The sequence below is a fragment of the Salvia hispanica genome, chromosome 5 (assembly GCF_029641045.1).
Source record: "Salvia hispanica isolate PSC_SH4W2 chromosome 5, Shi_PSC_v1, whole genome shotgun sequence".
Lineage (NCBI taxonomy): Eukaryota > Viridiplantae > Streptophyta > Magnoliopsida > Lamiales > Lamiaceae > Salvia > Salvia hispanica.
Genome location: NC_142696.1, coordinates 42107904 through 42168851, shown reverse-complemented (window position 1 = coordinate 42168851; position 60948 = coordinate 42107904). Strand labels below are relative to the sequence as shown.

At 37.5% G+C, this 60948-nt stretch overlaps 9 protein-coding genes, 2 non-coding genes and 3 pseudogenes across 17 annotated transcripts; 6 read left to right on the top strand and 8 right to left on the bottom strand.

The window, feature by feature from the left end:
- The first annotated feature begins 2155 nt into the window (after positions 1-2155).
- On the top strand, positions 2156-3971 carry LOC125187069 (cytochrome P450 94B3-like). Its single transcript, XM_048083580.2, has one exon. The coding sequence runs from the start codon at positions 2209-2211 to the stop codon at positions 3811-3813; it is 1605 nt and encodes a 534-aa protein (XP_047939537.2). The 5' UTR covers positions 2156-2208; the 3' UTR covers positions 3814-3971.
- A 6584-nt stretch (positions 3972-10555) lies between these two features.
- LOC125189054 (SWI/SNF complex component SNF12 homolog) lies at positions 10556-13942 on the bottom strand. 2 transcript variants are annotated; one of them, XM_089059374.1, is made up of 4 exons: positions 13540-13942; positions 13319-13360; positions 11511-13070; positions 10556-10985 (listed from the first exon to the last, which is right to left on the bottom strand). In XM_089059374.1, exons 2-4 carry the CDS (start codon positions 13336-13338, stop codon positions 10913-10915), a joined length of 1653 nt encoding a protein of 550 aa, XP_088915500.1. In that variant the 5' UTR covers positions 13339-13360; positions 13540-13942; the 3' UTR covers positions 10556-10912. The 2 variants fall into 2 exon arrangements, with proteins under 2 accessions (XP_088915500.1, XP_047942181.1); XM_048086224.2 differs by lacking the exon at positions 13319-13360 and having other exon boundaries at positions 13540-13941.
- A 1008-nt stretch (positions 13943-14950) lies between these two features.
- Positions 14951-18493, bottom strand: LOC125189055 (UPF0235 protein At5g63440-like; annotated as a pseudogene). Its single transcript, XR_016130812.1, has 6 exons — positions 17556-18493; positions 17068-17221; positions 16708-16804; positions 15744-15832; positions 15588-15656; positions 14951-15215 (listed from the first exon to the last, which is right to left on the bottom strand). The product of XR_016130812.1 is annotated as a UPF0235 protein At5g63440-like (transcript).
- A 1011-nt stretch (positions 18494-19504) lies between these two features.
- On the bottom strand, positions 19505-21868 carry LOC125191165 (elongation factor 1-delta-like). The gene is made up of 8 exons (XM_048088656.2): positions 21739-21868; positions 21532-21648; positions 21021-21137; positions 20855-20945; positions 20506-20632; positions 20297-20410; positions 19963-20124; positions 19505-19682 (listed from the first exon to the last, which is right to left on the bottom strand). Coding segments are annotated over exons 2-8 (699 nt in total). The 5' UTR covers positions 21618-21648; positions 21739-21868; the 3' UTR covers positions 19505-19680.
- Positions 21869-22030: 162 nt separating this feature from the next.
- LOC125190967 (DUF538 family protein (Protein of unknown function, DUF538)) lies at positions 22031-23642 on the bottom strand. The gene has a single exon (XM_048088400.2). The coding sequence runs from the start codon at positions 22682-22684 to the stop codon at positions 22220-22222; it is 465 nt and encodes a 154-aa protein (XP_047944357.1). The 5' UTR covers positions 22685-23642; the 3' UTR covers positions 22031-22219.
- A 132-nt stretch (positions 23643-23774) lies between these two features.
- On the bottom strand, positions 23775-25153 carry LOC125187429 (protein transport protein Sec61 subunit gamma-1-like). The gene is made up of 3 exons (XM_048084021.2): positions 24969-25153; positions 24759-24876; positions 23775-23927 (listed from the first exon to the last, which is right to left on the bottom strand). The coding sequence occupies exons 1-2, from the start codon at positions 25060-25062 to the stop codon at positions 24761-24763; spliced, it is 210 nt and encodes a 69-aa protein (XP_047939978.1). The 5' UTR covers positions 25063-25153; the 3' UTR covers positions 23775-23927; positions 24759-24760.
- Positions 25154-27953: 2800 nt separating this feature from the next.
- LOC125189311 (uncharacterized) lies at positions 27954-28918 on the top strand (annotated as a pseudogene).
- Positions 28919-38713: 9795 nt separating this feature from the next.
- LOC125188672 (acetolactate synthase 2, chloroplastic-like) lies at positions 38714-40993 on the top strand. Its single transcript, XM_048085667.2, has one exon. The coding sequence runs from the start codon at positions 38792-38794 to the stop codon at positions 40742-40744; it is 1953 nt and encodes a 650-aa protein (XP_047941624.1). The 5' UTR covers positions 38714-38791; the 3' UTR covers positions 40745-40993.
- A 1112-nt stretch (positions 40994-42105) lies between these two features.
- TRNAI-AAU (transfer RNA isoleucine (anticodon AAU)) lies at positions 42106-42179 on the top strand. The gene has a single exon. It is a non-coding gene; the product is annotated as a tRNA-Ile (tRNA).
- A 505-nt stretch (positions 42180-42684) lies between these two features.
- Positions 42685-46406, bottom strand: LOC125189122 (nuclear transcription factor Y subunit C-1 pseudogene; annotated as a pseudogene). 3 transcript variants are annotated; one of them, XR_016130838.1, is made up of 2 exons: positions 45522-46406; positions 42685-42944 (listed from the first exon to the last, which is right to left on the bottom strand). The product of XR_016130838.1 is annotated as a nuclear transcription factor Y subunit C-1 pseudogene, transcript variant X2 (transcript). The 3 variants fall into 3 exon arrangements; XR_016130837.1 differs by having other exon boundaries at positions 45536-46396; XR_016130839.1 differs by lacking the exon at positions 42685-42944 and adding an exon at positions 42954-43379 and having other exon boundaries at positions 45536-46404.
- Positions 46407-48464: 2058 nt separating this feature from the next.
- On the top strand, positions 48465-48546 carry TRNAS-UGA (transfer RNA serine (anticodon UGA)). The gene has a single exon. It is a non-coding gene; the product is annotated as a tRNA-Ser (tRNA).
- A 38-nt stretch (positions 48547-48584) lies between these two features.
- On the bottom strand, positions 48585-50586 carry LOC125186867 (non-specific phospholipase C6-like). The gene is made up of 3 exons (XM_048083343.2): positions 49333-50586; positions 49089-49265; positions 48585-49011 (listed from the first exon to the last, which is right to left on the bottom strand). Exons 1-3 carry the CDS (start codon positions 50405-50407, stop codon positions 48710-48712), a joined length of 1554 nt encoding a protein of 517 aa, XP_047939300.1. The 5' UTR covers positions 50408-50586; the 3' UTR covers positions 48585-48709.
- A 3863-nt stretch (positions 50587-54449) lies between these two features.
- Positions 54450-58775, bottom strand: LOC125190525 (CBS domain-containing protein CBSCBSPB1-like). Of its 2 annotated transcripts, none has more exons than XM_089059402.1 (15): positions 58500-58775; positions 58211-58425; positions 57784-57958; positions 57576-57708; positions 57314-57484; positions 57160-57235; positions 56939-57052; positions 56760-56826; positions 56565-56670; positions 56303-56370; positions 56123-56226; positions 55918-56048; positions 55624-55709; positions 55455-55544; positions 54450-54876 (listed from the first exon to the last, which is right to left on the bottom strand). In XM_089059402.1, the coding sequence occupies exons 2-15, from the start codon at positions 58390-58392 to the stop codon at positions 54694-54696; spliced, it is 1686 nt and encodes a 561-aa protein (XP_088915528.1). In that variant the 5' UTR covers positions 58393-58425; positions 58500-58775; the 3' UTR covers positions 54450-54693. The 2 variants fall into 2 exon arrangements, with proteins under 2 accessions (XP_088915528.1, XP_047943802.1); XM_048087845.2 differs by having other exon boundaries at positions 56312-56370.
- Positions 58776-59622: 847 nt separating this feature from the next.
- Positions 59623-60069, top strand: LOC148926870 (uncharacterized). Its single transcript, XM_089058028.1, has one exon. The coding sequence runs from the start codon at positions 59671-59673 to the stop codon at positions 59878-59880; it is 210 nt and encodes a 69-aa protein (XP_088914154.1). The 5' UTR covers positions 59623-59670; the 3' UTR covers positions 59881-60069.
- The last annotated feature ends 879 nt before the right edge of the window (positions 60070-60948 follow it).

Below are 60948 nucleotides of genomic sequence, written 5' to 3'. Positions count from 1 at the left end.
AAAAATCGGATCGGCCGGCGAATCGGCGAAGCTATTGGTTCATGGTTCAACCGGTCCAATCACTGGTCAAACCGTTTTACTGTTGCAAATACATATAATTAAGTATACAATATACAAAATATATTAAATTTACATATAATCAATAATATATCAAAATTATTAACCTATATTTTAGTTTTAATATAAATATTAAAATTTAGTAGTAAATGACTAAGTTTCATAAATATTTTTGTTGGTAAATAAAATTAAATATATGATTCATTACTTATTGTAGATAAAAAAAATTTATATTTTATATATAAATAGATAAATTTTATTGTAACTAAAAAGTGTATTGAACGAAATAATATTATATTAAGTAATAATTAAACATGAATAATTAGTTATTTTATGTAAAAATATTAATATCAATGGTTAGTGTATATAAATTTAATATATAGTACGAGAAAAATATTAATAGTAAGTAATACTAATAAATTATATTTACATATAAAACATACTCCCTCTGTCCCCGATTAAGAGTCACACTTTTCGATTTTGGTCAGTCCCCAATTAAGAGTCACACTTCATTTTTACCATAAATAGTAAGTAAGTCACACATTACACTAACTCAATTCACTCACATTTTATTATAAAATCAATATAAAAAATGGATCCCACATTTCACTAACTTTTTCAACCAACTTTTCTTTACATTTCTTAAAACTCGTGCCCGGTCATAGTGTGACTCTTAATCGGGAACGGAGGGAGTATTAAATTTATGTGTAATTACAAACTCATAAGTATATTGTAAATATCTAGTGATTATTAAAGCATAAGTAAAATATATATTACAATTAACAATTTCTTAAAAGAATATAAAATTAAAATGAATTATTATTTTATATGGATAAAAATATCATTTTTAGTGTATAAGAATAATCAATGTTCATATTATTTCAAAATGGTCATGTGGTGGAATGGTAAAAGTGTTGGTAAATAGAGAAGAGGTGTGTTCAAGTCTTGCCAATAACAAATTTTAAAAAATTATTTTGTAAAGTAAAAACCGGTTTTCGGTTCACGATTGAACCGGTTTGACAGGCCGGTTTTGCTGGTCAGCAACGATTTAACATATTGGCGGTTTCTAGGGGTAAACCGGACAGGACTGCCTACCGGTTCGCGGTTGAATCAGTCGGTCTGGTCCAGTTTTTAAAACATTGGTATATAGCATATCATTCCTCCACTTTATATGGAGTACTATTTACTAGTACTCCTAATACTTAATTTTTGTTAATAATAATCGTAAATCTTGCGATAAGCTAATATAATGATCTATATTTATATATTCTAAATTAATCCGAATAAAAGGGATTGTATTAAAATGAATTAAACGTTACTGATGCATGCTTACGAAATGTGCCAATGAAAAAATGAGCAACATATTTAAAGATATTACTCTCTCCGTCCGCGATTAGGAGTCCCGGTCACTTTTGCGCACCCGTTTTATAAAAAAAATAAAAAATAGTTAAAAGTGGAGAAATGGTAAAGTAAAAAAGAGAATAATGTTGACAAGAGTCTTCTAAACCTTATTCTCTTTTTTACTTTACCATTTCTCCACTTTAACTATTTTTTATCATTTTTATAAAATATGTGCGCAAAAGTGACCGAGACTCCTAATCGCGGACGGATGGAGTACTTCATTGAATAGTACATTAAATAACTAGTTACATTTGAATTTATTTTATGAGTTCATATATTTATATCAATAGTAATAGAATATTGTTTAGAATTCGTTTAGAATTGAAGTGGTGGGATATTTATAAGTACTCCCTCCGTTTCGGATAATTCGGGTCACTTTGACTGGACATGGGTTTTAAGAATTGTAATGAAAAGTGGGTTGAAAAAGTTAGTGGAATGTGAGTCCTACCTTTGTATATTAGTTTTATAATAAAATGTGGGGAGGAATGAGTTAGTGGAATATGAAATTCACTATCAAAAATGGTAAAAGTAAAGTGGGACGAACCGAAATGAAAAATTGGGACGAATTATCTAGGACGGAGGGAGTTGTAAAGAAGGCGTAGTAACCGCAGGTAGCATATATACATACGTACAACTGTTTCCGAGTCGGCGAAAGCCGTTCGGCGCCGCATTGGGTGCAATATCATCTAAGACAAAGTGAAATGACATTTAAACCCCCGCCCACATTTTGCATTTTCCCATGAGAAACATATGACTTATTACATCTCTGGCAAAGGCGTTAGAACTGTCCCCAAACTCCCTCCCTATATATATAGTCCTTACACACATTTATTCACCACCAACATTAACATAGCCTCCACTGAATTCCACTTTTCTTCACTCACTCACTCAAAACTCCTCATCATGACTCTCTCTCTCCTCCTCCTCTTCCCCGCCCTAGGGTTTCTCATCCTCTCCCTCCTCTCCAAGAAACTCAACCCCCCTAGCCTCGCCTGCCTCATCTCCTTCTACCAAAACCGGCACCGCTTGCTCAGCTGGTACACCGAGCTTCTCTCGGCGTCGGAGAATCAGACCATCGTGGTCCACCGCCTGGGCGCGCCGCGAACGATCATCACCGCGAATCCGGACAACGTGGAATACATGCTGAAGAGCAACTTCGCCAACTTCCCAAAGGGAAAGCCCTTCACCGAACTGCTCGGCGACTTCCTCGGCCTCGGGATTTTCAACGTCGACGGCCACATGTGGTCCCTCCAGCGCAAGCTCGCCAGCCACGAGTTCAGCACCAATTCTCTCCGCGATTTCACGGTCCAAGTCCTCGCCGATGAGGTCGCCGGGAGGCTCATCCCGATCCTCCAAAATGCTGCTGAGAGAAATTCCGTTTTGGACATGCAGGAGGTGTTGCGCCGCTTCGCTTTCGACACTATCTGCCAGGTCTCTCTCGGGATGGATCCTTCCTGCCTCGACATGTCTCGCCCGGTGCTGCCGCTCTCGGCCGCGTTTGATTCGGCGTCCGAGATTTCTGCTATGAGAGGGGCGGCGCCGGTTTTCGCGGTGTGGAAGCTGAAGCGGGCGCTGAATTTGGGGCCGGAGAAGGATCTCAAGGATGCTGTGAAGATCGTCCGCGGCTGCGTTGATGAGATGATTCTACGCAAGAAGGAGATGATGGAGGACAAAAGAGGAGGAGGAGGAGGAGGTGATCTTTTGTCGAGGTTTTTGGGGGCGGGGATGGAGAGCGAGATGGTGAGGGATATGGTGATAAGCTTTCTCATGGCGGGGAGGGACACCACCTCCGCAGCGCTCACGTGGCTTTTCTGGCTGCTGACCAACCACCGCGACTTCGAGCAGAGAGCGGTGGAGGAGGTCAAAATTGGTACTGATCTAGGATATAATGATTTGAAGGAGATGAATTTCATCAAGGCTTGTTTGTGTGAGACCATGAGGCTCTACCCGCCGGTGGTGTGGGACTCCAAGCATGCGGCTAACGACGACGTTTTGCCTGATGGCACGCCGGTTTTCCGGGGGAACCGGGTTACCTATTTCCCGTACGGGATGGGGCGGATGGAGGCGCTGTGGGGGAAGGATCGGCTCGAGTTTAGACCGGATCGGTGGCTAGATGAGACCGGGGCGGTTAAGATGGTCAGCCCGTATAAGTTTCCGGTTTTCCAGGCCGGTCCGAGGGTGTGCCTTGGGAAGGAAATGGCGTTTATTCAGATGAAATATGTGGTGGCGTCGGTTCTCCGCCGGTTCGAGCTGGTTCCGGTTCGGGATGAGCCGCCGGTTTATGTGCCCCAGCTCACGGCATACATGGCCGGCGGGTTCAGTGTTAGGGTTCGCCGGAGAGGGAATGTGATGTAGTTAGTGATAAGAATTTCTAGTTTTGGTTATTATTGTTTAGTAACCTTAAATCAAGGAATGGTGATAACTGATATAGGGTATGAGTTAAATTGCAATTGTTAGTACTATTATGTTAGCTATTGTGTTTTGAATTTAAATGAATGTGCAAGTGTTTAATATTTGGTGGTTTATGTTTATAATCTTTGTGATTACTTACTTTGATAATTGAATTTGAAGTGGTTAGCGGTGAGAATGTCAATTTCAACACGTGTCATTGGTTTGGTAAAACTTTGAGGCACGTGTAGAATTGGTGACGATGAGTGTTGAGCTTTCAGTTCAATCGATTTGTTCAATATTTTGTTTTAGTTGTTCACTCACTAGTGTACAATAAATTAAGTGGTTCTTAATTTACAAATTGTTACCTCATATATTAACTTGAGAATTGACTACTTTCGTGATTGGGTTAGAAATGTTCTAATGAGAAGGCTGGAATTTGAGCTAAATTTCTATTTTTATTATCACATGACTTTAAGACCTATGAGCTTCTTTTTCAATTTTGGGCTTATGCATAATATTTTAATTATGTTCTGTCAAAATTAGATTTATATTTTTCACAATAATATAAGTATGTGTCTAATATTCTTTGAAAAATATAAAGTTGATTTAATCAAATCACGCACTGAGCTTAACTTAAATTTGGCGTTGTATAGTGGCTCCTTTTTTGCCAAAGTCCAAATTGCCAATATGTTGTACACTTCTTTTTCGGGGAAACAATATTTGTTTTTAGAGGTCCAATTAAGTAATGTATTTTTTGTGGGTAATTGGTTTATATAACAAAACAGACGTACATATTCCCTTCGTTGTTGAATAATTAAAAGAGAGTCGGGTTGTAATTTGTATATTTATAGTATGAGAGAAAGAGAGATGTAACTTAGCAAGAGGACATTTATTTAATAAACAATGTACTTAATTATCATAAGGTACGTAGCAATAATTTTTAAAAATAATTGTTAAAGGAGCACGTGACAAAATTGTGGTACAGCCGTACCGATGTTGAAGTCCGAAATGAGAAGTAAATACGTGTCGTGGGTGTGAGGAACGTGTGTCCGCAACAGCAGAGACCATTTGCAAGGTGTTGAGTTTTGTATTCTGTTCTGTATTTTAAAATTGTACTCCTATTTTGTACTTACTTCATTCGGGTATTATATGTACTACTTTCCACCCACAGATATAATTAAACTATACTTATTGTATTTTATATCTCTACAAGTCAATATAGATTTTCATGCTGGCACGACTGTTGGAGTCTGGCCACTTGTGTAGAAATTAAATCTATTTTAGCCATAAGATTCGAAATTACATTGACATTATTGTACTACTTACATACTATATTATAATCATTATATTAATATTACAATACCATTATATATAAGGGGGCAATTTGTCAACGCGACAAAGGAATATATATTAATTAGATAGAAAAACTACATATTTACTACAGTAATATTTTGTTACTTTCACATTTAAGCTTCATATAATAGGCTTTTTTACTTTTTGTTTTTTTTTTTGTCAAGTCCATCCTCCATCCCAGAGAAGATGTCACACTTGGGAGATGACACGAGATTTTAGGAGATATTATTTTGTATTTTAAGTGGTGAGAGAAAATATAATTTTATAATTGATATGAGAGAGAGCTTTTTCTAAAAGAGAAAATATGACATCTTTTATGGGACAAACTAAAAAAGAAAGTGTAACATTACTATGGGATGGAGGGAGTACTTTAATTTTTTTACGCATTGAACACATCTAATTCATCATTTGGACAAAAAAACATAATGAACGGATTTGAAATCATTTGTAGAACAAAGCAAATATTTTTATTTATCTTCTGAATCATACTTCCTCTGTCCCACAAGAATATACACTTTTTCTTTTTTAGTCCATCCCATAAAATATGCACTTTCTAATTTTGGAAGGTTTTTTTCTCTCTAATGAGGTGGGACTCAATCTCCACCAACAATACTTTAATTACTTTTTCTCTCTACTTTCTCTTACTTTACCAATTTTACATTAAAACTCGTGCTGAACCCAAAGTGCATATTCTTTGGGGATGGAGGGAGTATATCTTAACAAATGGATTTCGAATCCTTTGTACTCCCTCCGTTCCAAAGTAGTGGAGACATTTATTTTTATGCGGAGATTATGAAAATTGTGTGTAATGTATTAAATAAAAAACAGTAATAAAGTACTCCCTCCGTTTCACTATAGTTGAGTCATTTTACCGTTTCGAAAAGTTTCTTCATAGTTGAGTCATTTCCTTATATGGTAACTTTTTTGTCTTTCTTACTTTACTCTCTCTTACTTTATTCTCTCTACTTTATTCACTTTATACTTTATTCTCTCTACCTTTTCCTCTCTCTTACTTTTTTATCTATTTATTTAACACCCCTAATATTCATTTATAAAACTCCATGCCGAAAAGTTTCGCCTCAACTATGGCGAAATAGAGGGAGTAGAAGAAATGAAAAAGTAGAAGAATAAAGAAAGAGAGAAGTAAAAGGAAGAGTAAGAATGTGTACTAAAAAGACAATGACTATACTATCATTGAATGCTCAAAATGGAAAAATGACTCTACTACCATGAAACAAACAGAAGGAGTATGAGATTATTTTTTTTAACGGTTAAATCGAATCACTTGTATAATCACTTCATACATGTACTTAATTCGGTAGAGGAGTTCATTTTCGTCTTTATTTTAGAAATGTGTAAATGCTTCAATCGTCTCATTGTTATCATATTAATAAGGCTCGTTTCATGCATTGGTTTTGGGTGAAAATTATGTGTTTTTGGGGCGCTAATCTATGTTTCTGAGTTCTGGTGCGTAATAAATCTGCCGGACCTAGGAGTTGTTGTTCCCTAACCTGACAGATGCAAAAGAGATGAAATTGAAGTAAAATTCAAATGTCGTCGTCCAGACCTGAGAGAATGAGAAAGTTGACGACAGGAACAGAAAGGAGCAAAAAGCAGATTTCTAAAGCATCTTATCCAAGGGCATAAGCGTCAATTCACCAAAAGGATGCCCTAGGGATCAGAGCCTCACCTATATAAAGAGTTCAACAATGAAGATTTCCACACACTTGCCTAGCTCACTTTTGGAGGCTCCTTGTTCTCATCACTTAGCTCTTCACTTCAAATACATTTTCAGTTGCTGCGCACTTGGATATGAGGTAATTTCTGGCTGCCGTGGTGGTTCTCATCGTTTTGCTATCGTGTAACACCGCCTTGTGAAGGCGAAGAAACAATATTTACTTTCGTTTTGCTTAGTTCTCTTTCTGTTTTAAGTACTTGTTGGTTTTTAGTTTCGTAACTCTAGTTTCTGACTTTGATCTACTGGATCCGAACCTATTTCTGCATATTGTGGAAGTTTATGTTGGTTTTTGTTGGATCTTGTTGAGTTGATGTTGTTTGGTTGCTTTCCTCTTTCGTTATTGTTGATTGTTGGATATTTGGAGCTGAGATCTGTTGGTTTGTTGTTGGAGGCTGTGGATTTACGTATGGTGATGTTTGAATCTGTTGAATCGTGGTGGATTTGAGTTGGTGTTTGGTAGATCTGGTTTTTATTGATTACATTCTGCATGGTTATGGCTTTTTAATCTCTGTTTCCGCATTCTCTAGGTCCAGTAGCGGAGATCTGTTAGTTTCGGCTTTAATTTCTCGTTTTAAGTTTGGATCTGAAGTTTACTCTGCTTTTATGGTGTTAAATGCTCTGTTCTTTCTGATATTCTCGTTTGATTCATGAAGAAGATGAAGTTTGTTGGTAGTTAGAATAAAATATGCTTTTGTTGGTACTTTCTGCAAGTCCTTTTGCTTTTCTGCAGTTTTTAGGAAAGTCCGTCTAGTCCGTTGACTCCAGTTATCTAAAATAGTCAAAATTTCATTTCTCAAGTCATGCATGTTCTGTACATTCTCGTTTCCTAGAGAAAAATAATTTTAAATCTCCTAGACCCAGTAGTTTTAAGTTCTCAACCCAAAAATTGCGTGACAGCAGCCAACCCCTTTTCCAAAACATCCCAAATGCAGTTTCGTAACACATCCGTCCTCGTGGGATTGATCCTTTATTTCCCTGTGTTAGTTATAGTATAGTGGGTTGAGGTTTTTGAAGAGGTAGAGTGTATCCAACGACCCCTGTCTGATAGTTTCATGATCACCTAGACCCTGATATCTAGTCGAATCCTCTGGACATGTTAGATTGAGAATTATCAAAAGCACACACGCACACTGCAAACTCTTCTCTCTTCACATATTAATAAGTAAATATAACAAAACTTTGTGCAATCATCTATAAACATAGTGAGGGCCAAGTTATGTGAAGGGACTAATATATCAACATAATCGTGTGCACTGAACATGTCTACAATGTAAAGTTCACAGTAAGTTGAACACTTGTTCAATAAACTAATTTTCAAATATAGTATTAAATTCATATGGAAACGCGGGATTAAAATATCATCTAATATTTGTCATGTCCCATTTTCTATTTTCGTCTGTCTCACAAAATTTGTCTCATTTCACTTTTTACCATTTTTTGCCGTGGACACTATATTCTACTAACTCATTCCTACTCACATTTTATCATAAAACTAACATATAAAAGTAGAACCCACATTCCACTAACTTTTCATTACATTTCTTAAAACCCGTGCTCGGTCAAAGTGAGACAATCTTTGTGGGACAGGAGGAGTATAAACTTACATAATTTGTTATCAAATTATCATCTGAACAATTCAAATTCAACAACACATCAATTGATTAGTCTATCAAAGTCTATATCAACAAAAAGATAAACAAGGATTAAACATCTACTCCTTCTGTCCCATTAGAAATGCAACGTTTTCCTTTTTAGGTTGTCACAATAAAAATGAAATGTTTCCTAAAATAAAAACAATTCTATCTCTACTTTTTCTTCTCTCTTACTTTACTCTCTCTTCATTAACTCACAAAACAATACTGCATAAATTCTCGTGCCAGAAACCAAATGTTGCATATTTATTGGGACGAAGGGAGTATATTTATTGAGGCATCTAAAGTGATATATTCAAACATTAAATTAAACACATCAATGATGTCAAAACGTAAATAAAATAGATGAGGATTCATCCATTACAAATTTAAATCATGTTTGGAGCAACAATTGAAGACCTAGCCTAGAAACATGGTAGATAACATAAATAAAATCGTAGAATACATGCTATCGTGATATGGAACAGATGCTAGCGGTCCGATTGGTCAGAATTATGGCCAGAACTTTCTTTCTCTCTTTCTTCCTTCCTCTTCCTCTCTTGTCCTCTATCTCGTTCTGTCAGAATCTCCCTAAAAAGAGCACAACCGCAACTTATAACTGATCAAAAATTGTCAATTTGTGATTGAGCATAAACATAATTCCACTCGGTCAAGTGGAACCTTCTGTCTTGGAATTTTTGGTCACTTAGACCTACTCTGTCCAAGTTACTTCTCGTCACATTTCCACTCGATTGAGTGAAACTCTCTGACTTGGAAATTTGATAGTCATTTTGTCCGAGTCACTTCTAGACACATTTCCACTCAGTCGAGCGGAATATTCTGGCTTCGTTCCAACTTCATTTTATGTCTCTTCCATACCCTAAAATTAAAATGTTGTGTTAAATTGAGTCCAAATATGTGTAGAACCAATAAATTTTACGGGATAAGAGATGAATATTTAATTCACATCAAATCGTTGTCTTCCGCAACACGTTTAAACAATCTATACAATATTGTCTTCAACAATATGCACAATTATATTAAATCCTAGGTGCACTTTATATTCAACAACATATGCTCACAACTACTACTGCCAAGTCTAACTTTGGTCTTTTATGTCCAAAGACAAATGATGCACCCAACTCGGAGTCAACAGAGCCATTTTGTAGTCCAAGAACCTTGCGACTGACTAGTTGTTTCATTCTCCAACTCTGGTTGACCTAATCGTGTGTTATTTGAGACTTGAGTACAATATGTATTGTTGCAATTGTTAGAAATAAGGAAAAATCATGAGTCGTATGCATGCGATACTTCTACTAGTATACAATATTGCATTTTACGAATTTTGTTTGTAAAAAATAGACCTATATGATATTCAAAATGATTAGTGTGTTCTATAATCAATTCCGATGAAATTATAACACTAAATTTCTCTAACAAGCTACTCTTTGCTAGTACTTTGCAAATCTCATGTGTTCCGAGTTGGGTTTCATATAAAAATGATAATCTGTCTTTTCCGAAATTCATACTCCCTCCGCCCCACGTTACTTGAGGCGTTTCTTTTCGGCACGAGATTTAAGAAAGTTGTGTTTATGAGTTACATAAAGTAGGGGAGAAAGTAAAGTAAGTGAGATTAGGTGTTTTGTTTTTAGCCAAAAAAGAGAAATGACTAACTTGGGACAACCCAAAAAGGAATACGACTCAAGTACCTTGGGACGGAGGGAGGGACTACTATTAAATATCTCACACACACTACTTTTTGCTACTCTCTCTATTCCATAAGAGTATGCGCTCTTAGTTTAGTAGGAATTTTAATGCACAATTGCTAAAGTTTGGAAAGAAAAAGTGATTGAAGTATCTTTGGTGGAGAATCGGTGTCACCTCATTAGAGAGAAATATTTTTTTTTTCTAAAATTAGAAAGTGCCTACTAATGTAGGACAGACTAAAAAGGAAATAATGCATACTTTTGTAGTACAAAGGGAGTATTAAGTAATTCAATGATTCTTGAAACATGTCACAGAGTATAGCTGTGGAAGCAAAAGAATTAAATCTGAAACAGAACTGCAGCAGAAGTAGCAATTGTATGTCTAGAATGGTAATGAAAAACATAAGAGAGAAATAAAAGAGAGAGGCCTACACAGATGGATACAAATTTCCTAATTGAGCATATGTGCATAACTGCCCTTCCTAGCATAGTAATGCTACAAACACAAAATCACAACAATCTAAACCTATGAAATGATGATAACTCACAAGTTTTGTGTTCCATCGTTGCAAAATCTCAATGATGTCCGAGTTAAATGGAGTCGGCTGCACAAAAAAGCTCACTGGTTACACCTACTACTTGTTTCCAGCTGCTTCATTTCCAACTGCAGGCTTGCGATTTAAGTACCGGATAACAGCATCCTCAGTCCTACAACATCAATCATGGTGTTGAGGAAGTCGAACAGACAGAATTGGATATAGATACGCAATTAAAGGCAGCATACACAGAGATAAGCCTGCCATTGAGATAAGCATTGTGCACAACTAAAATTCAACTAGATTAAAAAAACCGCATTTATAAAACACAGGATAGAAAGTATCATGAACATTAGAGGAATGCACCAAGACCAAAATCATTACAGCAATCGTTATTGTTATAAGCATACAATAGAACAAACAGCTAATAAATCATGAAAAATAGATACTGCTGTAAAAATAATATCTGCTTCACCGGAAAGAAAAGTCCATTTTCAGAGAGACAGCACAAAGATGTGTAGAAGAACAAAATTGAAAATCAACCACAAAACATAAGCAAAAGTACATTAATAAAATATGCATGGCGACTTCTAACTGCAGATTAAAGGAAACGTGATAACCCCTGCGTTTATTAAAGGATGAATTAAAAGATTCGCGACACAAGATTTGGAATTAAATGAGAGGGTGAAAAATTTACCATGGTTGATCATAGAATTCTGCCCGACGCTCTTTCTCCACATCACGACCAGCATCAGCAGAAGCAACTTTTAAATCCCTGGCTTGAGAAGTTATTAAGGTATTAATGAACTCTGCAGGCGACTGACTAAATCCAAGAAAGAAAGCACGCCGGCGACAATGCTCGTGTATCTTCTTCAATGCAGAAGAAATATCTTCTTCACAGGAATCAATTGTTTTGTTTTGCTCTAAACTAGTCAAAAAATCCTTTTTACCCTCCAGTGACAATGGAACGTCAACCAGTACATCATAACAAGTATTTCCAGATGGACCATCCTCAGAAAGCTTCACCCTATGTTCCAAATGTATGGGCCCAGGTGGAGTGATGTGTGGAGTAATCTTCTGAGGAACCGTGGAGAATTTCAATTTATCTTCACCAAAAACCTTCCTTAGTGGTGGATCACACATGAAGAAGGAAGCTTCACCAGGAATTTGCAACTTTTTCATCTTTACATAATGCCAAAGTGCTGCCATTATTCTGGGACGTGTCTCCACCTCAATTCCAAGAACTTCCTGCAGTGCTGAAGACAATTTAAATCTTTCAGGCTCATGATTCATCTCCAATCTAATAATTGCTGTGAACTCCTTGTCGCCTTTTCTCTTCACCTCAAAACCTTCACGGAGCGCTGGTGATCGAGAACTCTCCCATAAGATCACATGATTTTCAGGATATAGATTCTGATCCAAGTATATCGTGATTTTCTTAAAGAAAGATGATAACTTTGGATATGAACACTTTGGTTTCTCAATCTGCCCTTCCACAATAGGATCCTTGCCATCCTCTAAAATTTGTCCAATTAGCCTAAGGGACCATGAAGGTGGCTCAGAATTTTCCTTATCTGTACTTATATCTGTTTGCTTAGCAAAAGTATTGAAGACATATATCCTAAGAACCTTTTGAACCCGGACAGGGTTTTTCAAAGATTCCATGATGTCAATCTTCTTTCTTGCAAGTGCAGCATCCACACGAGCCTCAAATTCTAGCAATTGACTGTAAAGAGCACATTCTGGAATTATAGCTGCAATTTTTTCTGGAATTACTTTATCAGGAAGCTTCCGCTTCCCTCTACGCACAGCAGGGGCCAATTCCATAGTTTTCATAGGAGAAGCAGTGCCCTGGCCAGAGGATCCCCCAGAAGGCCGAGAAGGAGGCTTATGAAGGCGCTTGCCCGTTCCAGCTGCACCAGAACCCGGTGTGGACATGGGAGGAGATGAGATGCTAATGTTAGCATTTCCCTGGGGTGAGGCCAAGATTTGCGCAGGAGCTTGAACTTGCCCAGGCTGGGCTTGGACAAATGTCTGAGGCTGACCTTCAGATAGTTGGAAATGTCCTGCGAAATAGGGCCTTCCCGCATGTTGCACATGAGGCTGATGGGGTATCTGTTGTTGGTTATTGCTCATGGATATTTGCATTGGCCTTTGCACTTGCATTTGAACCCCCCCTGCATTTGCAAAACTTATATTTCCTCTAATCAGATTGTTATTGCTGTTTGGATTATGCTGGTTCATTGTAATTTCAAGCCTACAACATGGAAAAACATAGCAACATCAATCCAAGGGAGTAATGTTTTGCATCAGTAGTGTAAAACTAAGACAAACATCAAAAAACATCTAAAACACAGTTACTCTCTCTCAAAAAAAGAGTGCCTACAATATCTTAAAAAAATCTCAACTACAAAAAAATATCAACTCATCTCTTATCTTGCTATATGAAAACACTATTACACAGAATTTTCTTTTATTTTCGCCATCATTTAAATTTCAACAAACCATGAAGGTGACCGCAACATGTTTCACAGATTATCTCAAATTCTGCAAAAAGAAACCAGCAATGACAAAGCAAAATTCAGAAGAAGAAAAAAGAAAAACCTTATCTGCACTTTCTTTAAGCAGATGCGTTCGTGGGTTCAATTACGGCATGCGAACATGAAAAAAAGGGAAATTATGTATGTACCCTATCAATTGATTGCAACTCGTATACGCATATTTACCTTAAACCTTCTGAATCTACAGCATGTGCGCAGCTCCGGTCGCCGAGTGTGCTATTTCCTCTGAGATTTGTGTCAAGTGTGGGTGAATTAAGGGGTATATCACGAAAATAGCTGGAGCAATCGAGGGATTTTTAGTAGAGACAATGAGATTAGAAACTAAAAGTGAGAATTGTGCAGCAGAAAAAATGTTGGAAGGCTACATACGAACATTAGGGCAATTGTGCTTCGATAACCGTAGATTTGAAAGAAAAAAAAAATGAAATCAATAGAGATGGTGCGCAGATTGAGGAACTGATAGATATCCCTGTCCTGAAATTTCAGTGAGAAGAATGGATTTGAATAACGGTGAAGAACACGACGACGACGCGTTCCCTCACTCAAATGTCTCTTTCTCTTTTAAGACTCACTGCATTATTACTAAGGCCCAATATTTGTTGGTTTGCTTTCGTTTTGTTGGGCTTTCGTAGCTCCACATTCTTCATATCATCACTTTCTATCTTAAAAATCAATGTGCCGTTTAATTTACGATCCAAGTGATTTTTACTTAATCAGTACTTTAAACATTATTTTTGCTCCTTAGTATATAAACTTTTTTTTATTTTGATCTTCAACATTATGTTTGCTGGATTCGTATCGTTAACACTGAAGTTGTTCTTTTCTTCTAAGAATTGATGGAGCCGTTAAATTTTTATGATGTTAGGATTTCATTAGCGATTTATGTTGGCGGTGGTTACGACCCAATCTTTTACTGATATTGAATGGAAAAGCATTAGGAGTTTGAAAGTTCAAATTCTGTCCCAATGTCCGCCTATGAAATTGTATGCTTAACGACGAATTTAAGGCGAAGCTAACACCTAAATTCAAACATTCTATAATGTTACTGCTCATAATTGGCCATGACGACAGGTGATAGACAATCTCCAATCGTGAATGAATATGAGCAATCGACCAAGATGAAGGCGATGCTGACGGCAAGATTAAGGTTTAAGGTTTCAGTTCTAAAACCCTATTTTTGAAATTTCAAATTGATTTTGATTTTCTCACAAAATAAGTGTTTAATAATATCGTCGTAAATTATGAGGAGAAGCGACATGCGCAAATTATGGAAAAAATATAGGAAAATTCATAATATTTAAGACCGGAGGCTAATTAACATAATGTTTTGGATTAAAATACTCTGATATTTAGGATCAAAAGGAATCTTGGTATAATATTTAAATGTTTAACCGATATTGTTTAAATTACTAATCAGGTCAAAGTTGTTTTGACCGTCAAATTTCACGACCCTGTCATTTGTTTAGGATCAATTCATAATTTTAAGGACCAAAATTATCGGAATCAATAGTAGACTTTTGTCTTAATTATCTGTTATTGAATTTGAAAGCTGAGGGTGAGAATTCCATGGCCAAAATTCTTGGGTTCGAAACATCATCTCTTACTACATTCTTAGCAAAACAAATGTTTGGGGGGCAAATTACACACACGAGCCTCTTACAGTGAGATACAAGAGATGAAGCATCAGCAGTTCAAGAACTGTACTAAAACCAGCAGAAGTCGCCAAGCTATTGAGTCAGGTAGCACCACTGAGCCAACGTTTTGCAAATCGTCAAGAAGTATCATGGTTGTGCAGCTTCGAGAAGCTTCTCGTAGACCTGCCTGGCTGTCAAATCTTCCACCTGGTTCAGAAATTGTAGTCATTGTCCAGAAAAATGCAAAAGGCAGACAGAGTTCAATCTTAAAGCAGAGAGCATCAGATATTCATAGCTCCACTCTCTTCTTTATCCATCTACTATTTCTTTTTACTTGGGGCTTATACTTAAAGCTAGTTCTACTTTTACCAAACTGAAGCAGAAGCATTTCTTGCATTATTGGATCATCCTTTCTTTCGATATTCACAATATTAACCTCCAGCACTTTCTCAAAATCTATAAAATATCATTTCCTTGCATAGAGAAACTATAACGCCAAAGAATTGATATTTATTGACACAAGACCACTGTTAAAGATACAAAACCCTTGGAAAATCAAGTTGCTAGTATCCAACGTACCACCAGAAGCTTTGATTTGTTATTCCACCCTCGTTGAAGTGTCATCTGGCTTAATTTTAGACCCAAAACCTGCCTCGAAACTTACCAGATCAGTCTCAATTTCAAGCTACAAAATGAAGCTATAGTGCTATACCAGGAAAAGATTATTCTGTGTACCTTCCCCATGAATTCCAAAAGTTCATTGTTAGCTTCTCCTCGAGCAGCAACTGCAGCTACAGTCACTCGAACGTCATCAGCATTCACTCCTGAAAGTTAAGGAGCAGCATTATAAGCATTGAATGCATTATTTTCTATAGTTTCCCACATATCAAATAAAATTTGAAAAGCATCTAGAAACAGGTACATTGACTATCAGACAGCCATCAGGGAATAGTATAAGTCCTGTTTTTGCACATTAAAACACCGAGTTGTACCCTTTACAGGAAGTTGATCCTTAAGAATTACTAGATGGTATTGGGGCTCACTATTAACAGTAGATATACATACCACACAAAATTTAGCTAGTAGATTTGGCTTAATATGATTATTTTCCAAAATGATATCACAAAGTATTCCTAACAGAATCATAAGTCAATTTCGGAAAAACTACTTGCATGCGTAATAGTAACTTGCAGAATATTGATAAGGTGTCTATAGCTAAAGCATCTAACAGAAGCACCAAATGCTATTTACCATGTTAAGAGTTCAAACATCTAGCTTTCTTTTCATTTCAGATTACATGCATATGACAAATTTATTTGTGCTGCATCTGACCCTTGCAGTCCAACCAGGCAGCCATTGGACATAGAAGAACGAGAATGATAGACAGTCATTAGCAATAGAAGTGCATCATTGATGTAAACATGGCATCTCTTTCCGTGACAGATTACTTTTTTACACCCATCCACGTTTAAATAAGTAATACCAGAATCATATTTCATATGCAAACTTCATCTAACCATTAGTGTCAAAAGCCATTTAACAGACAAATTTTCACAAACGTAGCTCTAAATTTATATTCTGTACCATGGAAAATTTTGAAACCAAAAAATTAACATAATTATTTAGTCTTAAGAATTATAGGCTAAATGCAACACATATGTGGTCAAATGCATTACTAGGAAATGGATCCTCGCCTTACTCGTGATTGCAGAACGTTGTGCGCGGTCTTCCACTTCTATGGCTACTTGCACAAGACCCCCTTCTTATTGTGATATGCAAGGTGGAACAGGAGCATCCTAGAGCATGGAGTAAAGATCAAATAATAACCTACCAAAACAATTATCTGATGAAAGAGTGAACTACAAGCATTAGCAGGAAAAAATAAAAATGTGTGCCCCGGGACAAAAAAGAATGAGAATTGGAAAGAAAAAAAAAAGATTAAGAATTTTCACAGAACAGCAATTCAGAAAATCTGAGATCCTTCTTGCATATCTGGCTAAAGTATTGGTTATAACAGGCTAAGCAAAAATGATGGATTTAAGAATTCAATTAATCTTGCCTGTGGATTAGTTTCAGCAGCAATTGTACTGAGTGCACCATCAACTACATATATGTATGAGGCAGACTCAAGGTCTTCTTCTGCACGATAGCAAACAAAAATCTAACAACCCACACAATTGTTTCGATACTGCCTCTCCACTTTCCCTTCACCACTGGATTAAGAAGGCACCATCATAAATAAGAACATTGTGAGTTCAGATCAATATGTTTACTAAATAAAAAGCTGAAAAAATGATTAACTATCTAGATTATCTTCAATTGCTAACAGAGAAATGATTAGGCAATCATTACCTATAAAGGTATGCAATACATTATAGTATATGAAGCTATAAAAAGGCAAGGAAAATCTCCATGTATCCATTTTCCATCATTTTAAGGTTATAAATTGATGTTGAGTATTTCCCACAAAAGGTAGGAAAGAATCAGTCACAAAACAGTGAACATGCACCAGATGATACTGTATATAATTGTCGAACAGAAAATTACCGCTTTAAGAGGATCTTTCCTGCTTCGCTAGTATTCAGCCTTGCAAGATGTTTCTTCCTGTTCAAAACATATGCATTGTCTGTTTTTCTTTTGGGCATTTTCTGCAATTGTGTATCTAAAAATATGCTTCAGTGTACAGATACAAACTTTAAGCACATTTCACATTAAGCAGGATGAGAAAATGTTAGTTATATAACATTAAAAAGAAAACTGAAAAATCAGAATCTCAAATATGAAACAGCAAGTCAGTGTAAGGCCAAGCGTTTAAATTACTCCAGCACTTGCATGTAACAAAATATAAATATACAGAGATGAAGATAGCACAGACTGGCAGGTTAGGCCTGAATCCTCAAAGATAGGAACTTAAGTGCAGATGCATGAATATTTTTAATTTTTCTGCTATGTGAAACAAAAAAACTTGTGACTTTGGAAAAAAAAGGGTAGGACAATGTTTGAACCACTAACCCAACCTCTAGTTACAAATCAGTAACGCAAGGGACAGTCTCTTAGTTAGATATGGCATGGTGCTTACAATATATTTATGTTATCTTGTGAGTGTTTGCATCTTCCAACTCTGTAAATCATAAGGGATTTAAAATATATTGTTTCTCTCAAATGCAATGTTACTCTTCAGAGCGAAAAAGCTTGAGTTTTGAATAGGTGAAGGAAACAATTTAGATCAATGTTACAAAGTAATCCCAAATGAAATTCTTGTGCCAGTAAAAGTTTTAATGTTGCTGCTTTGATTTTCTTCAAAATAAAGCAAGCAGTGATGGTGTGGTAGCACTCACAGTTACATTACCGAATTGATGAAAATAAAAATAAATAAATGGATGGAAAGACAACAAAAGAATGTAGGAGATAAGTAGCGGTGATGAGGACATGGGAGGCGCAAGGCTTGCAGTAGTAAACGAAGAGATCGGAGTCGGGGCCCTCCGGCAAAGCATCCTCGCTCGAATACGTATCATATCTCTCGCGTCCCTGCTCTGTATTTAGCGTAGTAACTAAAAAAATGGATTAAATTAACCAATTAATAATTATTTCATTTTCTCTTTCAATGCTAACGAATTCCAATGAATATTGTATTCACATCAACGATTCGAAAATTGATATTGTATTCCTGTATAACTAGCTCAACATAATTTAGAAACTGGAAAAGTTACATTATGTTTATGTTATATCATCTGGTGTGGCATAATTAAAACGCTTGAGCACTTTGTTAAATAAATCTACAAAATTCTTCTTGTTCACACATTTTTTGAAAAATTGAGCTATAAATAGTGTACAAATTTCGCAATCATCCAAATCTTTTCTAATTTGGGTGGGCATCAAGGTTTTGTGTCACTCGAAAATATATGCAGAGGCAAAATAACGTCATTCGATAAAAACACTTAACGCTATAAAAACACTCACTATCTCGGTCATGTTGCTAGTTGATTAGATTTTTTGAGATAAAAGAGAAGTGAAAAAGGGAAAAAGATAATACTCCAAATAACATCAATACCCAAGGATCACTAAAATACAATACTGGAGTAGCACTATTTTGTATGAAGATATGAAAACTGAAAAATTTAGAAATTTCATACTTCTGTAACATTCTCACGGACAAACGCGCCGTACCAACTCAACATCGTGTAAAGAAACGCAATTTGGGCAAGTTACTTTTTGAGGACAGGACTTTCCAGGGGACAAAATACAAATACGTGTTTAAAACTGGGTGATTTTTTTAAAAATAAGCCGATATTCGAAACTTGAAAAAGAATGCTACGCCATTCATGATATAAATAAGCCAAGGGTGATACAAAATAATTACGTGATTTTGTTGGGAAAAGAGATTTGGAAAACAGAAAACATGAACGCCTATTTAATCCTTTAATTTAATAGTATAAAACAAAATAACATAAACGAATTCAACAAAGCACTATTAAAAATATGCAAAATTTGGAAAGTTAAAAAAATAAAAACCATAAAATTGTAAGCCCAAGCAATCTTGAAAATCTTGAAACAATAGCAATTTAGGATTCCCTACGTCCCAGAGTCATTCAAAAGGAAACATATTACTACTACGTAGGCTACATTGCTCGTGATCCTCCGCACATATATGATCGATCATGAACCATGCAAATTCTGCAAAAGAAAATGTTACCACTTAGATATTGTACAAATATTCAATCTCACAACTGTACAGTAGAGAATAGGACGACAACAAGCAAGGACTAGCAACATTAGATAGATAGTTAGTTATTCGCAAGATTGGTTGCCATGCTTCAATTACCTCTCTCAGCACATAATATTAGGATGCTATTATGAGCAAACATCGCTATTTAACATAAATGTGTATCTAAACATGAAACTTAATATGGGCTAAGATAAAAGGATGCACTTCATCAGAATAGAAAATACTTACATATTTTGTTGAAGGCCACAATGTCTACACTCTGGACGTATTCATTAATTGGCTCTGCGGTAAGATAATCCTCAATGAGGCTGTCAACAGATACCAAATCATCCACAATGGTTATCATAATTTGTAGCTTCTTGATTCCATATCCAACAGGGACAAGCTTGGCTGTAAATAAAAAATTATATCAATAATCAATTTGGAATATGTGATGTGATACACAACAGGAACAATCTTTAGAAATAAATCACAAAGTACATAAATAAATAATTTCCAAAATGTTGTCTTATCAAGCATCTTATGACCAGTTATTTATGGAGTACCAAGTTAAAAAGCTTACATGCTCCCCAAAGGAGACCCTCCTGCTGCACTTTTCTAACTTCCTCTTCGAGGACTTTCATGTCAGTCTCATCGTCCCATGGCTTCACATCCAACACAACCGATGACTTCCCAACTGAGGAATAATAACCAACAAAGATTAATAAGGTTTTATTGATGATAAATGAAAAAAGATTCAAATTCCTTGGGAAATGGAAACAATGAACTCACCAACTTTTTTCTTTCCAGCAGCCTTTGCAGCAGCAGCGCGCTCTTCAGAAGCCTTCTTCTCTTCTTCAGTCTCCTCACCAAACAAATCCACATCATCATCATCGTCATCGTCGTCAGCAGCAACCGCCTGAATACACACATTACACCAAATTCAAGATAAGCAAATCCACATTGTAAACCAGCTTTATAATAGATATAGTATTTCGCATATATCACTCAATGACACTACTATCATCAATACTCAGTAACTAAAAGTATGTGAGCCAATCTTCTAAAGAAGGTCAAATTTAAGAAAATCTTCATCATTATAATTGTAAATGAAATAGTATAAATCAGAAATATGATCAACCTTATTGTCAGTTGCAGGAGGAGTTGCAATAGCATCACTAGCCGGAGCTGATCCCTCAACAATTACGCCAGCTCCCTCACCAGCAACGCCACTACATCACAAACATATAAATTACAATCTAACAGTTCAAATTTGTGAAATACATAATCTAAGATAAAGGACATACGAAATCCTCAACAGTGCATCGATGTGGTTGAACCACCGGGACACATTGACATAGTCTGATGATGGAGGCTTGGCAATGGCGGCATAAACAGTCAAATCATCTTTTGAAGCTTGGTACCTGAAAAAGATCAAAACAACATCAACATACATTTTCCAACTGAATCTCAGCTTGCAACACATCTGTAGCTGAGAGACTATTGGGACTAGAAATCAATATACATAACCCAAATCAATAATTGTTGTTTTAGAAACCCACAATGAATAGCCATCAAGTTTCAGATCGAATCTTAGAAACCAAACCACTGTGTTAGAATGCTAAAAGTTCAAAAAATAAACGGATGCTTACATACTAAATCAACACGAACATAACAATCAAGTTTCAGATCGAGTCTTATAGCCAGATCACAGTGTTAGAATGCTCAAAGTAAAAAAACAACAACAGCGTAGTATTTGCAATCAATAGATCGCTAATAATCTCAAATTGAAAGGCTAGAGCTTGAGCAAAAACTAACCCGGAAATGTAACTGCGAGTAAGAAGGTACTCGTCGAGCTTCTTCAGGCCAGCGGCGGAACTAAGGTCGGAGAAACTGACGGCCATTGCTTGATGACGATATGGATTTGGAATTGACCTGCATTAAATAAAATACAAACTCTGAGTGAAACTAGAAAAACAATATCCGAGTGCCATATTCATGAGATTTGAGAGAGGGTAGACTTACGGAAGCTGGGCGGCGTGAGAGGATTCGGCAATGAGGGAGACGATTGCAGCTGGGGTTTCTAGGGTTTTTAAAATGATTGTGGCTGCTGAAAAACTGGTTATTTCTATTTGACCCCTTCAATTTATCAGTATTCGGTATCTGCACCCTTTATCGTTATGTATTGTGATTTGATTTGATTCGATTTATAGGAATTGTGAATTAGCGATTTCAACAACAAAAAAATACAAATACAAAATTGATATAATTTCAACTTAACTCATCTAAATTAAAATGTAAATTAACAAACTATAACTTATTGGTAAATAACCTTAAAATATTCTTTTTGTGGCAAGAAAAATCTTTCAGAATATATGACATTTTTGAAATAGCACATCTCATTAGCAATTACTACTAACAAACACAACATCGGAATCGAAATAATAGAAAATAAAATAGTTGATCACGATGATAATGATCTAGAAATCATGAAAATTGTGCCCTTCTAAGCCTTGACTTGCTCCAAATACTTGCTCTTCTCATCTTCATCCATGAAGGCAGTGATAGGAAAAGATCTCCCAATTCCCATAGGAGTCTTGAAATAGATGTTCCGAGGTGCAGCCTCCTCAATGCTCATCTCAACAATAGGCACCCAGAGAAGAAACTGCTTGCTCTTCACTCCACTCATCTTCTTCATCTTCCCCTTCTCTATGTAGGCAGTCACTTCTTGGTCGTACCTCACGAGGGTGTTTGACCCCACAAAGAAATGCTCGTAGGGCGCCTTCTGCTTCATCCACACGTACCCCGTTTCACGGACTAGGCCACACTCCTCGAGGTCCTTGAGGGGCAGCACGCCCCGGGGGAACCCGAGGTCGTGCAAGAGCGTTTGGGAGTGGTTGTAGCACTCCTCTGCACCGTGGATGATCTCCGCTCCTGCTCGTTGCTCCTCTTGTGATGTCTTGGTGGCCATTGTGTTTAGGGTTGGTTGTGTTAGGGTTGGACTTGTTAGGGTGCTTAAATAAGCAGTGTGGAGGGAAGGGGAGGCTAGTTTGTGGATTGTGGTTGTTCTTTGGAGGTTGAGCTAAATTGATGCTCTTGGTTTATAGTTGTTTACCAAACAGGTCATTATGGAGACCTCTAGTGATTGGGCAGGTGGTGAGTTATACCAATATTTTATTGGCTGTCTTATAGTTTAATTTTTGATAAACATAACATGCTTTTTTAATGTAAAGTCATAATTTTGTGGTGTACTATACAGCCTTGATATGTTGAGAGATCACAAAACAATGGCTTGCTTCTAATATCGTGTGATCTACCATCTATGTACTTATATTGTGTGATCAATATCACGACCTACGTACTTACATTCAAGATCTGTGTAAACAAATTTGAAGTGTTCATCTTTGCTTTTAATAAGATTTAACTGATAATTAAGTCTCAACTTTGTTGACTTTTTTTTACAACTCAGCCTTTGATTTAGCCTTAGGAGTATTTAAATTCTTAATTTTATATATAAGTTTGAAACTGGAATTTAGGTGAAATTGAAATTTAGATTTCAGTACATAAGTTTTGAAATTCATTGTTGGGATAGTCTCATCGTTTTAGTTTTATGTCTACGAGTTATATATAATTTGCAATAAAACTGGAACGATGTCATTTGTGAGTGATTTGTATATTTATGCTATGTGTACAAGACGTTCATATAATCATCGTCTTATCAATATGACCAAATGATTCGGCAAAATCATCGTATTTTTTGTGATTGTTGTTTCTGGTTGGTGGTTTTTTAATTGTAGACTTTCCTTTTGGACTTGGTTTTTGTTCACCACTCTTTAAATGGTTCTTTTTATCAAAAAAATCGATCTAAATTCTAAATACTGCAGTTTTAGCTTCAGTATTATGCACACTTTCCTCATCTTAGAAATACTCCACAATCTAATTACATCACCTAGATAAACTTTCATTACTGCCAAAGCATAGATCAAAAGTTAACAGTTGACTTAAATCTGCAGTCAATAAAGGGTTAGCTGGATGGAACAGAAATCATAGACAGTGTAGTCTAGAATAAAACTTAAGTTGTTCATATGGGACCAGGTAAATATAACATAACTGTCAGCAACTAGATAGAAAAGTGCTACAAAATTTGCCAAATGAGTCTAAGTAATGAACAGCCATGCTTGGGATGTTGTAATGTTCTTTTAGCAACTGGAAGTCTGCCATTAAAAATGAAAAAACAGAGTTACAGTCAGTTCCCTCCCATCATAAACACACATAACAAAACGCTCACATTGCTTAAAACAATCCATGATTTGGAAAGCAAGCAAACCTTTGAAGCTTTATGAGCCAAGCAATTGTTATACTAAGTTGCATTCACATCTAATCCATGAGATTTCAGTCACACTGCCTAACTTGCTACGTCAGTGCTTCTACTATTATAAAACCAGCAAATGAGGCAAAAAAACATAAACATAAACATGCATATGCTTGGACCCTCAGGATTTTTAACTTTTAATTTTACAACTTTGTGACAAGTTCATCAAGGCCAAGTTATGCACTGAAGATAGTGTTACCCATTAAGTCCAAGTAACAATCAATAGAATAACATGATTTCAAGAAAACTATATGCCTCTTTAATTCAACATGAACGAGGTAAACCTGGATCCCACATGAAGATAGTATACGAAACCAAACAAGTTATAAACAAAATCAACTCAGTGACATAATGTCTAAGCGTAGCAAAATGCACATGCACCAGCAAATTCCTTAGCATAATCAACTCAGAATTTTGAATTAGTCATTGTTTTAAATCAGAATGCCTAAGCATAGCAAAATGCACATGCAACAGCAAATTGAAAAGGTATCATAAAGCTAAGGCGATTAATTTGGTTTTATTAATAGATCCATCACAAGAAAAACGCAGAAAAAATCCACATTGATCCAAGCCACAAACAGGCATTCGCAATTAAAATCATTCGACACGACTTGTCTAAACAAATTCCAGATCAAATATTCCGGAAAAAGGAAAGTAAAATTAGAACCCTCACAATTAGGCTGCGCCGACGATAATGTTGTTGATGGGAATGAAAATCAACTTGACGAAAAATCCGACGAAACCCATCACGACGAAGCCGATGGCCGTTCGAGTCGCGACCTTGGTGAATTCTATACAAACACAAATAAAATCAACAGATAATAATAAAAATTGAGGGTAACAAACATCGATCGGCTTCACTCTGTTATTGGAAAAGTTGTACCTTTCCGATCGGGCTTGTGGCAACGCTTGACGAGGCGGATGCTGTCCTTGGAGAAATCTCTCAGCGGATCGAAAACTGAATCCAAAGCATCCATAATTTTTTCTTTTCCTTTTTGTTGTACTAAATCTGTAGCCTCGCGAGATCTGGGTTTTGAGATCAGAGTAATTGTTACAAAGACGACTGGAATGGAGCTGTTTTTTTTATAGAGTCGAAATCAAGGAAGTCCTGCAAGGGCTAGGCGATGACGCTATCTGAAATACCTAAATTACCCCTGATGAATTAAAGTTGGTATTTGTTTCATATCGATTAATTAATTTTTCTAACTTAAATTTTCGTTCGAATTAAATGTATTGAGTACTACTGAGATAAGGTATTTTAATTAGTTAATGATACTACTATCTAATCATAATAATTGTAATCCGGTACTTCTCGTCCAATTAATAAGTTGGGTTTTGAATTACTATAGCAACATAGTAGTAAAAAAAATTATTACTAATTCTCTTATTAATTCAAATTATTGAATTTTATTTTCGCTCCAATATATCTAATATAACCAAAACTCTCACTAAAATTTCAATTCCACAATTATAATTATATATGGCTAAAGGCATTATCAGCACACATTGGCAGATCCAGAAAATGAAATCCGTGGGATTGGATATAATAAAAAATATTACAAATAAATATAATATTTAAATAATTATTTAAAATTTATTATATTAATTAGTGATGAAATAACTTTATATACAACATCAATTCAAAAAATTTAGCACCAAATATTAAAAAGTTTAAAAAATTTAGTAAATAAAATATAAATATAATGAAATTGTATAAAAATAATTATGCTTAGTTAATCCACAAAATGATGCAACCTATTTAATTAATTGCCCACTAACTTTTAGCCAAAAGAATTTCACTCGTTTAACCTAATTACTAAAGCAATAAAAATATTCCAAGATTCTGCATTCTCTGCAACTCCTCCTTTGTATCTCTCCTCTATTTTATTACTAGTATCGTTCCTTTATCTTCTTACTTTTTTGTAAAAGACCGAAGATTTCGGGTGAAATTGAAGTTGCCATAGGGTCGGAGGTGGAGCTACACCAGATCAAATGTCAAAATTGATGTTTTCCGGTAGCGCCCGGTGGACAGCCGGTGGGGTCATCCAATCCACCTTGGTCCGCCGCTAACAGCGCATCATATTTGTAGTTGTTTTTCCTTTAGAAGGGACAATACTAGTCAATTTGAAGATAAGACATAAAGAGTAATAATTAGTGATATCTAATAATAAGTGGAAAAAATTAAGGATCGTAGTGGCATAAAATCGATAAATATGTAAAGAATATGGAGGGAAAACAATAATTAATGTCATTGTCAGAGGATAGAGAGAGTAAAAATATGAATATGGATTGAAATGTAGGGATGATTTATGGATTGAAATGTAGGGATGATTTGCTTCACATACACTACCACAGCTTAATCATGAAATCGTAATTATTTTATATTTTCCATTGGAAATAATAGCAACAACAAATCAAATAGATACAAGTAAAATGACCTTAAATAACCACGCCAACGTTTAATGCACAAAAGTAAAAGGTTGTGCTAAAGAGTGAACTGAAAAATGGTATTTAAACAATATTTTAATTCATTTAAAGTATTTTTCTAATTATTTCTGGATGTTTTTGTCATTTCTTTATTCTTTTGCATTGGAGGGTATTTTAGGACATCTAAGTTGTTTTTCTCTTTTCTGATATTTATAAGTTATGTAGTACTACATTCGTCTATAAAAAATAAACAATTGTAAATAACACATGTTTTAATGAATATTGGTAAAGAAAGAGAGATAGAGAAAAAATAAAGTGAAAATAGTATTAATGGATTGTGTGATCCATATTTAGAATGATGCGTAAAATTAATATTGGTTTAAATTTTTTCATTTTTAGAATTAGTTTAATTTTGGTGGACGACCCTAAATGGTAAAACTTATATCTTTTGTGTACGGAAGTAGTACTATTCCAATTTTGGTACTCCATGGTTTTCTCTTTTATGAGATGATTCTCATTCTCCACTAATAATATTCTAATCATCTTTTCTTTCTACATCTCACTTGCTTTACTAATTTGATATTAAAACTCTTGCCATCTCTGAGGTTTTTATTTCTATGAGAGGAATGGAGTATAAGATATATGTCATCTCACTGCTGCTTGAAGTCTCAAGTGAATTTGAATGTTTTGTCCCCTGCTTGATTGGGAGAAAAATATAACAACACTATCAATTTATATTGTATTATGTCTTATGTTTGTTATGCAGGTGTCAAAGTGTCAATAACAAAACTGTATCATCAATCATCATTAACTTCTCCTTTCTTTCTCCTTTTCTTTCATTACCAAATTCATCGTGTTTCAACTAGAACGGCGTAAAATTAAATCCAAAAAACTCACATCCCCACTACCACCAACATCGAACTCAAACCAACATGGATAAATTTGGATTTTTTTTACATTTTTATAGTATTTTTATCCACCGGCTTTTGCTATTTTGTCTCTCTCCTAATATTATTAAATATTAATCAAGTTTGATTGAAAACACAATAATTAAAATCTGAATTATGGTTCTTAAATTGTGAATTAAATAGACGTGGTTTACATTAAAATTGTCATAAAGTATAGAGTAAAGGTCCTTTTTGTTCTTAAACATATTGTGATTTTATGATTTTGGTCCAAAACATTATTTTTTGAATTATTTGATCTCTCACAAATAAAAACGGATCACATTTAGTCCGAATTGGATGGAACTGTTAAAATTTAACAGTCAAAGATTTATAATTGAATTTAGACCAGATTAAGACCATCTCCAACCGTACTCCATAAATGAGTTTTGGTGTAGAAATCTTCTTCAACCATACATCAAACTCAAACTCATTTTTGGTGTTTTTTATGAAATAACACTAAATATGGTGTTACTGCAAAAAATTTGTGACCAAAAATGGTGTAAATTTTGAATTTGGTGTAAATGGTTGGAATAAAACTACTTTTTGGTGTGACTTATACTCAAAAATGAGTTTGAGTTTGGTGTAAATGGTTGAAGATGGTCTAAGAGTTAAGATTAATGCCTAAAATGCTAAGAAGAAGAAGAGAGAATTCAAATTCTGAGATCCAAAGCTACATAGCTTCTTCTCAGCATCAAAACCTACTCCCAAATCATACTTCTCTTCCAAGAACAAATTTCTCCTAAATCCAGCCAATCCCGTCTCTCAAATCTCCAACGCACCCTCTGCTTAGCCTTCTCCAACCGGGTCGAGGCCCGGGCCCGTCAATCGGAATTCTCCGAAGCCCTGAGAGACTGCGAGGCCGCACTGAGCATCGAGAATTCCCATTTCAAACCCTTCTCTGCAAGGGCAAAATCCTCATGAATTTGAATCGCTACGCTGCCCCGCTGGATTGCTTCAAGCAGGCGAATCTCGATCCATACGCCACTGAGAATTCCGATACGGTTAATGGGCTGCTGAAGAAGTGCAAAAAGCTCGAATCTTTATCGAGATCGGGCGCATTCGACGTCTCCGATTGGGTTGTCGGCGGTTTCCGGGGGAAAACGCCGGAGCTCGCAGAGTATATAGGCGCGGTAGAGATCAGGAAGTCTGAGATCAGCGGGCGCGGCCGGAGACTGCCAAGAATTGTGAGTGTGTCAGCAACTTGATTTCGTTTCTCTCTGCAAGCGAGGAGCGCGAAGAAGCTCCAGACATGGAGGTTTTCCGGCCAGAGGCAGATGTTGGAATCGGAGATTTTAGTGGGAGGGCGGATAAGGAGAGATTGCTTAGCATTTTAGATGTGAATTCAGTTCTTGCGCATGCTATTTCAGCCAAGGTTTTGGGGAGAAATGCAGATTATCAAGGAGTAGGTTTGTGGACTGTTAATTATTAACTCTTAATAAAACATAATTATTAACTCTTAATCCGGTCAAAATAGAATTAAAATTCGTTGACTGTTAAGTTTTAACAGTTCCATCCAATTCGCACTAAATGTGATCCGTTTTTATTTGTGAAGGACTGAATAATTCAAAAGATAATGTTCTGAACTAAAATAAAAAAATCGCAATATGTTTTTGGACCAAAAAGGACATTTACTATTATTGCACGCTTATTTAAGTGATTCGATTAACATAACAAATGTCTACTATTGCAATGTGTCGATTCAAACCTATAATTCATTTTTTTACATAATGTTTGTTTTAATAGGATGAACTACCTAAATGTGGAGTCTCAAAAATCTTTTATCTAATTCAAGTTAAAGAAACATTCCATTGTAAAGTTACATGCAAATGGAAGGTGAATTAATTTTGTGGCATCATTTCTTTAAAGTGATTAAACTGTCTGATTTTACATATCGAAAATACACACGAATACACACTTGACACATTTCACTTATAAGAGTACGTACTAATACTATAAAAGTATTGAAATAAAGATAGCAGGAGACTAGGAGTACTACTGATTAACTAATTATAAAATGAAGATAATAGTTAAGAATCAACTAAGTTCACAAATTTGTAACATACACACTGTTGTCCCGATTCTTTATTACTACTACATTTCATATACTCAAGTAAGCTTAATTAAATTAACTTGAATATATCGATCTCGTGTGTCTTAACAAATGATTTGCTTCTCTTTTGTCTCTCTTACACCTATTTTTAAATTTTGTTGTACTTTACACACCTACTATTATTTAGAATATACTCCTACTATTACATTTCTTGTAGTAACTTAATTAGGGTTAATTAAGTCATTTTTTCGTTGTTTAGGCTTTCATTTTAAGGAAAAAACTTAGGTTATGTTTTTCTTAAATTTAATTATAATAAATAAAGTAGTTAAAAGCACATTTTCCAACCTTATAGGAGAACTATCATTTTAATTATAACTAGTATCACCCAGGTGCAATACACTATCCATTTTTTTTTAATTTAAACTTATTTTATACTGTAAAATGATTTTACAAATTCATAAAAATATCATTATATGAGATCTAAAATCATAAATATATAAATAAAAAATAATTATTAAAAAATATAAAATTAGACCGAGAAAAAAAATAACATGTATACCGAATGAGAAACAATATTATTATTTTAAGTTCTAAAATCACAAATTTATACAATAACAATTTATTGTACCAATAAATTAAACATGAAATACAGTTGATAACAATGAAGCAAAAACTAATTATAAAGACAAATATCTTACAACAGAAACCCGACATTTTCACGAACAGTGAGAGAATAAAAAAGTGTTGCACTCTGAAAAACCTGTTACATTGGGCAGTAGATTCAAGAACTGTCTAGATTAGAATCACTGAAATAATAGAGGAGGTGCAAACATGTTATCTCACCAAGCCAATTCTTAGGCCAGATAGTTCATCATCATTGATCAACCTGTGTCGTCTTCTCCCGCGAATCAATACCTCACCCTAGTTGCTCATAATTAATGAGAGACCACAAGAAGACAGTCAATCCCAATTTAAATTCGCTTCTATCAATAATATTATCATTATAAAGTACTACCCCCATCCCTCAAATATTGGCACACTTTGACCCGGTACGGATTTTAAAAAATGTGAAGATGTGGAGAAGCTTATGGTTATGGTTATGGGTGATGAGAAGAGACCGAGGATGTAAGGGAGGAGGTAGAGACGGAGATCGTCGTGGTAGACGACACCACTACTGATGACCAAGGGACCCCGGCAGATGAGAGGTTGACAAGGAGGCAGTCCCATCGGAATAGAAAGCAGGAGGATGAGGCAGAGGCAGGCAGGGCCAAGAGCCTAAGGCTGGAGGACATAGAGGAAACAGGGGATGATATCCCCCAGGTCCAAGAAACTTTTCCAGCCGAGAAGGATATTTCTCCGGAAGCCCTGGAGACGAGATATGAGACAGAAAGGAAGAGAAAGGGGAAGCATGCTGCTAAGCCTCAAAAGAAGAAATCTCGCCCAGCGTCTACCACTGTGGTGATTAACGAGCCGGAGGCAATCCGAGTGCCATTTGCCCATCCAGCAGAAGAAGAGAAATAGCAAGAGGAAGTGCATGAGGAGACGATGATACCTATTGTGGAAGAAAGCCCGTTCGAAACAATGGAGGTCCTTGTGACCAAGAGGTTGTTGGAAGCGATGGTCCAGTTCGAGGACCCCAAGTTGCAGCGAGCATGTGATGGACGCGCCGCGAATGGGAAGTCGGCGAAATCCGGGAAGAAGCTGTGCCTCTCGGACCTGTGGGATCTGGGAGCGGAGAAGAAGTTCATCTCCTACTTCAAAAGCATCGTGTTCGAGTTGCTTCTAAACCAATGTGAAGTGGAAGTACCGGTGGCTCTGGCAAAAGAGTTCTTCACGTCCTTCAAATTCAAGGCAACTACGGATCTCGACGCTGACACAATTTCATTCCGGCTGTTAAATGAAGAGATGGAGATGAGTATTAGGGAGTGGTCACTGAGAATGGGGTTACTCACACCCGAGGAAGAGGAAAAAGAAACCTGGAACGAGAGGGAGATCGGCGCACCAAAGAATATAGCAGGCTTCGATGCCGAGGAGGCCTGGAGGATGATTGCTCACAAGAAGGTGGAAAAATTCAAGACGAGCTCATCAAAGGGGATACACATCACTGACCCTGTACTCCGATCGGCACAAGTATACATCAGGTACAACCTCTTGGGTCAAGTGGGTGCAACTCTTACTACTCCAGAGCTGTACTGCATGTGGTGTATGCTGGACAATGTGAAGGTCCACCTCGGGTACTGGATTGCCTACGCATGCCAAAGAGTCAGAACCCACTCTGATCGCCATTTCTACACCTGCAGCTTGCTAGGAGTCTTCCTCCAGAGGAACGTGTCAATGAAGATTGTCGACTCGGTCACTAACCTACCAATGTGCAGCGCCCTAGGGTACTTCGATCTCGGGTTTTTTTCAACAAAGGACTGACGATAATGAATGACAGTGTACTCAGATTCTACAAAGTGGGAAAGTTCGATGGAACCAAGATAAAGACCGAGAAGGAAGAAGGAGATGGCAGCGAAAGAGTGACTGATGAAGGATGGCAGACCAGGATGGAAGAGACGATGCCGAGGCTGGACGCAAACACGGTGCAGCAACAGGAGATCTTGCTGAAGCTGCACGATGAGGCAGTGACTCAGAGGGAGATGATGGCCACGCAAGCTGATAAGATGACCCAGGCTGTGGAGACAATGATGAGAATGGTCGTTGTGGTCGACCAAAAGATCCTCCGGGTCCAACAGCAGCGAATGCCCCTGAAGTTGCCCACAGAATCTAGGAAACAAGCCCTAAGAGTCACCTCAGAACAGCCAACATCCAGCGTCCAGGAAATGCCATCAGCCAGGAAGAGAAAGGACAGTGAGACCATACCCAGTGTACCAGTGAAGAAGGATACCCCTAGGCCAGGGGAACAGAAGGCCAAGAAGGATGATGAACCCAAACCAAGTCAGAAGAAAGTGAAGATGGTGTCCAAGAAGTCTGGTCCCACGGGGGACCAGAGCCAAAATTAACACCCCCCCCCCTCCCATAAACCAAGCATGCCCATATATATGTGTCTGTGAATATTTGTGTTATCTTCATGTGTATATGTGTTAAGTTGTCTTCTCCCACTTAGCCCAATCCTTGGTCTAAGTGTGAGAAGTTTATGTTAATATGGCATGCTTTGGTATCTGTTGGTTTGTATACCTTCTCCCACTTAGCCCGATGTTCGGTCTAAGTGTGAGAAGTTTGTTTTTATATAATATGTGTTTTGTGAGTCTGTTGAGTATCGCACTAACTTAGCCCTGATTTCCACTTCATCGAAAATGCTTGGGGACAAGCATGGTGAAGTGGGAGGGGGAGGGAGTTAGTGCAAGTTAGTGTCAAGCATGTGTGTCTGTTTGCTAGGTCTAGGAGTTAGTAGTAACTCGTTTAGTAGGTACTTATGTGTTTATGCATAACTGGTGAATAGAAAGCAAAAGCCCCTTAGTGAGAGTAATTGAAGAGAGAATGCATGTGAACTTTGATGCCCTTTTCCTTAATAAATCAAAATTGGTTTGGACGAAGTAAGGACGATAGAATATGCCTCGACTGATCTAGTTGTGAAGCCCTCCATAAAAGTGAGTTATAAGCCTTAAACACTTCATACTAACACAAAATGAGAGGGCTGCCACTTGATGCTTAGGGGGAGAACTTAGAAGGAGAAAAATTTTGGTGATAGAAGTAACCTCTCGGGCCTAGGGGAAGGATATCGGAGTATAAGCTGGACGAAGTCCATGGTCAAAAAAAAAAAAAAAAAAAAAAAAATAAAATAAAATTAATAAGAGCTAAGACAGGGGAACTCTCTGACCCAAGGCATCAGTGGTATAGCACTATAAGAGCGAACGATCCTAACATCCCTGGTGAGGAATGAGTGATCGAGCGAATCCAACAATTAGTGAAGTTAGGGGCTATCTTGACAAACTGACAAGCCGATTAGATAGAAGAAGGGAAGGGGAAGATTCGGAGACTGTAGGTTCTTGGATTGACCTCAATCTTGTGGAGATGGCTGCTAAAAAATGAACCAGTTTATGCATTTATGTGTTTATGTGTTAATATGTGTTTTTATCTGTTTTATTTGTCTAAGTCCTTTAGCGTCTAGGTCTAGTAGTTTGAGTCTTTTTCCTTTTTTTTGTAGAGTCGGTTAAGGGGAAACCATGCATTGAAACGTGCCTTATTCCTTTTTCTTGTCTTCATACTTGAGGACAAGTATGGTTTAAGTATGAGCAGTTTGATAAGGCTCGTTTCATGCATCGGTTTAAGGTTAAAATTCTGTGCATTTGGGGCGCTAATGTGCGTTTATGAGTTCAGGTGCGTAGTAAATCTGCCGGACCTAGGAGTTGCTGTTACCGGACCTGGCAGATGCAAAAGAGATGAAATTGAAGCAAAAATCAGAAGTCGTCGTTCGGACCTGGAAGAATCAAAAGTTGGCGACAAGAACAGAATGGAGCGAGAGTAGATTATTTTAAAGAGTTTTACTCAAGGGCAAGAGCGTCAAATCACCAGGGGGGATATCCTAGGGATCAGAGCCTCGCATATATAAGGAGCTCAACCTTGAAGAACAAGACAGACCGTGAACAGCCACTTCTACGCTCTCCTAGCTCTAGTTCTAGTTCCATACTTCAAATTTTCATTTCGTGTTGCTGCGCACTTGGACATGGAGGATTTTGGCCACCGTGGTTCTCATCGTCATCGTTATTTTGCTGTGTAACACCGCCTTGTGAAGGCGAAGAAACAATTCTATTTGCTTTTGTTTAGTACTTTGTGGCTTTTAAGTTCGCAACTCTAGTTTCTGACTTTGATCTACTGGATTCAGACTTGTTTCTAGTTATTATGGAAGTTTATGTTTGTTTATGATTGGTTATCTCTGAGTTTATGTTCATCTCTTGCTTTTAGCTTTCGTTCTTGTTTGTTGTTGGATGTATGGAGCTGAGATCTGTTGGTTTGTTGTTGGAGGTTGGGGATTTGCATATGGAGATGTTTGGATTTGTTGAATCTTGGTGTTTTAGAGTTGAAGTTTCGCATATTTGGTGCTTGATGTATACGTTGTGCATGATTATGGCTATTTACTTTCTGTTTCTGCATCCTTTAGGTCCAGTAGCATAGATTTGTTAGTTTAGGCTTCAATTTCTCGTTTTAAGTCTAGATCTAAAGTTTGCTCTGTTTTCATGGTGTTTAAAACTCTGTTTTCTCTGCTATTCTCGTTTGATTTCCGAAGAAGATGAAGTTGTTGGTAGTTAGGACCAGAATGTCAGTACTTTTCTGCATGTACTTTACTTTTTCTGCATATCCTCCAGACCCTGTCAGTACGATCCACTTTGTCTCTTTTACTTTTCTGCATGCTTTTCCAGACACTGGTAGTTTAAAGAAACTTGTCTTGCTTTTTGTTTTATGTTTGTCTGTCCAAATTAGGAAAGTCTTTCTAGTTAAGTTTACTCCAGCTGTTTTAGAACTTTAAAATATCTCAGTTTCTCTAAGTCATGTATGTTCCGTACGCTATCAGTTCTTAGACCCAGTAGGTAGAGTAAAGTTCTTCTGATCTATTAGACCCAATAGGTAGAGTAAAGTTTTGCTTATCTCTCAGACCAAGTAGTTTTAAGTTCTCGACCCACAAAAATTGCGTGGCAGCAGCCAACCCCTTTTCTTTCCCAAAACATCCTCAAATGCAGTTTCGTAGCACCTTCGTCCTCGTGGGATCGATCCTTTACTTCCCTGTGCTAAGTTGTAGTATAGTGGGTTGAGGTTTTTTTGAAGGAATAGAGTGCACCCAACGACCCCTTTCTGATAGTTTCACGATCTTCTAGCCTCTGAAGTCTAGTCGAATCCTCTGGACCTGTTAGATCGAGTGACACATAAAACCGCACTGCACTTCTAGGACCTGTCATAACTGTAATAAATATTTATATAAAATAAATGTCATGAAATTATTTAGGCTCCTAATGAATTTAGATTACATATAGCAATTACAAATATTTATGAGTTTTGGGGTACCGGGATATTTGAAATGGGGCGTTGCAAATGTTCTGTAAACGACAGTTGCCTATTGAACATATATATAACAAATCATCTATTAGTCATTAATTGTATACGTTGGTGATTTGAGCTTCATATTTTGAGTACCAAAATCGAGTACTAGTATTTATAATTAAGAATGAAAAAAGATATTTCTATTTTTTTCAATGACTCTGTTGTTTAAATCAAAAGAAAATTAAACAAATATCCTCTGCCATGTAGGTTTGTGCTTTTCTACCATTTATCTAAAGATCAATCTATCTATACATATAAAAGACGAGTTTTGATACTTTTTAAAAATATTAATAAGTTTTGAGGTTTAAATATGAATATATATGAGTTATGGGTGATTGAGTATAAAATAGATGATGATTGACATTGTAATTACAAATTTTTATTATTCAAAAATTAATTATAAATTATTGCATGTATACAATGTGAAGTAACGGCCAATCATCTTGGTGGACTAAATAAATCTGCATTGGAACTCATTTAATCATAATAAGAAATGTATTATAACTTTTAATCCATGGCTAATAACAACAAAAATGAATTTAGAAAAGTCCAATTTTGTAACGTCTATTGTCTTAATTTTATAATTATGTTGTTTTAATTCCATGATCTCTCATGGACTAATTTTGTGCCTATAAAAGACATAGAGTTGTGCATGAATTATACACCAACAAAAGTATTCTCCATTCTCTCTCAAGTCCTCAACATTTTATTGTACATTTTAGGAACATTGTATTACTCAATTTTTGGAGCCCAACAAGTTCATCGGCGCCTAGCGGGTTTGAGATGTTATGTACGTCGGAGGATTTCATCTTTGGGGATAATACGTCAATCCGAGAGCACTAACTGTAATGTAATTTGTCTTGCTGAAAGAGAGGTTTTTTCAACTAGACTTATAGTTCAGTTTATTTTATAATTTTCATTGTAATTTCCATTTTATGTATTGTTGTTTTCTTTCTTTTGATTGCAATAGTTAGAGTACCGCGTGTATATATGGTTCGAGAATTTTATCCCAATATTTCTTACAATTCTTAGAGAGGGGAGAATCATAACATTCTTGACTCGAGAATTTTATCCCAATATTTCTTACAATAGTTAGAGTACCGCATGTGTATATTGTGATTTACATTTTTCAGTAGAGAGAGATGAATTATTGTTGTAAACATACTTTTCAAAAGTATCAACACTTGATACTCTCTTCTTCGTTGTCCAAATAATTGTCTTTGTCTTGGTTCCATTTTAAATAGTGGAGTATATTTATTGAATTGTTATTGTTATTTATAGTATATTTTTCTATTTTTGATCTTATATAGTTATATTATTTTTTACTTTAATTAATTAATTAATAATTTAAAGTCGTATGATGAAAATATATTTCGTCGTGCATCGCACGTGGGTTAAAACTAGTTCCATAAATAAAATATGTTTATTCTTCATATCATTATATAATGATTATTTTAATTTGGCTATTATGTTTCCTCCATTCGTATCAATTCCCGAAAGTCAAACTAGTTGAATTGACTCCGCACAGAAAAGAATGAAGTCATGAACCCCATTTATTTCCAGTAATACTTCCTCCGTCCATTGAGATGTTTATGTTTTACTATTACTCCGTCCGCGAATAGGAGTCCCAGTTGAGTTGGGTGCGGGTTTTAAGAAAAGTTTGAGTGTAATAATTTAAGTGTGTGATAGTGGAATGTGAGACCCATTTATATTATTATTTGCAATCAAAGTGGATTAAAATTAATTGCAGCTTCTAAATTAAGGGAAAAGTGGGGTCATTTTTTATACTCCCAAGATAAAATGTCTAACCGGGACTCCTAATAACGGACGGATGAAAATGGCCAACTGGGACTCCTATTCACGGACGGAGAGAATACTATTTTTAATAATGAACCACATATTCTTTTACTCACATTTTATTAATTAAATTACATATAATAAAATCTATTTTACTACACTGTCTTAAAACTAATGTCAACCCATTTAAATTAACTAAAGACTACTTGTAAAGTTTGCTGCCGGTGGGTCCCACCCCGCATAAAAGAATGACCCCAAATAGTCTGCTATCGTGTTGTGTTTTTAATTAGTGGAGTTAACAAAACGTAAAACGACATAAATTGTTTGAAGAGTAATTATCTTTTAGGGTAGTGTTCGGTTTTCAAGATAAAATAATATCGAGATATAATTTAGGATTGAGTTGTGAGATTATTTTAGTAATAGAGGTTAGCTATGACTAGCTAATTATTCCGTAATTATCCATCTATGATTCAATTGTGGGGTTAAATCTCATGAACCAAACACACTACAAATTTAATCTCGGATACAATCTTACAAACCGAACACCCCCTAAATTTCTCAAATCAGCACACTTCCCTGATAAACATCGATGAAACACTCTTTATTATTCGATTGGCCACTGTTGAATACTATGTCACGATTCTGGCACAATAAAGTACTTAAAAATTTGCATAAAAGATATACTTATTTATGATTTCTAGTATCTTCTTTATCTTGACACAATGGGATAGAAAATGTGAAAAAGTACTATGTTCAATGTGAATAGAGATATTTGTTTTTAGCATTAAAATTAAAAAATACTTACTCCGTCTTTAAAAAGTAGATTAGTTTTATCTATTTGGGTCATCCTTCAAAATTAAACCTAGTTTAAATGTAGAAAATATTTAACCAATTATAAACGACTAATAACATAGACCACAATCCACTAACACTATTTCCACTATCTTTTTTATCTTTCCCTTATTTATCAATTGCAATTAAAATCAATGCCTTTTATAAGTTTGTCTATATTTTTAGGACGGAGGGAGTAATATGTAAAGTGAAGTGAATAATAAAGTAAGAGAAATGATGACATAATAAAGTAACATATAAATAATTTTATCTTTTTTATATTGAAACGTTCCTAAAAAAGAATATGACTCTATTAACATGGAACGAAGAGAGAGTATGCCATTGTGTTTAAATTTTGTTCAAACACCTATGTAATTTATTTAAAGAAGTACCCCAAATATATACTCCTATCATCATCATAACACATGCAGAAAACCACTTGTGTAACAAGCAAGAGCAGGATGTATAGAAAAATCAGAGAAAGGCCATTTACGTCATTTCAGCTAATTAACACTCTTATTAAAACTTGGCCTTCATTTCCATCGTAGTTTTGCAAGTGCAATCATCTCAACAATTCCAAGCTCGAACCCTATAAACACTAATCCGCCGTCTCTGTCAATGGCGGCCGCTGCTTCCGCCTCCGCCTCCCCACCCATCACCAACAACACCCCTCTCCGCACCAACCCCAAGCTCATCTCACGATCCACTCTTCCATTCCCCCATCACTCCACCCCCGCTGCCTCCCGCTCCCGCCGCCCTCTCCTAATCTCAAGCGTCCTATCTTCCCCCAAACCCAAGACCCCCGACCACGACTCCCGATTCGCCCCCGACCAGCCCCGCAAGGGCAGCGACGTCCTCGTCGAGGCGCTCGAGCGCGAGGGCGTCACCGACGTCTTCGCCTACCCCGGCGGCGCCTCCATGGAGATCCACCAGGCCCTCACCCGCTCCCACATCATCCGCAACGTCCTCCCCCGCCACGAGCAGGGCGGCGTCTTCGCCGCCGAGGGCTACGCCCGCGCCTCCGGCCTCCCCGGCGTCTGCATTGCCACCTCCGGCCCCGGCGCCACCAATCTCGTCTCCGGCCTCGCCGACGCCCTCCTCGACAGCGTCCCCATGGTCGCCATCACCGGCCAAGTCCCCCGCCGCATGATCGGCACCGATGCCTTCCAGGAAACCCCAATTGTCGAGGTAACTAGGTCAATTACCAAGCATAATTATCTCGTCTTGGATGTTGATGATATTCCTAGAATTGTCAAGGAAGCCTTCTTTATTGCCCGATCTGGTAGGCCCGGCCCTGTTCTCATCGATGTTCCCAAAGATATTCAGCAGCAAATGGTGATTCCGAATTGGAATCAGCCTATGCGCTTGACTGGTTATCTGTCTAGATTGCCTAAGCCTCCTAGCAAGATGTTGTTGGAGCAGATTGTTAGGTTAGTATCTGATTCGAAGAAGCCGGTGCTTTATGTAGGAGGGGGTTGTTTGAATTCGAGTGAGGAATTGAGGAAATTCGTCGAGCTTACTGGAATCCCCGTGGCAAGCACGTTGATGGGGCTCGGTTCCTATCCTGGTTCGGATGAGGATTTTGCCTTGCAAATGCTGGGAATGCACGGGACTGTATACGCAAATTATTCAGTGGACAAGAGTGATTTGTTGCTTGCTTTTGGGGTTAGGTTTGATGACCGTGTGACTGGTAAGCTTGAGGCATTTGCTAGTCGGGCTAAGATCGTTCACATTGATATTGACTCGGCTGAGATTGGGAAGAATAAGCAGCCTCATGTGTCGATCTGTGGTGATATCAAGTTGGCCCTTCAAGGGCTGAATTCGATACTTGAGGAGAATGTGAGGGGTGGTGGTGTTAGTTTCGACTTTGCAGCGTGGAGAGATGAGTTGAAGGAGCAAAGGATCAAACACCCCTTGAGTTTCAAGACATTTGGAGATGCAATTCCCCCTCAATATGCGATTCAGATGCTTGATGAGTTGACGGGGGGAAACGCTATCATTAGCACTGGCGTGGGGCAGCACCAGATGTGGGCTGCACAGTTTTACAAGTACAATAGGCCGAGGCAGTGGCTGACCTCGGCTGGTCTTGGCGCCATGGGATTTGGTCTCCCTGCAGCCATTGGAGCTGCTGTCGCGAGACCTGATGCTGTGGTGGTGGACATTGATGGTGACGGGAGTTTCATGATGAATGTTCAAGAGCTGGCCACGATAAGAGTGGAGAACCTTCCTATCAAGATCATGCTGTTGAATAACCAGCACTTGGGCATGGTGGTCCAATGGGAAGACCGTTTCTATAAGGCCAACCGCGCTCACACATATCTAGGAAACCCGGCAGATGAGTCACAGATATTCCCCAACATGCTCAAGTTCGCAGAGGCTTGCGACATACCAGCAGCCCGAGTGAGTAGGAAGGAAGATCTGAGGGCGGCGTTGCAGAAGATGCTGGATACCCCCGGCCCGTACTTGTTGGATGTGATTGTCCCTCATCAAGAGCATGTGCTGCCTATGATTCCCAGTGGGGGCGCATTCAAAGATGTGATCACTGAAGGCGATGGAAGAACTAAATATTGAGCTCGGTAAGGATATGCTTCGTAGCATCTTTGATCTTATTTTGTGTTGTTAGTGTTTTTGTATTTAGGTGAGTTGGAAAGGTTGAGACTTGAAACACATATGTTGTCAGCAAGTATTATGGTATAATGTACTTTGGCTGTAGGGTGTAATAAATGCTACTATCATGTATGTAAGATTTTAGGGGAGCAGCAATGCATGGATTGTTTGTTTTTAATCTATATATGATGAAATGCATCAAGTTTAGTAATCTATGGTTATCTTCATGTGTGTGTGTGTGTTTTGTTCAATGTGTTTTACTTTCATGTGTATGAAAGTTCAATGTGTGTTGTGTTTTACTTGAGTTAGGATACACTGAATAGGTGTATTTTTCACTTAGGTTCCATTTAGAAATTTGTTGATGGAAAAAGGCACAACATCGAAGTATCGCTTTGGGCTCCAAAATGGTCTCATTTGTGAACGATAAGAGTTTTAATGGGAGAGAGAAGGAGGAGAGAAGGAAAAAAAAGGAGGTAAGACAAAAGATATGGAGAAAAAGTAAGTAAAATATGAGGGAGAGAAAAAAAAAATAGATAAAATATGAAAGAGAACTTTCCAAGTTTTTGGAAATGAGACTATTTTTTTTGGACATTTCAAAATACTAGCAAAATGAGAGAGTCTTATAGGCTTTCCCTATAAAGCCAAACTCTTCGAGTATCTTTTTCGTGTGACAAATAATAAGACACTAATAGAATGTTTTTTGTTCTCTTTATCAAAAGCACTTAACATGGTGAGATGGAAATACTGATTTTGAATTCGTTGTAACTAATTTTTTGGCCATTAAAGTTATCTTGCATTTTGAAAAGTTGAGAAGACTCCAATGAGTATAAAATTTGTACCTACTCCAATTTGTGTTAGTACTTTTCATATTTATAGGAGTAATATATAGCACAGTGCGTGAACACTGTGTTTACACTCGGCTTTTGGCTTTTAATGAGTTTCAGTGCTCATTTCGTTTCTTTTTTTTTTAGTTGGTCAAAGACAATATCCTATTGTCTTAAACCATTATTTATTCTAATAAATTATTTTTAAAGATAAACCATAGTATTAGCAGGCTTTATCCCGAGTTTTAAAGAGATTATATGTTTCTTTTTACTGGACTATCTCATGATAACATGTATGTGTGGATCTCTCAAAGGATAACATGTTTTTTCTTTAAAGAAATTTTAGATTACTTCCGTGTAACATAAAATATGGTAAAGTAGCAATAAATGTATCGAGTCTTACTTTACATATATTGAGTTCCAATTATGGGTGGTGGTAACTTATAAAAAAGCAAAATATATGATTTTGTAATATTGATATATTGATGAACATAAGCAGATGGCCTATTAGCTCAGTTGGTTAGAGCGTCGTGCTAATAACGCGAAGGTCGCAGGTTCGAAACCTGCATGGGCCACTTTTTTAATATTTTATTTAAAATTTTCTATTATCCTTAACGCATGTATTATGTACTCCGTATATATTAATAAGTGGTTAGCACACTTTATATTTCATAATTCGTTTAGCCGCCAAATAAACTACGGAGTATAAAAATATGTTTGTTTTGCATTTCCTTCCAATTCAAAGCTTTTTATGAGTAAGTCTAATCTGCTTATTTTAAAATTTCATAGAGTTGATTAACGCGTCCAAATAATTACCAGTACTAAAATTCATAGAGTTCATTTGTTTTTTTAATTGTATGACTAATAATCTTAATCAAAATACTTTATTCAGTTAGAAAGAAGATTGATCATTAAAAAATTTATTCAACAAAAATAAACAACTTATACTATCAACAAAAATTTAAAGCCAGTCACACACACACACACAGGGGTATGATGCTGCAGTTCTAACATATCTGAGATGAAACAAGATACGCAAGAGAAATGGAAAAAGAGGATATGAAATGGGTAAAAGACAGGTAGAGCAAAGTGGCGAATTTCGACCAAAAAATAATTATGAGTTCAGTGTATCATTGCACTGGAAACATTCTGCACATGTTTTTTGATTGCATTGGTAGGTCTCAGTCCCTACTCAAGATCAAGTTTTATACAATTCCTACAACCACATCTTCTTTTATGCAAGAATGCAAGCCCCATTTATAGATGATAACCTAAATTCCTCCGCTTCAACCAAGTGACCACCGCGCTACTCTCCGTTGTCACTTCACCATTACTTTCAACTGCATCAAACAAGAGTGCCGGTCATTAATGTCTGCACATGATTCATGTGAAAAAACAAGTAAAGAAAATAACTTCGGTATGTTGAATACGAGATTATTAGGTAGGCACTGCAAACATTCTAGTTTAAAGCAAGCAATAACAATCATGTGAAGCTGCAAAAGACACATGATCGTACAAGCATCTTAGTGATGAGGATGCCAATTATTTACTATAACAATCAGTCAGTGAAAACAATATTAGTGGAAAAGCAAACGATGGCGATAAATTTCATGTTTTATAACTCATGTTAACTCTATGCAAGGCCAATCCCCCCACAACCACATCAGGCCATCATGGGCAGTCTCCCACAGACTCAAGCGCTGCTCGTGTGATGTATGAACTTTATCAAAATCTCCAGTATCCTTCTTGGCAACATTCCATGCAAGTATCAGTTCCTGATAAAGTTCCTTGAATCATTATTAGGGAATTTCAGATAAAACGATTTTCCTTTATTAGGGAAACAAATCATTATCCCAGGGACAACTGTTTTTTATCTCCACATAATGATTCATCAAGCTCAGTTTCTTCAGATGAATTTAGAGGATTACACAAAAAATGTGGTAAAAAGATCTCAAGTGTGATGGCAGGTTATGCAAATAAGGAAAACCAGGAGTCTGATTCCAAAGATGGTTCAGGAAAATCACCAATAGACATACTGCTTGCTGATTTCAACCGGGTTTGTCTATTGGCATATCTAGCCCAGATACAAAAAGCTGATTTATTATGTAATGCAAATGGATTACAGAATAAAGGTTGAGGAAGGTGGTTGAGACAAATGAGTTGGTATACACTGCTACTCTTAAAATTAAAACATAGCATGGATGGCGAATGAAAATGAGATGCAGAATCAAAGCTTGGATTCTAATAGGTGAAAACGACCTAAATCATATGCAGAAAGAGCTGACAGACAGCCAAAGAATGAGTTTTGCATGAAGAAATTGCTTCCGTGATGCCTAGACATACCAGAAACATGAGAAACACACACAACAATTGGGAGAAGGTTGACCTGAGCCTGTTAAATAACAGCATTGCATTATGTAAATTATTATTGTGTAACAACATCAAATGGATAATTATGATTCAGGAAACTATAGTACGCCTGCATAAGCTACTAGTAGTAATGCTAGAACAAGATATTATGGGGGAAATGCAGACATTTAGCGGGTGCTTGGTATGATGGAATAGAGAAGGGAATGGATAGTGAGTCCTACCTCCATTTCCACTAATTTGTTTAGTACGACTCTTTCTTAGGAATAACCATTCTTACTAGACAAGTCTTAGTCATTCCTTCCTCTAACATGAAAATAGCCAATCCAATTCTATCCTCATTTCACCCACCTTCATTCCATTCCATCATACGAAACACCTCTAAAGAGCTTAGTATGTGCTTCAAAGTTCAAGGAAATAATTTATTACTATTAAACAAGATGATCTTTGACTAATGGCTTCCAGTTTAAAGGTATTACTTTCCTAGGCTAACTTGCTTGCCACTAAATTGACCTAAACAACGGGTGGTCAAAGTAAGGAAGTTCATGATCTATGAGCCACTGAGAATTTTCAGTGACTAGAAATTCAAATTTTTTGGATAGTACCAACTCCACAAGATAAAGTTTTTTTTACAGGGTAGCTGCATATACAGCAAAGGTGCAATACAGCAATAGAAACCCCACTACAAGATTCAGAACTAAAGAATCACATCAGGGTGACCTTGAAATTATCACAATAGAAGCCCTTAACAGACACAAATCTTTCATATCACCTCAAACCGCATAACAATTCTGAGACTTTGTCAATTCTGGGACCATGATAAGCTATGTCGACATACATAAGGACACACTAACTGCTGTCGCGATTATTCAAGGAAACCTACCGATTAACAAAGCTTACTGTAGCAACCTACTTATGGAGATGATGCGAGAGAACAGAATTCACCAAGATATGGATGTTAAATAATTAAAATGTCAAAATGTTTCGTCTACAATAGTAGTACTACTATTGATCATTTCTAAAGTTTCAAACATGTCTCATCTCCAAGTGATGACTATCATCTTATGCATTGAACTAAATACCGTTTTCGGTCAACTCCTAGAAATTTACAAGGCGAATTAAGCAAAGCAGTATGAAGTATGAACAAATTATAATACCAGAAAAAAACTTAAGACATTACAAATTCCCTTGAACGTGAGTAGAACTGAAACCAATATAGACTGTATTCCCATGTCACTTGTATGCAACCCAAAACACAGTAGTACTCAAAGAGGACATTAAATTATTCACATATGAAATCAGAATTAAAAACAATTAAGAAGGGAAAAAAATAAAAAGTTTATTTAGGGAAATAAAACGCCAATATTGACCTTCACACATATCACCAGCAACTCAAAATAGATTGAATTACAATATTATTATCAACTAAAAACATAACCTAAACAAAAATCTGTTCTGAAAATAACCAAGAGCAGCTCCAGATCTATGTAACAAACCGAAGAATTAACAAAAAGCAGCACAAAATAGAAAAAAAGAAAAAGAAAAAAGACCATAATTGAGTTACCCTCAACCGTCAAGGTTCCCTTGACCGCTGCTGGCACCACCACCACTCCCGTAGGAGCCATCCTCAGCCCCCGTCTGCCACACCGACTGCCAGGCCTGGGAAGGCGGAGGCTGCACGTAAACCCCCGGATCCACACCAGGCACCACGGCGGGGCGCCCAATCATCGTCTGCCCCATGGGCGGGTAGAAGTAGGGCACCACGGGGACCCCACCAGGACCCGCAGGTGGGCCCACAATACCCCCCAGAGAGGCCGCCTCGTCCTTAATCTCGTCCCTGGGCACAATGTCGACGAGGAAGTCGAAGATGTCGGTGCGCGTGATCGCAGCGGCGATGTCGTTCTTCTGGAGGGTGCGGCGCTTGTTCTCCTCGGCGTGGAGCCAGGAGCGGATCGTGAGCTCGAGGATGAAGAGCTCGCACGCCTTGGCGAAGAGGATCGGCGCCTCCGCGGAGATCATGCGCACGTCCTCGTCGGCCTTCATGATCTTCTTGATCCGCGCGAGGGGAAGCTGGTGGTTCTTAAAATCGTTCACATTCTGGATCTCGTTCTGCTGGAAATTCCAGAACATCTGCAATTGCTGCTGCTGCTGCTGCAAGAGGTGCTGGTACGGCGGCTGCGATGGGTACCCCGGCGCAGCTACGGCGGGCGGGTACGGCGGCGTCGCGCTCTGCTGCGGGTTGTTCTCCATTGGCTCTGCGATTTTCTTGGCCTAATTTGGGGCTGCAAACTTGAGATTGGGAATTCTTCTCTATTTATTTGCTTTCTGTTTTTGTTGGAAAGGGAGCTGCATAATATATATACACATACACTCACATATAGAGGTGTGGAATCAGTGTGATTTCGTTGCTCCAGCTAAATGTACACTTTGGGATGCATGTGGTACAATGATATGGCCTCAATGGGACTGGCGTTAGTGTTTTTGATTTTTTTTTGTGTGTTTCCATTAATCGAAAAAATTGAAATCTGATTTATGTCAGATTTATGTAGATTTATACTGGTATGTTTTGAGTATATGAGCATCGTGATATTATTGAAAATTCGATGCTTATGTTTGTGAAGCTAGTGCGGTAATATTTTAATTTGTAACTTTTGTTTTTATGTAGTACTCCTATATATTTTATGAATTAATAAAAAGTGATATTTTAGAAAGGGGAATAAAATATGAACCAATGGTTAATATCTTATCTATGAAGATGCAATATGATTGGTGGGTGGATTTTGACCCGGATGATGGGACATATTTTAATGGAAAAGGTTTTTGCTGCATACACTTAACACCGAACCCTAAGTCTGTATGTAATAGTAGTATCACAAAAAATTCAAGTTTTTTTTTTTTAATTTGTGACTCCAATTTCTAAAAAATATTGGTTTCAACTCTAATTTTAATAGGAGTATGTACTAATATTTACTATACTTATGTAAAATCGTCTTCCATATTACACAAAATATATTACCTCCATCCATAAAAAATATAGATTAGTTTAAGCATTTTGAGCCAACCACAGAATTAGACTATGTTCTAAGTGTGGAAAGATTTAAATATTCAAATACTCATGTTGATCTCACAATCTACTAATATTACTTCTTTCTTACTTTTTTTCTCCTCCCTCTTGCTTACCAATTGCATACTATTAAAACACATATAATAAACTATTATACTTCCCCCGTCCTTAAAAAATACTACTCCCTCCGTCCCATAAAAGTTGAGACAAAACTTTTGGGTACGGAGATTAAGAATTTATATTAAATAAATAGGAGAGATGAAAAAAGTAGGAAAGATAAGAGAGAGTAAAGTAAATGATGGAATAAAGTAAGAGTGATTAGATGTTTTATCTTTTGTTAAAAAAGGAAATGACTCAACTTTGTTGGGACGGACTAAAAAGGAATACGACTCAACTTTTATGGGACGGGGGGAGTAGTACTTAGTTTTACCATTTTGGGTTATCTCCTAAAATTAGACAAAATCTAAATATGGAAAGTTTTTAATTAATAATGTGGACTTCATAATTTACTAACACTACTTCCACTATCTTTTCCTTCTCTCTAGGGGCGAAGCAGGAATTTATAAGAAGAGGGGCAAATTTACATATAAGGAAATTTTAAGAATTTGAGGAGGGGCATTTAGTACGAAAATGAAAGAAATAAATTGTAAAATATACAATATATACATGAATATGAAAATATGAGGTGGGGCAATTGCCCCTCTTTTATTGTATGCACATCCGCCCCTGCCTTTCTCTTTCTTACTTTTTATATCTCACCCTTACTTTGTCAATTGCACATTAAAATTTATGTTATATATACTATAAATTTATATAGTATTTTACTACTCCCTCCGTTCCACAGTAACAGAGGCGTTTCGTTTTAAGCTCTCATTTTGAAAAAATAATAATAAATAGTTAAAGTGAAGAAAGAGTTAAGTAAGAGAGAGAATATTGTAGATAAGACTTTTCACTCCATTATTCTTTCTCTTACTTTACTCTCTCTCTACTTTAACTATTTATTATCATTTTTTTAAAACGAGAGCTCAAAATGAAACGCCTCTATTACTGTGGAACGGAAGGAGTATTTTTTAGGGATGGAGGGAGTATCTATTTTTGATGGATGCAGATACAATAATACTAGTATAAAATGAGAGAAAGTGCTTTGGGAAGTCGGAAGCATACGAATGCAGATATGGAAGAAAATCTCTGGCAAAATGTTTGTTCATGTAGCAACGACTATGCCTACAAATTTTTTAAAGAGAACCAAATACGCGAACACACTAAAAAAATTTAATAATGATGTCGACGATTTAGAGAATATCGATGTAAATTTTAATGATGAAGCAAAGCCATTATCCTTTTTAGTAGGCAAAAGAAATCTAGAAATCATATTACCAAAAGGATACTGTTATAGTATTATATGATTAATATCACACCATCTCATATCGTCAATATGTCCGAGTGGTTAAGGAGACAGACTTGAAATCTGTTGGGCTTCGCCCGCGCAGGTTCGAACCCTGCTGTTGACGTTTTTTGCCTTTTTTACCTATCAGCTATCATTCTCATATTCACCACGCAACTATAGTCTATTGCAAACACAAACACAAGCCTCAAATATTCTTCATATGCACATCACATATAGTATAAAATATTTTGAACCACACCACTTGTTATAGGAAACTAACTACCTACCTAGTTATGAATGGAGGATCTAGTTGTCAAAGAAGACCTCATGTCCACAATGGCAGACTCATCTGCACCCATCTTGACAGCCTCTTTGCTCGCCCTAATAAACCTCGAGACCGCACCCTTCACATACTCCTCCCCTTCCTTCACACTCATCTTCTTCCCCGCGTCACCACCCCGGAACGTGCTCAACCGATGCTCACCGTTCAGCACAGCAGCCAGCTGCACCACCTCCCCTTGAAACTCCGACAGCGCCCTGCTCTCATCCGCCTCTGTCCTCCTCAGAGGACTCACCTCCGGCAAAACCTCTGCGCACAACAAAATCCATCAATGCCATAACAAAACAACATCAGCAAGAGACTGTGATTTGTGAAGTGCAATTCACCGGGGCAGTCGGTTCTTGGAGAAGCTAACTCGCCCCAGACTTGCTCGAACGTGCCAGCCCAAGCATCTCTGTGAGTGAGGAAGTTGGATGTGAGGTTGAACATCTTCTTTATTGTAGCAGGGATTGATGAATGCTCAAACTCTGAATTAGTAGTAGGCCCATTTGGCTTGCTCACAACTGCACCACAATAACTGATATCAACTACTTTTTCACTAGGCCAACACACGCACACTGACTGACATACCAGTTCCTTTCTTGATCCAAGGAGAGACCATGATGGTGGGAACACGAACGCCAAGGCGGTCGAAGTTGAAGAAATGAGGCGAAGGGCCGGTGTTGCCATCGGGATTGGGGACACCGACGTAAGGCGTGGGGACATGATCGTAGAAGCCGCCATGCTCGTCGTAGGTGATGAGCAAGAGCGTGTCGTTCCACTGGGGGCTCGCACGCAGCGCCTCGTAGACCTCCTTCACCAGCCTCTGCCCATTCGCCACGTCGTGGGAGGGGTGGTCGTCGTTGGCCGGCATCCCCTTGAGGTCGAAGTACCTCGGCTCGATCACGCTCACGCTCGGGAGCTTCCCCCTCTTGGCATCCCTCTTGAATTTGAGATCGTAATCGTGGAATTTCCAAATGTACTTGAGCTTCCTCATGTTGCGGTAGAAGAGAGTGGTGGGGATGTTCTGGAAGTAGACGCCGAAATTGAGGCCGTTTTCGTGCAAGGAGTCGAAGATGGTTTTCTGAGGGTAGCCCTTGGCGAGGAGCTTCTTGAGGTGGGAGGTGGAGCCGTGGGAGGTGGCGGAGTAGAGGAAGAGGCGGTTGGGCTGGGTGGGGCCCGGGATGGAGGAGAACCAGCGGTCGAAGAGGGCGAAGTGTTGGACGAGGGAGGAGTAGATGGGGAGGTTTTGGGGGGAGAAGCCTTTCATGACGGTGGAGGAGAGGTTGGGGGAGATGGAGAGGGCTTGGTCGACGAAGCCGGACATGGTGGGGAAGGGGGAGGGAGGGGAGCCGAAGATCTGGTGGGAGACGGCGTCGAAGGAGTGGGCGGGGTCGGGATCGATGAAGTGGGCGTCGGAGGAGACGCAGATTTTTTGGGAGGGGTTTGAGGAGGGGGAGTTGCATTCGTTGCCGGTGACGCCGTTGATGGAGGGGTTGATGGATTTCTTCATCCACCCGATCATGTGGTCGAATGAGCGGTTTTCCATTACTAGGATTACTATGTTTTTGATTGGATGCTGCTGCTGCTGGGATTGGGGGAGGATGGATGAGAATGAGATTATCAATAAAATGAAAGAAATGTGCCTCATTGTTGTGTTGTTCATTGAGATTGGAGAGAATGGAATGAAGAAGAATAGTATTGATGGCAGTGAACAATGTTAGTTTTGTGGGATGGAATGCGGCAGTATTTGGTAAAGAAGGGAGCTTTAATGGAGAATGTTCTGGATTACGGCTTTCGGGTGTGGAGTGTCGTTTTTCAAATCGCCAAGAAATTATAAAGAAAAAGGTAACAGAGATATGCCAAAGTATGGAGTATAAATATTATCGTGGTTTGAATGGTGGGAGCCCACGTTTAATATAGCCTCAATTAAAGTTTAGATTTCAATAGTGATGGGCGTTACTGGAATTTGTTTGGTTTAATTATTACTAGTAGTAGTCGTTTTATAAGCCTATTGCAAATTGCACAATTAGGCTGTTACTATTACGAGAATAACATACAAATGTAACTGCATTGGTTGTTGTCAGAATTAAGGTGTACTGATAAGAGCATCTGCAGCGGTGAGAAGGACGGTGCTCGTCCGTCCGTGCCGCTCGACAGAGCTCGTCCGTCCATATCAGCGGCACGGCGCTGCTTTTAGCTAAGAGCATATCCGTGTCGCTGAGCAGCCCTACGTGGCACGTTCTGATTGGACAACGGCATAGCCGTTGGCAAATTCGTTTTTTTATTTTTTATTTTTTAAAAAAATCAAAATTTATTTAAAAAAATGTTTTTAAATAAAAAAAAATATTTTCCCACTTCCCAAAAAATTATATCCGTTTTCTACCCACTTTTAATTTAATTTTCAATTTTTTTCCCCAAAATTCACATTTTCATCTATAAATACCCCCACTTCAACACAAAAAAAATCACATTCTCATCTATTCTATCATCATTCATCTACATTCTCTCATCTTTTTTCCTCATACTCTCTCATCTAAATTCCCACCACACTACACAATGTCCGGCTCCGACGATCACCCCTCCGGCAATCGACTCCGAGGCCGGATATAGTTCGGAAACCCAATTTACGGCCCCTCCTCAAACCCAAGGTTCGCAAGCTCCGGGTGGCTACCGTCCTTACCCGGTGCAAGACCTAAACGCCCCGGGTTCGGGTGGGCACCCGAACCCAGATCGGGAGGGAGCAGCAGCTCTACTCCTACTCCTACTTCTGTTCCTACTCCTACTCCTCCTATTCGTGGCACCCGCACCCCATACACTCCGAGTGAGATGATGGCGATGTTCAAAGCATACTTGGCAGTCTCCGAAGATCCGGACGTCGGCACGAACCAAACCGGGGATACGTATTGGTGGCTGAAGCCCACGGGAGTGTATGTGTGTTAAATATTGTGTGCACAGAAAGGAATAACAAGTCTCCTAGGTCCAGTGAATCCACTAGATCACAAGGTCTAGGAACTCACGGATCGTTGGAAAATCTCGGTCGTCGAACACACAGAATATCGCTTCAAAAACCCTCAACCACATATACTAAAATTAGCACAGGGAAGTAGGGATCGATCCCACAGAGATGAATGCGTAATAAAGCATGCTCAAGGATTCAGGACTATTTTTGGGTTGGCTGCTGCCACGCATTTTTGGGTTGAGGAAATTAAACTAACTTGGAGTGAAATCTGTTACGCTAACAACTAGATCTAGGCAGAACAGAAATCATGCATGAAAACCGGAAAACGAGACAATCACTAGATCTAAGAAGTTGTTTTCTAAATTACCTAGACCTGGGAAATAAACTGACGGTGGGGACCATTTGCTGAAAAGGTAAAGTACGGATGAAAAGCTGGAAAACAACTAACTAAGTACTAACTAACAACGACATCATCTTCTCCAATCGATTTGCATAAAAAAATATCAGTAAAACAGAGATAGAACATGAATCGGAAACGAAGCAGACTGAATTTAAAGCAATTTAACGAAGATCAATTAAAAAACTAAGCAGATCTACGGCTACTAGACGAAGTAAATTGAAAAGAGAGCAAAGAGTTCGAAATCCATGCACAACTTGGTTCCCCTGTTCAGATCCAACCCCGGATGCTAAATCCACTCCGGATCCAAGCATCCGACACAAACTCTGACCAAAAGTATATCCATAGCTTCAGATTCAACAAACAACCACCGATCAACAACAACAATTCAGATCCACAACCTCTTTCCCAGATCAAGCACAGAATTATCCAAAACAGAGATTAACATTCAACTGCCGAAATAAAACTTCAAACAAAACTCAGAATCGTAAATCAACACAAGATAACACCAACATGACATAAACCAAATACATAGATAACCGATAAGTAGCAACGACCAAGTCGACTTCCAAAACAATGAAGTTCGACGGAATAAAAGTGCGAAAACTGAATTAAAAGCAGATTGTTTCTTCGCCCTCCGAGAGGACGGTGTTACCGCTGACTTTCGTTGAAGATGAACCCCTTAGAAACCCTAAACTATCCCAGAATTCCCATTTACCAAGTGTGTGTGAGTGTGTGAGCTAAGAGCAAAAATCATATATATTCTGTGTGTGCTGCATGCTCCTTTATTTATAGGCGTTGAAGTGGGTCCAGCGAGGTATAAATAGTCTTTGTTGCCCTCAGCTATTGACTTCCTTCTTCTAGCCATTTTTTTCTCTTCAATTCTGCTCACTTTCCTTCATTTTCCTTTGCTAGTCCATCGCCTCCAGCTTTCCCTGGATCTAGCGTCTCCTTCACACATCTGGCTTAAAATCTGCGTTAGACCCAGCAGAATAAAGTGTTTTCTCACCACATAACCGATGCATGAAATTAGCCTTATCAGTGGCGCATCACTCGCCTCTACAATGAAACCCGGCCGACGGGAACCATCTATCGCAATGATAGGATGGTTCGCAATTGCGTCTACAGATGCAACGAGGCAATCGGGAAGTTCTAGGGGATTTACCTCCAGGAAGAGCGGTCGGCGGGGAGCGGCACGAACGAGCTCGACATCATCACCGCCGCCTTGGCGGCATACCAACGGGAGGAGTTCAAACCGTTCAAGTACCTCGATTGTTGGCAGGAGGGGCGCCTACATCCGAAGTATAGGGGCGGCATAGTAGCATCCTCCTCCAGCTACTCCAGCAAACGGTCCAGGTCGGTAGCCCTATCCGACGGCGCCTCCGATGATGTGGCTACCCAGCTTGCCGGAGCTAACTTGGGTAGCCCCGACGCTGGCCCGAGCAGTTCCCGCCCACAAGGAAGGAAGAAGGCGGCGGCCAACCGCCCCCGCCGTCGCGCCTCGACTCCATCCGCCCCCGCCGCCCCCGCTCCCTTTGTGCCTCCTCCACCCCCGAACAACACGTTGTGGGCCATCTTGAGTCAACTCTATATGAACGATACGTCTCAGATGACTCCGGATCAACTTGCAACACATGAGCAAATGATCCGGGGTCTCAAGAGGCAATTGGGTTAGAGGACTTGTCTTCCACATGTGTAAAATTTTTAATTTGTAGGATTTTAATTATATATTTTTTTATTTTCTAGGATTTTAATTATGTATTTTTATTTTTTAGTATTTTAATTATGTAATTTTTATTTTTTAGGATTTTAATTATGTAATTTTTATTTTTTAATGTATTTTTATAATGTAGAAATGTTTTTAATAATTGGAGTATTTAAATTAAATAATAGAATGGTGGAACCCTTGAACTTGTCCTTAGCTAAGAGCACGGATGTGGGTGTTATGCTCTTAGCTAAGGAGAAGGAGTAAAAGTGGGTTTGGGCCCACCCTCCGTGCTCTTAGCTAAGAGCACGAATAGGAATGCTCTAAGCTGAAAGCACGCAAAAAAGTATTGTAGAGACAAAAATAAAATTCTTTGGCTTTTGAAGGAAAAAAATATCAGTGCACACCACGTGATAAAGACGATATTTGATGAAATTCCCCACCTCCTTTTTCTTGATTATTCAATCTCCAATAATGCCATGCTATCAATTTTGCCTTTTATTTTGATTTTTCCTTTTAAATATTTTCGTCTTGCCTTTTCAATATGCACTCAAAAAGAAAAAGAAAAAGAAAAAGAAAAAGAAAAAAGAAAAAGGGAAATTAAGATGCACTCAAAACAGAGGCATTGGTTTACGAATCTAAGATTAATAAGCAAAAGAACCCAATTCACAATTGCATTGATATCATGTTCCAGTTTACAATGAGGACTGGAAGCCATCCCATGATATTTCCAATTCACACATTCAAAGACAACTCCCTACTTCAAAAAAGATATGTATCTAACTACATCCAAAATTTTCCATCACAAAATATCATACTCCATATGAATGGGGCTGCTTATATAAACTCGGTTTTGATTTCTTTCCTGCCTGCAAGTAGATACCTTTATCAGTTCCGATTTCGCCTCAATACCGCGTACACGCCTAAAGCAGCGACTAGCACTGCCCCAGCTGCAAGGCCTCCGTATGATTGAGATGATGCATCGCGTTGAGCGTACTGGATGCTTCTTGAGTCGAACACTTTTTTCCGATGCTGCAGCATCCCTGAGTAGTCTAAATGTAGCCTCAGTCCCTGCCTCCACGAATGTAGAGTTCATTAGTATATACATTGCCAAGAAAAACATGCAATTTAGAAACGAAAAATTGCATCGCCAATTATCGTTTCATGATGCTCATATCAACTCGCGACGGCACATCATCCAACTTACAAGGAATTTTGCGAAGCATAGAAGTTCCATACAGATTCACATTGTCACAATATAATAGTAGTAGTAGTGACACAATTTTTACAAGGAATTTTGCGAAGCATAGAAGTTCCATACAGACTCACAATGTCACAATATAATAGTAGTAGTGACACAATTTTTATAGAATTCTGAGACTCATGTGTCACTTATAACTGTGACATCTTGTGATGAATAACTATTATGGTGCATTGGTGCTACAAAATTAGTACATTTGAGGGTGTATTCTCATATGGAACAAGAGTATATAGATGTAGGCTTGGATGTAATTAAATTTTTATTATGATGTTTCTCTTGGTGACACTAAGATTATGTCACTATTAGACAATTTTGTTGGTGTGCCTTATGTAGGTTTATTTTTAGATACCGTAGTCGCTACAAAATATATTAAACGACAAGGCATTACCTTCCAGCCGACTAGCTTTGCATGGTGCACGGCTGCAATAAGGTCGCTATCGGATGCGAGGACAATTTTGTCCTTGTCTTCGTCTTCATACTGCCACAGATGAGAATGGGAGTTTTTGAAATATGATAGAAGTTAGAAAGACGTAGTGAGAGGTGGCGCTAATGTGTACCAGAATCTGTGGTAGGTTGTTGCGGTCGATCTCAGCTCCTACTCTCTGAAGGATTGCTGTCATGAGCTCAGTCATGTTGTATGTATCTGAATGTGGAACAGCACAATCAAATTTCTTTTGGGACCATACGAATGGATGATCGTTGCACTATCTGGCATACAAGATCCTCTATTCTAAATTGCGATTTCCTCTACTTATTTCACAATGCTATTTACAAAACAATGCAATAAGAGATGTTGCACAATGACAAATTAATCTACTTTATTTTGTAGAGGAGTAGAAGGAAAAACGCACCGCAAATGAACCTATGCATTCTTCCTTTCTTGTCTTGGATTTTGAAAGCAAAAACGTTCGCAGCGGAAGAATTTTGCTGAAGGAAGAGAGCAGTCTCACCCCCCTCAGACTGCATCTTGAACGAAGCCACGCTTACAAAAGATATGCAAAAATCAGCAACAAACAGCAAGAATGATACAAGCTCCGATGGTGACGATGCACCTACCTCCTGATCTCATCGTCCTCGTCGGGGTTTAACGCCATTGCATTGTCCCAGAAACTCTGAATCATGCTGCTTGCACCTTCAGAGTTAAATCCAGCACTACCAACCTGTTAAAAGTTCAAGTTTTAAAGGATATGCAAAGAGTTAAGTTCTCGTGTTTTTTGGCATTAGTGAAATTCGAACCTGACTTACAGTGGTTACAGCTGCATTAGTTATGTTGAGCACATCGATAACAGTTACAAGTACCCCATCTGCATCATCACCGTCATGATATTATTAGTCTCTAAACAGAAGATTTATTTTGGGTGATAAGTTGGATATCTAAAATTATGCGGTCTAACTTATCTAATTTGTTGTTAGATAGAACAATTTCGGCAATTATCCAATGATACGTCGAAAAAAGTACTCGTGTAAGCTTTGATCAAAACAAGGAGGGGGTGTCTACCTTTATCAACAACTAGAAGGTGCATATACTTCCCTTCATGCATGCTGTGAAGAGCCTCGACTATAGAAGAATCAACCGAAGTACATTCTGGGTTTGCAGTCATCACCTATACATAAAGGATTACAACTCAAATTACTAATCAATTAATTCATCAGTTGGAACAAAGTGAAAAGTATAAAGAATGTATATACGTACCTTCTCCACTAGAGTGGTTTCTATTGGAAGATTGACAGCTACGACTCGCCTCACGATATCTCTTGAACTAAGAGGAAATGTCAAGTACATTAAAATTGATAGAAAGAGTCAAACCACATAACTTATAGTAATTCATATCTAAGTGAATTAATGTCATTAGTTTGGAACATGTAGCTCACGTTAGTATCCCTTGAGGTTTGTTATCAACTGTTATGACAGCGCAGCTTGCTTGTTTCTCGTGCATCCTTTTTGCAGCAACTATCACGGTGTCAGTTGGATCAACTGCAGCAATCCTAATTAATCATCACAAAAATAGAAAATTTTCATCTTCTGATCGAAGGTCATACTATATAACATTATATAATGAATTAATAATAGTACAAGTGAAGATATTACCTACTTTGTATTCTCAGAGATTATGGTAGACAGGGAGGGCTTAAATCGCTCTCGAAGTGTCTCAACGTATGTGTTGGGAGCTGCAAAATGTTGAAACATCATATCAATTAGAATAATTATACAGTTGAATGGGGAAACGGAGATGAAAGACTAATTACCTGAGGCTGAGGGGCCCCATTGCTTTTCAACACCTTCAACAGCAGCTGCAATGGCCTTCCCCTTCTCGGCCGCACGCTCCAAACGGGAGATGGCGTCATACAAGCATTTTGTAATGTCAAGCAGCGCAATCACCTCACCATTTTCCACAACAGGTAGGTGCCTAAACTTTCCTATCAACAAACATCCCAGTATTAGTGAAACATAAGGCAATAGTTAAATTTGGAAATCTGATGACATAATTTTAGAAATGTCATTCCACACCTTGAACCATCTTTTGGAGGGCTTCAACTGCAAGAGTGTCGGAGAGAACAAACACGGGGTTCCTGGTCATAACCTTGGAAGCATGTGTTTCTTCTATGCTAAGGTCTTGGGCTATGACTCTTGTAGCTATATCCTTCATTAACATAAATTGTAGTAACATTATTAAAGAAAGGAGAAGAAGTAAATTTGATGATGATGATGATGATACCTTGTCTGTGAGGATCCCACAGAGCAATGCATTAGAGTCAGTGAGCAACAAAGCATCAACTCTTCTTGCAGCCATCCGCTGACAAATTTCTTTAATGCTCGTAGTGTCAGGTACTGTCACGGCTCTCGACAGACGCAGTCTCTTCACCGTCCTCTCCCCTGATAATCCCCTGTTTCTATCAAACACAATGCTTTAATAGTTTAATACTCACACTAAAACTATTGTTTTTCTTCAAATGTACTACCAAACATCCATCTATTAGACATGAAATTCATTTCCATAAAATAGAAATTAATCAAAACTTGAAGCACAAATAACACACTAAGGAATTATTCACAATCGAAATTGCAGCAGGTTCAATATCAAATGAATCATATTCCTAAATCACAAAGTTGATGAATTAGAAATAAAAAATAAGAGAAGATACATGGAGCGGGGAGTGCCGAGAGAGAGAGATTGAGATTTGCGGTGAGAGGGAGAGCCTAAGAAAGATCCGGCGCCTTCGGAGGCGGCGATGGATTTCTTCCGGGCTTGAGAGGGAGAATGCATAATTAAGGACGACAAGCTTCTCTTGGTGGAGGCTGATAGTCCCCCTTGACTCGTCGTCATTTCCTCCGATTAACAATAACTCACCTCCTCCTCCTATATTCATTCAATTCAAACCAATAATTTAAAGGAAATCGGGACGCATGCATGCAAAATTGGATACAAATTACCAGGTGTGAGCAAGCTGTATTCACCGTGAAATGGCGATTGCTTCGAGCCTTTTTTTTTTTTTTTTTTTTTTTAAGTGGGGAATTAGTTTGGTTGTTTTGTTTATGGGATTGGAAATTGTTGGGATGTCATGAGGAGATGGAGAGGGAACGGAGAAGGAGAACTCAGCCTTCAAATTATAATGATGTTTTCTTTGATTTGGAAGTTGCATCCATTGTTTTGTGTCTTCTTGGAAACAAAGGAGAAGGATTTTCTCTAAATTACAAAAAATGATTTTATCTAAAACAAAATAGTGCATTGATTACTTGGATAAATGTTGGACAATTTTTATCTTCATTTCTGAAAGTTGGCTATAAATTTATGCAACTAAGTTGGCGGCGACCTTTTAATTTCGATTACTTATATGACTCTTAAATTTTGTCCTTTCTATAAAACATTTTTATTACATGTTATAGAGATCAAAAATCACAAATATGCAGGTTACATTGTTACATAACACTTTTGTTTGGTAAAAAGTATTCCCCTCGTCTAACCATAGTTAAGCTTTTCTTATGGATATGCAAATACAAAAAATAAAATGAAAAAGAGAATAAAGTAAATCAATAAAAAAACAAAATAAAGTAAGGACAAAATATAATAAAAGAGATTAAATGTATTGAATTTTTTTATAAAGAAAATGACTCAAGTACAATGATGACGAGTAAAAAAAATGACTCAACTATAATGAAACAGATATGTAATATTATATTTTGAATCTAACAAGATATAACATATCATGAATATATTGCCATCATTATTATCACTAGAATAAATACTCCCCCTATCTTAACTTTGCATTTTTGTTATTCAACAAGTTTCCTATGTATTTATGGAAGCTTTCTCATCATATTTTTTTTCTTTTTTTCTTCTTCTAATCATTCTCCCTTGTGCATTAAAATTGATATCATACATGTATATAAAATTCCCAAGGATAAAAGCCAAAAGTTGAACATGTCTTAAACTAAGAATGCAAAGCATCTTAGAACCCTAGATCCAAAGCAATCAAGATCCGTTGCCTCCAGCTAAAGACACAAAATCCCCCTTTTCAACATCTTTAAAACGGAAGCAAACACACCATAAAATCAAGTGATCAAACAGTAAACACAAATATCGTTTTCAAGAATTTGATCGAAGATGCTGGATTGGGGTCCGATTCTAATCGGGTTGTTCCTCTTCGTTCTTCTGTCTCCGGGCATCCTGTTTCAGATACCGGGCAATACCCGACCCATCGAGTTCGGGAACTTCACCACCAACGGCAAGGCTGTGATGATCCACACTCTCATATTTTTCGGAGTTTTTACTATTCTTATTATGGCACTACGTCTTCACATATACATGGGCTAGCCACCTATTTCTTTAATCCACATTTTTATGTACTATTTTTTTGTAATTAAGTCTTGATTGCAATGTGGCATTGCTTTCTTTGAATTACATATGGTCGAGCATGTATCTACATTCTAATACCAATTGTTCAAATTCAAGAATCTCTTTCCGGCAAGATCCACCTGATGCATGTGTGATGTGGCAACTATTATGGGATATAAATGTAATTTCTTGAAAATTTCATCGTGAATTATTAAAAATCTACTTATATAGAATCATAATCACTGAATTACTTAAGTGCGTCTATTTAAAATAATAAAATCTAAATTTCAATGCTGAAATGATGATTCAATAAGTCGACAAAGGTTAAAATATGATTCAAACAAAGCTGAAATTAATAAAGTCCAATTATATAAGTTCTTTATTTGTGATAAGATGGGCTTTGAGGAATGGAGGCTATTTAACACAATTGAGGCCTGGACTACAAATGATTGCTCAAAAAATTGACGAGCTCACTATGTATGGGCTTGAAAAGTTTCAAGACTTTTTCGACAAAAAAGAAGAAGAGAAAATAAATTTTGAAAAAAAAGAAGAGAAAAGAAATTAAACAAATATCAAACACTTTGCTAAAAGCATAATCGAAGGAAACCGCTCAAATTTCTTTTATTTTTTGGTCATGTCGAACTGAAAACTGGAAAATGAAAAAGTTAGTTTTAGATTGTCGACAATCAGGATAGATTAATAGACGCTGAATTAAAGCAAATGAAATGTCAAATACAAATTGGAAATACCGAATGATTCCATTGAATACAAGATTGCACCTAATTAACATCAGTCTTTTTCATCATCTTTTTATCCCATGTGTTGAAAGAGCTACTTTATCTAATAGGAGTATAAAAAAAATACTGGTAGAAAATATTTGTTTCAAATATTTCTATCTTTTAACTTCCTCAAATACTTTAATGACGACGATGTCCATATTGTGTGGATGTCCTAATTAAGAAAAATGTTAGTTATAATACTGAAGAATAATGATAAATTATCCTAAAAAATATATTTTCTGATAATTTGTACACACCCTAACTTAAA

What these genes read in the sequence shown, in the direction of transcription:
- LOC125187069 (XM_048083580.2), top strand. Translation starts at nt 2,209, where the DNA reads ATGACTTATTACATCTCTGGCAAAGGCGTTAGAACTGTCCCCAAACTC.
- LOC125189054 (XM_089059374.1), bottom strand. Translation starts at nt 13,338, where the DNA reads ATGTTGCGGTCACCTTCATG. An exon ending in ATGTTGCGGTCACCTTCATG is followed by an intron (nt 13,071 to 13,318) that starts GTTTGTTGAAAT and finishes TCCATGTTGTAG; the next exon opens with GCTTGAAATTACAATGAACC. An exon ending in GAATTCTATGATCAACCATG is followed by an intron (nt 10,986 to 11,510) that starts GTAAATTTTTCA and finishes TTGATGTTGTAG; the next exon opens with GACTGAGGATGCTGTTATCC.
- LOC125191165 (XM_048088656.2), bottom strand. Translation starts at nt 21,617, where the DNA reads ATGGCCGTCAGTTTCTCCGACCTTAGTTCCGCCGCTGGCCTGAAGAAG. An exon ending in TGCTGGAAAGAAAAAAGTTG is followed by an intron (nt 20,411 to 20,505) that starts GTGAGTTCATTG and finishes ATTATTCCTCAG; the next exon opens with TTGGGAAGTCATCGGTTGTG. An exon ending in GGGTCTCCTTTGGGGAGCAT is followed by an intron (nt 20,125 to 20,296) that starts GTAAGCTTTTTA and finishes TTTTATTTACAG; the next exon opens with CCAAGCTTGTCCCTGTTGGA.
- LOC125190967 (XM_048088400.2), bottom strand. Translation starts at nt 22,684, where the DNA reads ATGGCCACCAAGACATCACAAGAGGAGCAACGAGCAGGAGCGGAGATC.
- LOC125187429 (XM_048084021.2), bottom strand. Translation starts at nt 25,062, where the DNA reads ATGGATGCTTTGGATTCAGTTTTCGATCCGCTGAGAGATTTCTCCAAG. An exon ending in CCACAAGCCCGATCGGAAAG is followed by an intron (nt 24,877 to 24,968) that starts GTACAACTTTTC and finishes GTGTTTGTATAG; the next exon opens with AATTCACCAAGGTCGCGACT.
- LOC125188672 (XM_048085667.2), top strand. Translation starts at nt 38,792, where the DNA reads ATGGCGGCCGCTGCTTCCGCCTCCGCCTCCCCACCCATCACCAACAAC.
- LOC125186867 (XM_048083343.2), bottom strand. Translation starts at nt 50,407, where the DNA reads ATGAACAACACAACAATGAGGCACATTTCTTTCATTTTATTGATAATC. An exon ending in TTGGATCAAGAAAGGAACTG is followed by an intron (nt 49,266 to 49,332) that starts GTATGTCAGTCA and finishes ATTGTGGTGCAG; the next exon opens with TTGTGAGCAAGCCAAATGGG. An exon ending in TCCAAGAACCGACTGCCCCG is followed by an intron (nt 49,012 to 49,088) that starts GTGAATTGCACT and finishes TGTTGTGCGCAG; the next exon opens with AGGTTTTGCCGGAGGTGAGT.
- LOC125190525 (XM_089059402.1), bottom strand. Translation starts at nt 58,392, where the DNA reads ATGACGACGAGTCAAGGGGGACTATCAGCCTCCACCAAGAGAAGCTTG. An exon ending in AAACCTCAAGGGATACTAAC is followed by an intron (nt 56,827 to 56,938) that starts GTGAGCTACATG and finishes ATTTCCTCTTAG; the next exon opens with TTCAAGAGATATCGTGAGGC. An exon ending in CCTTCTAGTTGTTGATAAAG is followed by an intron (nt 56,371 to 56,564) that starts GTAGACACCCCC and finishes GTGATGATGCAG; the next exon opens with ATGGGGTACTTGTAACTGTT.
- LOC148926870 (XM_089058028.1), top strand. Translation starts at nt 59,671, where the DNA reads ATGCTGGATTGGGGTCCGATTCTAATCGGGTTGTTCCTCTTCGTTCTT.